Source organism: Stegastes partitus, unplaced genomic scaffold (assembly GCF_000690725.1).
Source record: "Stegastes partitus isolate 25-593 unplaced genomic scaffold, Stegastes_partitus-1.0.2 Scaffold655, whole genome shotgun sequence".
Taxonomy (NCBI): domain Eukaryota; kingdom Metazoa; phylum Chordata; class Actinopteri; family Pomacentridae; genus Stegastes; species Stegastes partitus.
Window position 1 is genome coordinate 224,298 of NW_007578386.1, and position 71,284 is coordinate 295,581.

Consider the following 71,284-nt stretch of genomic DNA (forward strand, 5'->3'; position numbering starts at 1 on the left):
ATGCAGTGGCCAAGATTTAACCATACACAACCCTTTAATCCATCCAAACCGTCTTTGACTGAAATTTCAACACACATCCATTTGCATGCCCGTGACCCAATAAATTTGAAATTTTGCAATCTGTCTTTTGACGTCACGTTTGCGCGGTGAGTAAGCAGAATGTTTTAAAGGAGCAGAAACCCTGCCAGCGCTGATCTGGCCTTTGGAAATCTGACACTTTTGCTGCAGGATACGTATAAAGAAAAGGCAGCGTTCTGGCATTGCAATCATGAAGACAGGAGGCAGCGATGATGTGCAATGGCAGTGGGTGACCTTTTACTGGAGGACACACACTCAGCTGCTATAACGTCATCAGCACCGCCGCTGCTGGTTCCCTGCACTGCCACTAGAGGACGAATGCTGGACAGTGTTTGTAGTGCTGAGGCACAAGCCGGAGCTGAATTTAAAGGGAAAATACACCATAAATTAGATTTCAAATGACTTTTATGTTATTGCACATGTGCCACCTTTAAAGTCTTTTCTTCAGCAGAGACAGAAACTGCACTTCTCGTGTCATTTGGAGACAAATTCTAGAGCTGATCCATAATGAGGACGTTTCCTAATGGACCAATGGGTGCTGCAGACTCAGTATATTTGGACTTTAAACAAAACTTACATGCACTAATGGATTTGGTCGCTTTACTGAGCTGACACTCGATTAGGCTGGAGACATTACTCAAGTCACGGCTCTCTGATCTCAGCTTATAGGGAAGCAGCTGTCCATATTTGTACCCGTATCTCACCCTTGCACCCTTGATCATCACAGCATCATATACATCCTGATTTAAGGCGGCAGAATGCCACTGAAGTTTGGTTAAGAACTATTTCCCCCTTGTGCTCCTTTTATCTGTGGTCACGGTTGACTCTATCGCATCACTTCTGGTTGTTTTAGCTGAAGACCGGCGTGCTGTTTCTAATTAAACTCCTTCAAACCCTCTCTGCGTTCAGCCCACCGCTGCCTAATTAAAATGATTAGATACTGATGAAGGTGTTTATAGCAAAAGGTTGAGACCGTCCTCTATCAGCTGTGTTATCTGTGACTCACTGATGCAGCGCTTTTTGTGTACCACAGCCACAATGGCTTCTTGGTATTTATGTAGCTATCAGCTGACACCTGTCTGAGGTCACGACCTGCTGTAAGGAGCACCCTGGGGACCCCGAGCCTGCATTCACACTGTGTTTTTACATTTCAGCTCTTCACACATCCAACACATGCTGTCAGTGATTAGTCCACACACTTGGAAGACACATGCATATTCATGCTGCAGTAAATCACAAAACATGCTCTGCTTCAAATAAATCCAATTTATTTTCTAAGTGTGTGTGTGTGTGGATCAAATGATTGTAGCATGACCGGTTTCGCCTCCAACCGGATAATGCAGACTCTGCACCAGCAGCCTGTGATGCAGCCCCGCAGAATTGCAGTGTCTGCAGCAGAGACTCGATGACCTTGCTTCAAGGTCGCAATGACACTGCCGTCAGTTTTTCCTCTCATGCGCGCACCACGAAAATCCTGTCCCGAGCCCCGAGCCCGCTGCACAGGCTCCATGTGACCACATCAAGACTGTTGTCCTGCACCTCTGACACAGCGAGGGGGACGCAAGTGTGACTCTATTGGTTCAGACTGGACCAACGTTTATTGGTCTATAATTAGAGGCAGATAATGCTGGGGTGTCTGGGGAATACAGACTCATCCAAATCCTTCCAGGACATTTTCTTCACTGATTTTTTTAAAATTTTTTTCCCCCTTTAAATTCCATTTTTCTAAATCACCGGACAAGATTGCAAACTCTTCTGTGTCAACTCCTCTCGTCTCTCGGTGCCAGCTGTTACCAGGCATGTTAGGGAGCCTATTTCGAGCAGCAGGAGGCTGCGAAGTTAGACTGAATAATCATGAAATTGTAGTTATCGGCTGTATTAAAGATTGTGACTGTATTGCATTCTGGCAAGCTGCTTTTTCCTTTTTTTCTTTTTCTCTCCAACCTACTATCCCTTGATTATTCCCCTTTCTCATCCCATTGCGGTGATCTCCTGATCTCCTCTTTCTTGGCTCCAGTCCAGATAGTGTAGTGCTGGAGTGAGCCGGGTCAGTGTCACAAGACCGACGGCATGACTACATTTTCCATAGAGGTGTGCGGGGAGAGACATGCAACCTGTTCTTCCTGCAGCCCCTTATAGCTTGCCCCAGAATTTAAATTAATCTGATCCTTACAAAAGCCATTCTCACAATGGTGATGATTTAAGTTCAGAATCAAAAAAACTGAGCTATAAGTGGATTTAAAGTGTAAAACACGGCTCACATTTAATCATATATATATAACAATATGTGACTGTCATTTTGGTTGGGGGGGAGGGTTTGCGCTCGCAGGATCATCTCCAGATTTTTGTCAGGTGTCACGACGCAGCGGCTTGATCTGAAATCAGCGCCGTTTAAAGCTGCGGATCTAAATGAGCGCACCTGGACCACATTAGGATTAGCGTGGACCGGGTCATATTTTTTTAACGAGTCGCAGGCCCATATTATAATGCCGATGACGCGGGTGGAGGGCGCGTACGGACGTAACGGAGACACACAGCGGACGCAAACTGAGGCAGAGGGAGGAGAAAAGGCACGAGATCGAGGCTGCGTCACTCAGCCGCGTCAAGCCAGCGGCAGGAAGGCGGCGGCAGCCCGGGAGTCAGCCTGTCAAAATAAAACACCCGCTTGTGTTTAATTAGAAAAACAAGCAGCTGTGTGTTCATGAGGAGTGTGTGGTGTATTAAAGCAAAACGTGGAGATTGTTGTCATATTAGAGCACGTTTTGCTTTTAGGCGTCGTCCACGTTTAAGCGAAGTTACAACGCGTTGCACGTCGACGTAGTTTTATTGTGAAACCCCCTCACCGGACGTGCTGTTTCCCCCCTCCTGAAAGCCTTGACGCTGATATTAAACTACAACCTCAGTTGTGGAAGCCGAAGACGGGAATTTGTGCCACCAGCGTACGGAACAGAACCGCCGTCGGTGAGACGCCGTGTCGCCGGTGGGTTGTTATCGCCTTCGTCCACGACGGCGGCGTCGTGATGAGATGTGAGGAACCCGGCGAGGCTCTGACGGCGCCATTAAACCAGTTCAGCCGACTGTGGACTTGCCAGCCGCAAAGACTTGACTGACTTCAGATAGAGAGAGAGAGAGAGGAGGAAAAAAAAAAAGAAAACACAACCCTGCGATGTTTTTACGTCTCCCGGTGAGTATCATCTCTTCTCCCACGCCGTCTACGTCCAGCACACGGGCTGTTTTTGAGCTGTCTGAGCGCTGGTGTGCTCCTGATTCGGTTCTGCCGGCTGCCGGAGTGGAAGTTCGGCCGGCCACGTTATTGGGGGTAGGGGGCACGATGAACAGTTAGCATGCATTGTGTAATAATGTGCAGCGCGGCGCTTGTGCTTCACTCTTACGTCCCCCCCCCTGCTGACTAGTTCACACTTAAATAATTGCTCCAGCACTCCGTGTGATGCACTGTCACCTATAAAAGCCGCCTCTAATAAATGAGCTGCACTTATGGAGTGAATGAAAAATGCAGGAGATGTGGAGGAACAAGATGCAGCAGCACAATAAGGCACTTAAAAAAAAAAAAAAAAGCCAAAGTCCTGTAACACTTCTTCTTCTTCAGCTGCACACACCACTTTTTCCTATGTGCATGATAATCTCCGGAGTTATTCCTCCCCTCCGTGTTAACACACTGAACTACTGTAAATCACCGAGCCTGCTGGACCGGGATTGAGATCACTGATCTTAAGGTATAATCCACTTTGGCAATTAACCTTTCACCGGTCCGAGATCAGTAGGCAAGGTCACCCCTGGGTGCTGTTCTCTCCGTCTCCACAGTGCGCCGCATTTAAAAGCCTCAAACTGAGTTTAATGTACAGTGTGTGTGTGTGAGTGTGTGTGTGTGTGTGTGATGCATAGCCGGTGACAAGGAGCGCTGGTGCCCCCTAACAGAACCACGATCAGCTTTAAACACACTGGATCATGTTATTAGAAAGTGTGTTCAGGAATTATGTGCAGATTGTTTTTTTATCATTTAAATCTTTCATTGTCTTTTATTGAAATGTCACTTCTAAAAAAAATAAATAAAGTTTTGCTCACTTCCAAACAGCAAAGCATCCTAGTTTATCCCCACATATTATAATATTATAAATTCAGCTACTCAAGGTTAAAGTTGCATGTGTTTTTTTTTTTCTCCTGCATTTAATATCTTCTTTGGATCAAAAATCCTATTTAGACTTCAGCAACAAACTGAAGTGATATTTCATGTCATTTTTTTCCCCCCCAAATTAAAAGTGGTCCCTTTAATTATTTACAGACGGCTATCACCAAACTTCCGACTCTGTGCGAGTGAAAGACAAGGTGTTGGCTTTACTCTGTCTGTCCTTCAAGCATTCCTGTGACTGTGACCTTTGGAGTGTGTCACGCAGCATAAGGGGGAGGGTACTGGAGCGGCGTGCAGAAATCTGGATAGATACACCGGGATATGTATTTTTGGAAGGAAAGTCAGTTTTCTAACTAAACAGCTGGCCATTTTTAAACGCTCCCTGGTTCACATGTGCAGCTTTGAACTCCTGCTGTTGGCATGAGCCTTGTAATTGTTTAATATGTTCAACTAGTTCTGATAAATCACTTGGAGGCTGGACACGGTGTACTTTTGAGGTTTGCTCCCAAACAGAAGCTTAACGTGAAAACTTGACTTGGTTCTGTGACGACACTCAGGAGCGTTTGCTTACTTTGCAGGTGTCCTGATAACCGCAGACTTCAACCCACAGCAGGTCACCGAGAGGGATATACAGGCTTCTAAATCCAGTTCACCAAACAGGTAAGCTGTTCTCCCCACCCTTCTTTTTTTTTTATGCTGATGGAATATTACCCCATTATGCCATCCTTCAGCTACGATTATGTACGGCCACCTGCCTCACCGTTCAGTCCTGCAAGGCTGTGATGGACTCTTGGTTGTCTCCTCGCAGACAAAAGAGGGAACAATGCAGCAGAAACAATAGAGGAGGGGGGGGATTTTGAAGGCACTGACTTCCTATTTACAACCACGAGCGGCTAGTTATAGAATATATGTTGCTGTCAAACATTTCACAGAACATGCGGCTGCCTGACAGAAGCAGGATCATTTACTGCGACTGGTCTGTTGTCTGGAATCACGGTGCATGACGAGAAACTGAGGAATAGATAACTGAGGGGGCAAACAGAGGGAGGATTGGTGTCTGTCTGAGTGGTGGTATAAATCATGAGAATGTACATAAAGAGAAAGGTAGGTATCAGTGTGAGGGACCTGATGATGACTTTGAAGATCTTTGTTTTGGGGACGCTGTGTGTGGCCTAGGGGGGGAAATAAAAGCTTCCACAGCAATAAAAAGTGAGGCTAAACCAATGTGAAGATAGATAACACAGGAATTTTGTAATATGCATTGCAAAAGACCAATAAAATGAACGACACTCATCAGGTAAATGTGAGTCAAAGTCTGTCAGGCTGGATTCATGCCTAATATGCTTAATTCTCACCAGTGTGTTTATTATAGGGCTCAGTTAGGTTGGGAATGAAATATTTCTCTTAACAAATAGCCTCCATCATTAGAGAGCACAAGAGGGTTTTTTTTTCTTCTTCTAAACTCCAAATACTCTGTTTTACTATTTAAAAAAAATACACAGCAAGTTAATTTTGCCATTAAACCTTTTTTTGGTGAGGCAGCTTCCACGCTGCTCCTTGAACTAATGTGTTGAGCTCCAGTTGATCCATCCTTTATCATGTACCAGCTGTTAGAGAAAGCCGATTGTAGCCCGGCCCATCTCAGCGCACGGCCAACACGAGCTAGCAAAGGAGCAGGAGGCGGTGTGGAGACTTGATTTTTTTTTTTTTTTTCTGTGTGTGCGTCCATCCTGTGCCATGATATCACGCTGCGGGGAGACTTAACGTTACGTGCTGTTGTAGTCACCGCTGTCAGGTAAGATGCAGCTAGTCCGGGTTAGAGTGACAAAAATAAACCTCGGCCCCAAGCAGCAGGAGGAGAGAGAGAGAGAGAGCTGGTCAGTCAGGATTAACGCTAGCTAGCTAGCTTAGTTAGCTGAGGGTAGCTAACCCTACAGTTACCACACTGTGCGCGCTGCTGTTGATGCTAGCTAATGCTAACGCTAACCCCCCCAAACATGCTGACATGAGTTTACAGTACACACAGCGCGTTTCTATGGCGAGTTAAGGAGAAAACAAAGCGTTTAAACCCACCTCGTCTGGCTTTTTTACACACTATCCCATCTGCCTCAATCGAAACAGGGATCAACCTTTTAGCTAGTATCGCCTGCTTTTTTTTTTCTTTGACATTTTCTCTGAACAGAACCGAGGTTCCTGTAGTGTTTGCCAAAGCAGATGTCGAACTTGCCAGCGGTGCACATGGCAGACAGAGACAGACCCGGTGGTGTGGTGGCCTCAAGATGAACCACACTGCTGATCATCTTTATGTACTAGTTCTGTTGATACCTGCCCAAACCATTAACTGAGCTTTCAAACTTAGTCCAAGTAAGCTAAACTTTAAACAGGCTAGGCTTGCTGTGACCTCCTTGCTGCTTGCCAAACAGTGCTCATATCCACAGAGGGCAAACTCCAACCTCAGTGTATGCCAGCGACTATAGGACTGGATTATCTGCTGTGGCAATAAATATGATTAAAGGATACTTTGCAGTGCGTGTATATAGGGTGAATGCTCATGCTTGTCTTGAAGTGCCTGCAGTCACACTTCCCCGTATTACACACCGTGCTGGGTGTATGTAAAGCCCATACTGTACACTGCTGGGTTTTTTTTTTTTTTGCACTTCCAGGACTGACTCAGTTTTCCTCACAGCCTCTATGCAATGTGAGCCTCTTTGCTGTTCTGCTCCCAGTGGGTCTGAAACCTAGTTTATATGCCTGATCTTGAACAGCTTTAATCACACACAAAACACATTTTCATGTACGCATCTTATTAGTTTGTGTAAAGAAGCTCAGAAAACAGCGAGCCAAGTCCATGCACAGCGCTACGTGAAGTGAATGCAAAGTGTCCAGCAGGGGCCTGTTTATTATAGACGCCGCGTGTCAACAAAGGGGTAATATATAACATACATTCACAGTTCTGCAGTCGGACAAACGGAACGCAGCACGGGTCAGGGCTGAGCCGGTATTGATTATATCCCATAAAGTCACAGATTGTTAGCTGGTGTTGTTGTCACAGTGGTAGTTTGAAGCTTTGTGTTTAGCTTCATTTAGCTCTTTTGAATGCTGCAAGTGTAGCTATGTAAATAAAGGTGAAAATGAATTACCCCGCTATGTGCCTGTTGGTAAATATTACATTTACATATGCACCGTACAGTAAACATCAAGAGACATTTTATTAATTAGGTTCTTTTCACCCTGGACAGAGTGAGGGATCGTAGTAATTCAAAATATTGCAGCACTTAGTAAATACAACTGGATTGTTGGCCTAACTGATGAACAACAAGAACGACTGGTTGGTAATTTGCTCTGGATTGCCAGCATGTATGAAAGAGAAAATGGCTTTCAGGTCTTAACTGGATTGGGGCGTTTTTAGGCAGCAGAGCTCCCATCTCATCGTCCTCACGCACTCGTCTATTAAGTTGGAACGAGAGCACAGTCGCTCAAGTAAGGCTCTGCATTAATGTACCCGGTGATGAGTCAAAGCCCGGGGACGGACTACAGCTCAGGCACATGCCTTGTTTATACCCCTGTTTGTACCGATTTCTTTAACATCCCTGAAGTGCTGTTGATAAAGTAGAATTTACAGCGAAGGAGGCGACACTTCAGCCATCATTAGCTTGAAACACAGTCGGTTTGAGACAAAATAATAAACCTTTTTATTTGTTTATGTGGCTACACAATGTACCGTTTCTCTCTTTTTGTACGAGGGTATCTACACGAGCGCTGCAGCTATGTGCAGAATTGATCGGCCTAACTTGGGCAGGGCAGAGTAATGGTCGCTTTACTGACACAAATAGGCAGCCACCTGTTTGTTCAGTCATTTGAGGGCGAAAAACCCCGAGACAACGATGCCCATTTGCTGTAACTCCATTATGTGTCAAAGAGATCAGAGTGCTCTTAGGTTAACTGTCTTATTTATAATGTATGTGATGCGTGATTGACATTAAGAACCGTGACATTTGGCACTGGAACTGCTTAAAAGCATCAAGTAGACTCTCTCATGCTGACCGAACTGTTCAGATTTGGTTTGCATTTGGTGGTGGACGCTCACTTAGGAAATTAAACCTTCTCCCAAACTATAGTTTTGGGCAAAAATTTGGAGGAAATCAATTTAATCACAAAGCCTCTGTGTGCTGTTGTGTTGCAGTTTAATTTTTATATTTGTGATAATAATAATCAGCTGAACTGGACGATCTGTAATGAGTATTTGTGTGTTGTCGGTACGTTATTGCCAACTAACTGAGATAAGGTAATTTTAATGGTTTACAGCGTCCGCGATAGGACAGGCTTGCAAATTCCTTCCCTTTTTCTGTTCCTTGAGTTCAATGTACAGCGATATGTACCGACTATGATACTGGCCTCGTGAACTTTTTATGCGCTTGTATTTTGGATTCATAAACATTAGATTTCATCGCTAGCATGACATATTTACTAAGCTCGCTTCTGTAATTAAACTGAGAACCACAGACGGCCTCTCGCAGACATGCAGGTTACTGCGGTACTCCTGCTGCCTTCCTCCGACGTAAGTTATAGGTGCGGATAAGGAAGAGTGACCGCTGTTTATGAGCATAATGACCTTCATCCAGTCACCTTGGCTATTTTAATGACTAGAAATGTGGCAGACAAAGACTTCACACAGTGGCAGTGGTCTGAGGACTGCATAGTTTCATTTAAGGCAGCAAAGCGTCTGGTTTGGTGAATCCGAGGTGGTTTTTGATGGCTTAGAAAGCACAGCCGGAGAAGAAACAGCACGGACAACGCAGGGATTAAGTTATGCTGAAGAGCAAGGCAGAGAACAAGCCGGCCTTTTGTGATGTTAGCATGCTGATAGTGCAGAATCCAGGCCCGTTTCCCTGTCCGTGCCCTCCAGCACAGAAGACTGACCATGATCTAAATGTGAAATAACCACATGTTCTTTGGTTGATAGTTTAGTGAAGGTTAGTCGGGCTTTAATTTGTTTTCCGCTGAATTAGGCAGCGTTTGCGCTACAGCTCTTGAATTCCTGTCAAGATTTTTTTTTCTGCTGTCTGCTTCCTTCCGATTACTGTGTTTACACTCAAACCATCCTACGTACCCCGTATCAGTGCAAACAGTAACGATGGTATAAAGGCTGGAAGAGAAAAGGGGCCGGAGAGTGGGCTGTGGTGTCGTCCTGGAGCCCACCACGGGCTGCTTATGCTGCCCTCAAAGATGCTGAGCCGCAATCAGACACTAGTGAATTGCTTTGATTCTAATTATTAAAATCTGTGCTGAGATTTTTTTTTAAAAACCCTCTGTAAGAACATATCTGCTCCTTATGAAATGTATTTCAACTTACAAAAGACTAAATGTTCACGGTACATGTTTGTTCTGCCTCGTTGGCCCAACAAGGTCAAATTCTGGTGTTCCTTTCATAGCTGGTATGAAGATGGTGTAAAAGGCAAAGATGTTAGAAAAAAGGTTCTACGCCATTATTTACTTTGACCTTTCTTTGCTGTTTGTTTTTTTTTGCCCTCCAGACATAATGTCTTCCCGGGAGCGTCGGTCAGATGTCTACATAAAGGCAGAGCCGAGCAGTCCAGAGGGAGGTGGGGGAGGTCGGACCAGCCCGGGCGGGGCCTCCTCGGACTCCTCTCAAAGCGGAGGAGGAGGAACCAGAGGGGACGGCGCCAAGCGTTACTCCCCGCCGCTCTACACGCCGGCTCTGCGTTGTCACTTCAAAGACGAGGCCGGCGACGGGGCAGAGGAGGGCTCCACCGGAAACGGAGCGGGGCGATGCAAGTACGCCCTGAGCACGCTGCCCAAGAGGCTGTGCCTCGTATGTGGGGACGTGGCCTCGGGTTACCACTACGGCGTCGCGTCATGCGAGGCCTGCAAGGCGTTCTTCAAGAGAACCATTCAAGGTGTGTGTTGTGATGACGTGTTTGGGTAGCAGTAGAAACAGTAAGGTCACCCATGACAGCTTCTGTGATGTAAGAAGTTGACAAATTTAATCTCAAATTAAATCTGGAGCATCTTGTGTGACGCCTACCTCTACTGCCTTCTGTGGGAAACTTTCAGCATTTTCACCACCAGTTAGTTTAACTAGTTATGACAATGCAGTAAGCAGTGAGCACAGATTTACATATTTTTGGACTTTTACATGGATGATAGGAGGCTTCTCTCCTTTCAAAATGTCTTGTCATATTTTCAGAGAACAACAGGATGTTTAGTTCACCTGTATGAGGGCGAGCATGGCTGGGGTGTGGAGCATTACCATAAACACTGAATCATAAAATAATTAGGCTAATCTATTAAAACATGTGCCAATCTGAAACGGCTCAGGGCATCCCCGCTCCCCACAGCGTCGACGAGTCTGTGGAAGGCAAGAGTGACTAAGAACCCACATCATTGGCTAATGTTGTTATTCCTTATAACGCTTCGGTACACAACCATCCCATCTGGTTTACACTGGTCTGTTGAAAACCATCAACACTTGGCAGCCGTCGCCGTGCTGCGTGTACGTTGTGAAATGTGTCGAGTAGCTTGTATGAATTCTGCTTCGGATTAAATGTTTAAAAGATCAGAGGATTTTGTGAAACTGAAGAAGCTTGTTTTCCTCCAAAACCAAATGCTCCTTCATATTTATGTTGCTTAATCATCCAGTTTACTGTGAACTGACTTCTTTTTTTCTTGGTTGTACTTCTATGAAGGTAACATCGAATACAGTTGTCCAGCATCAAACGATTGTGAGATCACTAAAAGGCGCAGAAAGGCTTGCCAGGCATGCCGCTTTACCAAGTGCCTCAAAGTAGGCATGCTGAAAGAGGGTGAGTATTCATGACCTTGTACGAGCTGTGAAGCCAGTCTGGGATACTTCATGTTAACTTCTATATATTTATTCCGTGTGTAGCGGCATAAATCATGTTGACTTTATCTTTCATGATGCAGGAGTTCGTCTCGACAGGGTCAGAGGTGGAAGGCAGAAGTACAAAAGGCGCCCAGAAGTGGAGAATGCAACATACCAGAGTGCCCCGCTACCACTCACAAAGGAGAGTGAAAAAGGTGAGTCTCGTTTCTTTGTTCTGCAACAGGCAGCTTCAGGCGCCACATGTTACTCCCACAAATGTGCAGCCACTTCATATATTCACTATATATGTAACTCTGGGTTCTTATTAATGACAAAGGATGGGTTTTGCTTTTTTTTTTAACCAACAGCAGCCACGTTTAGGCAAATTAAAGACACAGTAATAGACAAACAGATCTCTGCTCTGCAACAGGTAACATGGAAGGTCTCCACCTGTTCTGACTCAGACGTGGAGGCAGAATTCATCTCAACCTTTTTCCTCTTTTAAACTCGACGTGCTCAGAGTGCTTCTCCAAAAATACAAGATATACTTCCGAGCTGGTGAAACACAAGTCACGCTGAGCGCATCAGCAACACACAGAACACTTCAAATCAATTGGAATTGATAAGAAAACAGCTCCCTCTACTGCCAACAACGCTTCAGTGTCAGTCTTCAGCTCTTCAATCAGCACTTCAATTCATGCTGTAACAGTACTAATTTGCACGAATTTAAATTAAATTTGACTGAAGAAGGAGCTCTTCAGTTACACAAGTCTGACTGGGATGAACTCAGAAATGATGAGGCCTACATTTGAAGACGTAATGCGGACATTTGCAGCGTTAATAGATCACTACATGGGTTCAGTTACCAGCAGCATGCTGCAGAACGTCATATGTGTGTTTAGATAATGACAGAGCTGATGTTTTGGGTGTCAATATGTCTCAATGTATACTGCAATTAATCCCACTGTTGTGTGTTTCGTGTCACAGGTTCCTCCAACATCATCGTGTCCCACCTTCTAGTAGCAGAGCCAGAGAAGCTATTCGCCATGCCCGACCCTCTGCAGCCCGACACAGCCCAGCGTACGCTCACCACGCTTTGTGACCTCGCCGACCGCGAGCTGGTTGTGATCATTGGCTGGGCCAAACACATTCCCGGTAAGAGATGCAGAGAGAATGAAGGAGGGGAGGAGTGACTGGGACTTGGTGATCCATTCTCACTGAATAGGAACAAACATGCTGTGTCATATTTCACTCAAGGCTCTGACTAGAATATTGATCATTATGAACGGGCCGTGTACAGCAGATTCACAAGGCTCAAGTGTGTGTGTTCAGCCAGATATATAATCAAACCGGTTAACTTATTGGTGTGGGTGGTGTGTTAGGGGAGGAGGCACTGAGCTGGTGTTGATGGCTCAGCGGGTTCACGCAGTGCTTACCTGTGGTACCATCTAGAGTCGGGTCACCAGCTGCCCACAGGAACTAGCACATTATTTGCTGTGCCAGATGACCCCCAAAAAATGTGAACCCTCTGCATTCAAACACGTCTGTCTTTCTACGTCTTCTCTCCTGCAGGCTTCCTCTCACTGTCTCTCGCAGACCAGATGTCGGTGCTGCAGTCGGTGTGGCTGGAAGTGCTCGTGCTGGGCGTAGCGTACCGCTCGCTCGGCTGCGAGGACGAGGTGGTGTTCGCCGAGGATTTTGTCCTTGACGAGGAGATGTCACGTGTCGCCGGACTGACGGAGCTTAATGCGGCAATTAGTCAACTCGCTCGCCGTTTCCGCGCACTAAACGTAGACCGGGAGGAATTTGTCATGCTAAAAGCCATCGCACTCACGAACTCAGGTACTTGCACTTCGACTGTAGCTTTGGAGACAGATTAAGTATTGAGGCAAACCATTTATTTGCACCTTACAGGACAATTATCAACCTAATAGGACTGAGCTGTTATCAGGGGCGTACGTTGAAACCGCCTTAAAGTGTCTGAAGATTCTCAGTCATCCAGGTCACGGTTATGGAGAAAAACGCCCTTAAAGTGTGACATTTTCCAGGCTTCAGGCTTATTTAGGCTGACTAAACTGGCAGTGTTTACCACCTTTACTAATCCTTTATTTGGGGGACAAGGCTGCAATCAACTCTGGCTTTAAGGACGTTATATTAAGGGTTCAGTTTGTAGTCCTGTTGATCCGATAGTCCATATGTGTTGATATAACTTCACTGTAACTCAGTGCAGTTCACCAGCACCACGGAGCAGTTACAAAAAGCTTAACGCCTCTCTAAATCAGTGTCAATAAACTCTATGCAGTGCAGAATTCAAGACGCAGGTATTTGTCAGATCTCATAATCTTTAGCTGGGTGAACCTAATCAGCTGACTAAGTGCATTGTTCTCCCGTCATAGTCACAGTGACGTACAACGGTGGGACTATATGCTGCACCGTTCGTTAGCAGCTGCTTAATTAGTCCTCATCTAACTGCTCAGCGGCATCAGTAGCCACAGAAACAGCAGATTAGCGGTGAGGAGAGCAGATGATGTCTGCTGTCCATCTTTTTAACTTGATGGGATTATGTGTCAGCAGCCAAATGCCCGAGACAACAAAGGTCAGGTATTGCTGGGTGCAGAGACTGTTTCTAATAGTCTTCAACAGGCAGATGTACATAAACGCATCATCCATTGTAGAATAGAAATGATGAATTAACCCACGCATACCCATTAAAGATGAACTGAGCACATCCTGCTTGTGCTACAGACCCACCGTTTGTTCTGTAAATAAAAGCTGCCGTTAGTTTGTATTTGTTGTAAATCACCGGCGAACACATTCTTTGTTTCTGTGACAAAAGCTGAGAAAACCCAAACGCCCTGCCCTCTTGTCTTACCATGTGCTCCCTGCTGTTCTGTCAGACTCTGTTTACATCGAGGACATGGAGGCCGTGCAGAAGCTGCGGGACCTCCTCCACCAGGCCCTGCTGGAGCTGGAATGTCAGCGGCGCCCAGACGACCCCCAGCGGGCGGGACGCCTCCTTTTAACATTGCCTCTCCTCCGACAGACTGCCGGTCGTGCTCTCACCACCTTTTACAGCATCAAGACCCGTGGCGGTGTACCCATGCACAAACTATTCCTGGAGATGCTGGAAGCCATGATGGACTCTCCCTAGAGCAGAAAGGCAGCAGAAGCGAAGAGGACGCAGAGAAAGACCCCGACAGAGAATCTAGTCTTCAAGAGTGGGGAGGAAAAAGCTGTTTATGAAAAAGGAAAGTTTTTATTCGAGAATTAATAAAGAGGAAAATGGTCCGTTTCTCCTGTAAGACTTCATGACGGAGGAAGAAAAATAACACGAGAAAAGAGAAAAAACTATTTTCTTCAGAGGGAATTGGCTCCTTGCAAGTAAGATGTAACTGCCAAGCTTCAGTAAACGGCTCCGAGAGTGAAAACATTTAACACAAATGCCAGGATGCTTCTTTAGTTTTAACCGTTTCGTGGCATGTTTCATCACAGGAATCCATCTGCAGTTACTTAACCACTGAGGAACAACGTTTAGGTACACCCGAGAACAGACTGCAATCATGTGGCTTTTTGAACTTTTTAACAAAAAAAAAAAAAACAACGCTACATCCGCTCATGAAAGCCATAATAACATATCCAGTGAAAAGCTTTGAGGGTCCAGCGTGGGGGTCGGATTGAAACGCACATGAAGTGCTTGTATTTACTATAGTTTAGCGTGCCGCTGTGGGCAAATCATAAGAATTACTTGCAATATGTTAAAAGCAATATAAATGACTCGATTATTGTCTGTCACATTCAAAATGTGAATGAAACGGTGAGACATCTGTTTGTGTGTGTCTATCAGTAGTTCTCCACTCTTAGAGCCCCAAGTGCTGATTTATTTTGTTTTTAGTAGAAACTGGTTTGGTAAGGGAGTAGATTAAAAAAAAAAACTTAGAGAGGAAAAACGGCAGCACTTGGTGGGTAGATGGTGGAGTTGGGAGCCACTGGTGTCGGTGCAAGATTCTTTATAAAAGGTTGTGCAATTGATTTGGAGTCCAGGAAAAGTGCATTTGAAGATGGCGCGCCCGTAAAATGATCTACGTGGAAGGTGTTGTATGTAAAAGTCCTATTGGTGCACACGGAAAAAAAGTGGCTTCCATACAAGCAGGCATGTGTGTTTGTTCGCGTGCAGTCGGAACCTACGAGCTGCACCGAGATCAGGGAAGAACATTAAAGCAAGTGTGGCAACAACAGTGATTATAGAAAAGAAAATGCAAATGCCTCATCTGCTTTTTTTTTTATTATTATACCCTCTTCCTCCAACTAGAACCACAGCAGCTGTGTCTTCAAAAAAAGATCCTGTTTCATTGGTGGGCTGTAATGTGTAACACTAATCTGTGTACGGTGAGATTTCGCTGCATTTTCTGCAGCGCCGGAGAGCGTAAAAGATCTCAGATGTTTGAGCTGAGATCCTTCCTGTGTGGACGCACATCTGTACCGAACTCTTAAAGCGCCCGAAATGGGTTCAGGGCAACAAGAAATGCAACATATGCAACATCTTCCTTTTGGATGTTGAAACCGTGTCTGACAACATCCCGAAAGTCCGACTCATTGTTCAGAAGGTTTGTATACTTATAAACGATCATTATAGTGAGCTTCACACGCAATGCAAAAACCACAGCATCTGGTGTCAAAGTCAGAGCTCGACGAAAATAATATTGAGAGGCCGTCAAGTCTTTTAGCCATGTACAGTTCCATTTCAATAAACGGAAACATGCAATTTATAGTGGAAGATAAATAAAGCCAGCAAATGTGATTTAAAAAGAAAAAAAAAAATTCCCCATTACGATGATATTTGTGCAGCTTACATTGTACTGAAATTTGTAAAGACTTGAAACTTGCTTTTTCATAGGTTCCTTTCTAGGATTTAAGGGTATTTTATTTACATTGTGACACACTGTCGTGGGTTTTGGTATCGAAAAGAAGCTTTCCATTCAGGATGTAACGAATGCTAATCGTTTTTTTAATTTAAAATGTGTTTTCTGAGGCTGATTGTTATTTTTAGGGATCAATCTACATGGCTCTATAGATCCGATGGCACGGCGAGGCTACAGAAGGCTACCTCAGGAGGCAGAGCAAGCCAGACGGCCAAATAACTGTGGAGACAAACTCGTGGTCTTTTGATTTGTCGGCTTGAAATTTGGATATTGGGTCTAACTGAATGTCGTGCGAACACCTGAGTTCATTTTGGTTTTCATAACTTTAAAGGTTCGTTAATCCTGCTTCACGAGATGGTACAAACTGATCCAGCAGCTAGCCCTGTGGAGCAGACACCTGGCCACATGTGACTCTTGATTCACCTGTCGGGTCTCGTTCTTATACGTTACATTATGTCAGTTAGGAAAATATGTTTGTTTTCTAACCGAGTAGTTATCACATTACTTTAAGCAGGCGATTAAACATTAGACGCCGGGGTCAAATTAGAGCCGTCAAAAGAGTTTCTTCTATTAACCGGGTCATATATGCAAAGCTAGGGTTTCTTCATTAGCGTACAACTGTGTTTTAGGTACAGTGGGTTTAGGGTGGCGTGAGGCTCATCCGGCGTGTCAAACTTTGAAATTATACAGTCATTTGTAGGTTCTATTACGATGCATATTACAAGCATTAATATAAATGAGCAATACAATAAATTACCAAACCTCACACATTTCCTTGTATAGCCACAGTGTACATTTAACATTGCCAGTTATAATGAAGAATAGCTACTAAACGTTATATTATTTAGAAGTTCAAATCAATGTTTGTATTTTGAAAGACTATTTAAATGATTAAATTCTATTTTTTACTCAATTTACTGTTGTTTGTTGACACTGCTTTATTATTTTTTTTGTGTGTGATATTGGCTGTGAATTTCTGTGTGTAGGCTTTTTCTTTTTTTTCTTTTTCATTTAGATAAAAAAAGTTTGATGTCCTTGTCTAAACATGTCCCACATAAAAAAAATCACTGTGAAAAAAGTGAGATCTTCCGCTGTCTGACACCCAACAGGGAGTGGATTATTGTAGGTGCTTTGTGTTGTGTAATAAATGGACACACCACCGCCACATATCATTGGTCTCATCTCTCCCTGTGGATGTTTTATGTATGTGTGTGTACATATATGTGTGTGTTCATGTTTTGTTATCAGATTAAGTGCAGTGAAGACACCACATGTCGACACGCGTTGAGCTGCTGACGGGCGACAGGAGTAGAAATGAATATTTTAGAATAAAACAATTCATGGAGCGGGGCTGCAACCCAACATGTCAATAAGTTTTTTTGTTTGCTCTAAATCAGTGTTTCCCAAAACCCAAAAATCTTGTCCTCAAAGTCTTATGTTCAGTCTACTGTCATGGAAGAAGACAGAAACCTGAAGATATTCTAATGCAAGGAGCTGGAATCAAATAATTTACACTGAACTTATTAAAAGATTACTCAAGCCAATTAATTTATTATCATAATTTGTTTATTATTTGCCAACCTGTGGCTCTGTTGGGCCTGGATGTCCAATGCTATAGCCCCTAATCTTTTATTTTAAACTTTATTTTTTTATTTCTTACAAAAAATGAATCAAAAAATATTTTGGGATCTACTTATCATGCATTAGAGCTCTCAAAATTAATAGGATATTATTAGACTGTTTATAAAAAGTTAGATCTGTTTACTTAAGTCTTACTTAAGTTTTACAGAAATCTTCCCACTTCGATCCCACAGCAGGATATTTATTTATAGCAGAGACATTACTTGTGTGAATGGATGCTTCCCAAACCTTCATATTCAGGACGAGCTCTCTAATCAATAAATTAATCTAATTATGGAAACAGGGAGCCAAGTAACAACACAACACATTTTATTGTTTTATTCTAAGTGGCTGTAGTTACATTAAGTTATGGACTGATTTCTTCAGTGTTTATCTTTTCTGTCAGCAACACAGACTGCAGATTTGCTCTGATTATTATTAGTTGGGGTTGTTGTGTACGGAGCCCCACAAGAGAAAAAAACAGGGAAAGGAAAAACAAAAATAGAGGTATCATTTGCAAGAGCCTGTGCAAAACTTTCTTGGGATCTCACAACAACTTCTACAAGCTCTTGCAAAACTATAACACGTGGACAAAATAGTTGGTGCCCCTCAGTTAACGAAAGAAAACCCACAACGGTCACAGAAATAATAACAGAAAGTAATAATAAATAAAAATTCTAAGAAATTTTTTTGTCCAGGCCTGTTTCATGAGTTTATTTTTTATTTTTTAAATAATTCTGTTAAACCGCAGCTCAAAAGCAACGTCTGATTTTCATTGCTTAATTTTCATAAAATTTTTATTTATTATTACTTTTGTCAGATTCAAGTTATTTCTGTTGTGGGGTTTTCTTTCACTAACCGAGGAGTACCAACTATTTTGTCCGTGGGTCTTTTTGTCAGTATGGAGACATGACAGATGGAGCACAGGTGGGTGTCCTCCATTGTTGTTGCTCCATACTGACAAAAAGACCCAGAAGTATACATATACACCTATAGTTTTCTTGCAAAAGACACCTCTATTTTTTTCTTTCTTTCTCCATGTCCCTTCTGGGCCTCCGTAGATGTGTTCTGTGGCTTTATGGGTGAACTTTTTCTCCTGCACTATTTAAAGGGTCAGACACCCAGATTAGTATAAAATTAAATGCATGAAAACAACCATAGCACACCTCTACAGATACAGCTGTGTAAATCTGACTCAGTTGTTGTTAATGTGGGATAAACCCAAACAGAAAGTGGGATGGCATCTGATTATGAAACAACTTTAAAGTGGTGATTAGGAACTAAATGACGCCTTCTGTTTGCAACTTATCAACTAACTCCTGCAGCCCTGTCATGTAGTTGATACCAGAACTCCACTTTATTATCCCTCACTGTGGACAAACCCTGTTAAGCTCATTCTCTGTCACTTCCACATAACGGTCCAGCTCGTGTCCACACACGCATGAATCAGCTGGACAGATACTACAAACGGGGCATATGGCTTCCTGCTAGCAGATGGCGCAGTAAATAAAGACTTAGCAGGCCCCGACCGACTCTCCGTTAAGTCCAAACTCAATGTGGGACACCGCTGTAGTTAAAGGGACAGTACCGTAAAGTGAGTTCGCGGTGTGTCGTTCCCGTCACACCACATCCCAACAGACCTTCCTTCCTGCCCGCACACACACACCGTATTTAAAGCGCTAGCTAGCCTAGCCCAGCAGCATGCTCTCCATCACAGGCTCTGTCCTCCGAAGCGCCCGCATCGTCCACGGAGTCCGGCTGCTGCACATCACTCCCGTCGCCAAAATGCCCATTCAGGTGAGCCTCCGGTGTGGCTTAGCTAACGTTAGCCGCGCTCTACGTCCTACACGCCGTCCAGCAAAGTCACCGAGAGTCGTAGTGTTTTAAATTAAAGCGCTGACATCCTCTCGGGTGTAGCCGGCTATGCTAACGGTGTCCGCGCAGCCCGTCGCCATGACAGCCGTGATTGGAGATGCTGCTAGCTTGAATCCCCGCCGCGCTGCTGTCGCCGTTCTCCCCCCAACCTTCACCAACAGATGCCCGCGTCGGCTCCAACGGAGCCACCGGCCGATTAAAGCCCAGCCCGTCGACTGGTTCTAGCCTAGAAATACACTTTTAAAACCCCGCTCGGTGGACAGCACTAGCTCATGAGTCTGTCTTGAATTATCTGATGAATTTAAGTTTAGTTACGTGTCTGTCCGTGTTGGTGTAACTTTACTCCGTCAGTGAACTTGTGGTGACGGGCTGTCGGTGTTTCTCACCTGCGACACGCCGCGAATATCGGCTCGTTTAAACCTCTTGGTGTCATTCAGCTGCACTGGAGGCGTATTAGCAGTTGTTGGAATGAATTTTAAACGCTCAATGTGTAATAACTGTGCGACTTAAATTAGTTTTTCAATGTCAGTTTTAAATTTAGAATTTCGGCCATTTTAACGAGCGCTAAATGTGGTGGTTTGTCGCCCCCTAGCGGCCGCAGGCAGACACGGCAGCCATGCAAAAACAGTTGATAGAATATTTGTTTGTTTTTATTAATCCCTGCCTCTGTTTATCTGAGCGTATGCAAAGTTAAAATGATTTATTTTTAATACATTTAAATGTTAGTTACTTTTGTGATCCTTTACAGGAAATTGCTTCGACAACCCCACAAGACACCTGAGGGCACACATGCAGTATAAAATGAGATAAATAAATACCCAGTGTGCAGATGTTAACATGTGCAAAGATGGATTTTAAAACATATAAAGTGTTTTGTTTTGCACAAGGCTGATTTCTCCATTTTTTTAAATCGCATATATCTTTTTTTTACTTTTTAAAAAATGATTGTCTTATTTGCATTTATGTAATATGTAGACTGATCCTGCCTCCGTCATTTCCTCGTTACATTTATTTATGATAGTGTTTCCACAGTTCCTCAGTCTCTGTTTTATTGAGAGTTATTTATTCTAACTTTTATGTGGGTTGTTGTTTTTATTATTGTATTTATTGCCTTTTTATTTGTCCTGTTCTGGAAAGTAGTTTATGTTGCATTCCATTTCAATGATAATCTCTATACATTAAAATGTGACTGACGTGTGACTGTTGAGTTGGATCTGTGGACGTGATATCACCTGAAACCACAGACTGTCGACTACAGGTGGAGAGCAGCAATCAGAGCCAAAGCTGAACCTTTTAATATTTATTTATTTATCAGGAATCAGTTAATGCTTATTATCAAATCTGCAAGGCTGATAGTCAGTCGAGTCTTGGTTATGTGCAGATTTTCAGTGTTATGTATTCATTCAGATGTATGAGCGCACACATGAGGAGCTACAGTGCTGCACACAACACACAACACTGTCTCAGGAGTATTCTGTTGTTGTCTACAATAGCAGTGTTGTTGTGTACATACAGAGTTGGCAGCATTTAAAAAGCCCCAAAGTCTTCATTAAATATTTACTTGCTGATGCTGTGCAACCTGCAGACACTTTGTTGTTGTCTAAGTGTGCTGACATTTTGACCCAAGGAGTAAACCGCTTCAGTTTAACAGCAGAGTTTTCAGCAGCCTGCAGGGACACAAAGGTTGCCGTTGTTCACTCTAGTAAATTGAAAAAGTAAGTCAGCTTTTTTTCCTGTGTTGTCATCTGGATCAGATCGGCGAACCTCTTCCTGCAGTGGAGGTCCAGGAGGGGGAGCCTGGAAATAAGGTGTCGATGGATCAGCTCTTCAAGGGCAAGAAGGGAGTCCTCTTCGCTGTACCTGGAGCTTTTACCCCCGGCTGCTCCAAAGTGAGTCCGCACCGTCAACGCTGCATGAGATGTCTTGAAGCGCAATGACGTTTATAGCAGTTGGTCTTCCCTTGATGCTTTCAGACTCACCTCCCAGGATTCGTGCAGCAGGCTGGGGACCTAAAGGCTAAAGGCATACAGGAGGTTGCATGCGTTTCTGTCAACGATGCGTTTGTCATGGCTGCGTGGGGAAAGGAGCACGGAGCAGATGGCAAGGTATGGACCTTCACGACAGCAGCCTTGTTTAAAAGCAGACACAGACTGTTGAATTTACCACTACTGTCCTCTGCAGGTTCGCATGTTGGCTGACCCCACTGGAGCGTTTACTAAGGTAAAAATAAATATCTGGTAAATGGCTGCTCTGTTTAAAGTGTTGTGACTGCGTGTGCTCATCGGTGTTTGTCTCTCTGTTTGTCAGGCGGTTGACCTGCTTCTTGACAGTGAACAGATTGTGCAGGTACTTGGGAACAAGCGATCCAAGAGGTAACCATTGTTCTGCCTGCTTCAGTTTTGCAATAATAGATTGATAGCATGGGGTTTTAGACAATTGAATCTGGTTTGGATTGTGTGAAATAACCCCTGATTGAATACAGCAGTACACAGTATTATCTGAGTGTAAAATGTGGGCGGTGTACTGTACTGTTCTGGTTGAATGCAATGGAACATAAGAGGTATGTTCCATGACATGTGCACCTCTTTCTGCCAACAATCCCACCAAACGAGGGCGTGGCTTCCGACATGAAACTGATTATTGCACCTAATGATACAACGGCTAATGATAGAATTGGTGTCTGCTTTAGCTCACCTGGTTGAGCTGGCGGCCCATGTATGCCGTAGTCTCTGATGCAGCGGCCATGGGTTCGAATCCCGCTCAAGGCCCTTTGCTGCAACCCCTTCCCCCACTTTCCTGTCTCTCTCCCAACTGGGCCAAAAAACATAACTTAAAAAAACATGTAGTGTCTGTAGACTTAAACCTGTTTCTCTCCCTATTCTTTAATCTTTTTCCATATTTATTTTTCTAGTTGGAATAATTGATTTAAAGATGCTGATTTGTCTCGTGTGTGTGTGATTGTGATCTTTAGTTCTTTTGTTGTTGACTATTTGAGATTCTGAACCGAGCGTGTGCAACATCTTGTGTTTCAGATATTCCATGCTGGTGGAGGATGGAGTTGTGAAGAAGCTCAACGTGGAGCCTGACGGCACCGGGCTGACCTGCAGTCTGGCTTCCAGCATTCTGTCTGAGGTCTAGGCTCATTCAAAACTTCCTGAACCAAGTTACACACCCCGAGTTGCTGTGAGAGTTGCACTAACAGAACCCAGTATTACCTGTTAAAGCTTATCCCCTTTTCTCAAAGATGGATGCAAATGTCATGTGGATGCCGGTGTCGGAGCTAGAAGGTTAATTAATGCGCACAACTATGACATGAATGGCAATCGTGAGGACTATGCATCAGTATACTGTTACAAATAAGTAAATAAAGTCAACCCTGAAAGCAATAATCACCGTTGTCCTGTTGATTTGTATCATTGGGCTAACGAAATCAGATCACGTTACAAGCTTGATGCAAAAAGAAAGCTCACATAGTCCATATTTTCAATGACTAATCTACAAAACAAGTCTGTGTGATCGTAAGTGATTTATTCAATTTTATTGGTTCTTGGTTGCACTAAGATTTTTGTTTTGAATGTTATTCTCAAAACCGAGTTTGTTGACATGCAGGCTCCAGATGCACTCAGCAGAATGATCAAGAAACAAAAGAGAAAAAATGAGAGTATTTGGTTGTAAAAAAAGAAACCGAAACGGATCAAGTCGTCTGTCCGCAGCGTCTTGCAATTGTTGCTGCAACACAACTAATTTGTTTTGCCAGTTATTTCAGCAACACAATTTTAGGCACACCTCAAACGCATTGCTTCATTTTGTTGCAACATGGGAACATCTAAAGAAATCAGCCAAGATATCAGGAAGAGAACCTCCATGAGTCTGGTTCATCTTTGGGTACAATTTCCAGATACCTGAAGGTTCCATGTTCATCTGTTCCAACAATTATATGCAAGTATAATCATACTGCTCAGGAAGGAGACGGTTCTGTGTCCCAGAGATGAAGTGTTTTGGTTGAAATGTGCGAATCAACCCCAGAACAGAAGCTAAAGACCTTGTGAAGATGCTGCTGAAGCTGGTCAGAGAGTCATTATCCACAGTGGAACCAGTCCTGTACCGACATGGGCTTAAAGGCTGCTCAGAGAGGAAGAAGACATCACTCCAGAAGAAACATAGAAAAAGACAGATTACAGTTTGTAAATACACACAGGGACAAAGAGCTTCATTAGTGGAGACATGTCCTGTGGTCTGATGGAACTAAACCTGAACTGTTTGGCCTTAATGACCATCGTTACATCTGGAGGAAAAAGGAGGAAGCTTGAAGCCTGAGAACACCATCCCAGCTGTGAAGCACGGGGGTGGCAGCATCATGTTGTGGGGGTGGTTTGCTGCAGGAGGGACTGGTGCACTTCACACAATAGATGGCATCATGAGGAAAGAACATTATGTGGAAATATTGAAGAAACATCTCAAGACATCAGCCAGGAAGTTAAAGCCTGGACACGAATGGGTCTTCAGATTGACAATGACCCTCAGCATAGCGCCAGACTAGTTACAGAGAGGCTTTAGGACAACAGAGTCAGTGTTGTGGAGTGGCCATCACAAAGCCCTGATCTCAATCCTGGAGAACATTAGTGGGAGGAGCTGAAAAGGTGTGTGGAACAACAAACCTGACCCAGTTCCACCAGTTCTGTCAGGAGGAATGGGCAGGAATTCATCAAACTATTGTGAGAAGCTTGTGGAAAGAAACCCAGAACGTTTGACCCAAGTCATACAGTTTAAAGGCAATGCTGCCAGATACTAAAGAAATGTATGTAAACTGCTGACTTTGAAGAAAGTAATAAAAAAAACTCTCTAAAAAGTTATCTCTCATTATACTGACATTTAGCAAATATAAATAATTTTGGTAATCCTAACTGACCTAAAGCAGGAAAAGTTCAGTCACATTTAATGTCAGATAGTGAGAAAAAAACAAGATTATGTGTCTTTTTTATACAGTTTATGTAAACTTCTGGTTTCAACTGTAAGTTCAAATCACACCTTTATGTGTGTTGGCTTGTAGATAATAATAATAATGAGAATATTTTATCTCCAGGAGAATGAATATTAGAAAGCAATGGAGAATGTCTTACATTATATCATATTAAATTAATATAAACTGTCGCTCCTTGCCTGCGTTTTAATTTCCCTTCAGTTTCCAGTGGGCGGGTCCGTTGAGCCTGCTGCGAGCATCTGATTGGAGGAAAAATAAATAAATCGGCCTTCACTAGTGACGTAAGCACTGGCGCGTTGCATTGTGGTCGCCGGTGCTCGGCTCGAAACAGAAACCACACCGCAGCTAACTACGTTACCATTCAGCCCGCACAGGACGTTAAAAAGGTAAAAAGATACTCGGTTACGGCATGTGACTGTAATATGTCAAAGTATGCGGTAGTAAGAAAAGTAGCGTGAGAGGATAAGAGGCAGTAAATGTGAGGATAATTAGTTTGGCAGCGTTGAAACTACATTAGCGTTAAGTTGGGCTAATTTGAAGGCGCCTAAAATCTTAGCCGCTGCTCTCTGCCTTTACATCGCTGACTTCATTGAGTGTTCACCCGCGAGAAGTATTGGAGGGTCACGCAGGGTTTTAAAATAGCGAGCAGCCTCTGCTATGAGGCAACGGTAACTTATGGTAAATACAAACTAATGTATTTTTGAAGCTAGTGAGCGTTAGCTACTTGTGCTAAAGCGGTTAGCTTTTAAGCGTGTTGCGCGCGCATTTCAACTGAGGGAGAGCATTGTGTTGCTGCTGCCTGCTAGCTTAAACATTTCACCGTGCTAGCAGCTGGGCGTGTCCGTACTTGCCTGTAAATAACATTATTTATTTTCTTGTAGTATTAGCTTCAACATTCCTTACATTTTAACATTTAACGTGTGAGCTGCGGGATAGTTATTGTGGCATCGTCACATCGTCGCTACTGAAGAAACAACATTCGCTTTCTGTTAGTTGGGAACCTTATCAGGTTACTTTCACTTTCTATGAAATTAAGTTAAAGGTACTTAAACGGTAAAACCTAGATTAATTATGCATGGCATGTAGTTAGGACTGAATTTACTTATTAACATGTTTAGATCCCAATTTGACACAGTGTCATTAGCAAATTGCCATGATGCACGTCATGGAGTAGGTCTGTCTCAGGGTTTAAACTGGTGGATCAGTGGTTTTACAAATGAATCCTTGTGTGGCATTCACTGTTTTGATGTTATCTCTTTGCTACTTTACTTTGATAAAAATTAGAAAATCATAATTGAAGTTGCAGTGATATATTCTCCCCAGCACTAGTTTTAGACAAAAGCCTTTCATTGACGTACAGAGTTTCCAGCCAGACATTAAAATGAAAATATGACAAATTGTCACATGTCGAGAAGCTGCAACAGAGCATAGTTTCACTCTGTACTGATTTTCAAATGTGGTCTTTGTGTTCTAGCTCAGCACTTCTGTGACCGTCTACAGAGGCCATGACGTCCACATCGCAGAAACACAGAGACTTCGTGGCCGAGCCCATGGGCGAGAAGCCCGTGATGGCTCTTGCAGGCATCGGAGAGGTCCTCGGCAAAAGACTGGCGGAAAAGGGTTTTGACAAGGTGACCTGTTTGATTGTTTTTATCAGTAATTTTTTATCAGTGTCTAATAAAACAGTGACACTTTAGCGTAGTAATTATTGAATAATATATTTTAAAGTGTGAAAATGCAGCTTTTTGTCAAATTCCATCGAGAGTTTACGACAGTGCTGCAGTGATGGCAACACTGAATCAACACATAAAAATGTTCTATCTGTAAAGTTAACGTTGGAACACGTGTAACTTGAATAACAGGTTACTCGTTATTGTTTATGATGACTTGGAGAAACTGCATTTAACAGCAACAAGCGCTTAATGCCATGGCAAATAATAAAGCTTCGATGGAACTCTGTAATGTGGGGTAAAGCGAGCTGTCTCCTTTTTTTGTGTTCTGACATCTGATCATGTGAAGTGTCACCTTGCTTGAGATCTGTTCTCAATACACCGTCCTGCTTCTGCTTACCAATCATCTATTCATTCATTCAGTCGAGCTGTAAAGAAACACTCATCTATGCAGTTCTTCAAGTTCTAATTAAAATTTAAGCTATTTGACGCCCTGGCTATTGATGTGGGAAATTGTGTAATGCTTGCACACCCTGGTCTAATTAGATTCTCTTTTTATTGTGTGTTCATCTCTACCTCTACAGGCGTACGTTGTCCTCGGGCAGTTTCTAGTGCTAAAAAAAGACGAGGAGCTGTTCCGAGACTGGCTGAAGGATGTTTGTGGGGCAAATGCCAAACAACAAGGTGACTGCTATGGCTGTCTTAAGGACTGGTGCGATGCCTTCCTATAAGCATTCAGTGGTTGTTTTCTACTTCTGAAGTCCAAATTGTACATTTACCTCTTCCGTGGTCATGATTTTATTCAGCTACAGCACATGTATGAACTGACACTGTACACACCCAATGAGGTTTATCGACACGCGCTCTTCTCGTGGTCTTCAACAAGTAGGTTTAGTCACCAGTTCTCTCTTTCATTAATTAGACCTTATATAGCATAATGACAGAATGTGATAGTTATGTCAGTCTGCAAGCTCTACTCAATGGCCGTTTTACACAAACATTTTGACCTGTCAAAGCGCAGGTTTGATGAATACCGTTAATGATGCCGTTCTTTCCATTTAGTTCACCAGCAGGCCGTGTCGCCGTCACGCATACTGGCAAGACGCTAAATGTACCACGGCCTTGTTAACGGTATTACACGTGTGTTTGATGAGTTCAAATGTTTGTTGCAAGAACACTCTAAGGGAACTTTAACCTGTCTAGTTTTGAGGAGATGCTGCTCATGTTCATAATCCTCATGTTGGCCAAGGCCTTTCGAATATTACGCCTACTTTCTGTTTAAGGTTTTAAATTTCTGGTTCATCTGTTGTTGGTAATATACTGAGACTTGTTTTTTTTTTTCTCTATAAGTTCAATAATGCTGGTTTGTTCTGTGTGTAAAACCTTTTACCTTCAGAAAATATGTTTGTTTTGCTAAGTTCAGAACACTTTTCTCTCTGTGTAATGTGAAGATTTACCAGTACAATCCAATACCTACCCTCAGCTCTTGGGCCCCCGTTCGCCTGTTTTTAACGCCATTGGAAGGATATTGATGTAAGCCGCATGTCTTCGAGGACATTTTAAGTGTGGCTGTTTAATGTGAAAAATGAAAACCTCAAAAAGTGATTTGACGCAGATTATTTAAATATATGTGCTTAAATTGTTTAACTTTTGATCCTGCAAATGAAGACAGACATGGCCACACACACCACGTCTGGTCTGCTCTGAGCTTGTTTGGAAACTGAAGATTTATATAAATAAAGAGGCCGATGCAACAAACTTAAATACTGTCAAACATGTGTCCCTCTGTTGCTGATGAGCAGACTGAACTTACTATATTAAGTTTGCTGGCGATAAACAAAACATTCGGTGTGTTCCTGAGCGGTGGCTTGGCGCTAAAGGTGCAGCAAGTATTTAAAACCTGTCGCAGCTTGTTTGTGTGGAAATCAGTAAACATGATGCATCGATCTACACCATGTTTACTCGATCTAAGGAACTGGCTAAAGTAGCAGAGAGGATTTGCTTGGGTGTGACCTATCCTATATAGTACCTGGCTTTGAAATTAAATGTCTGTTATTGGTTCCAGTGGCTTTAAATGAGGGTGAACTCCCACCTACACTGTATGTCATTTGTGTCACCACAAAGAAGCCTGATTGTAGGTCAGGTCTTCCTAGCTGAGCTTGATATTGTCTTCGACTGTATTTCTAAACATGAGATGCCTTAATGCTAGTTCAAACATTTAATAAAAGTCAAATAAAACCTGCAGCAGTGCATGTCCGGGCTGTATCACATCATTTTCCGCTCACATTGACTGATGCTTACACCCACCAGCTGTACGAGGATGTAAACGTTGTGTAGCAGCTCCTTGTTTAAACGCTGGCCCACGTGTTTGTAAGAAACCTCGACGCTTTTATATTGCTTTTATTATTAAAAAAAAAAACAATAAAAGGCAAGTATCAGATTTGGACATATGTGTGTTTGTGCATGTTTGAATGGAAGAAAGTCAGAAGAGACGGAAAACCTTCAATGACAGGAGGTTTTTATTTCAATGCTTTTATATTCCATGGTTACTTTTTCCCGCCAAAGCTCCAAATTTGATATTTGCACAATGTGTTTTTTGAAATGCTCCAGAGCAGGGGTTCCCTAAAGGTTCCATCAGAGATGCCAGAACAGCTTCTTTTTCATATGGATGTGACTCATAACAGAACTAAACATGAGCCTGTAGATGTAGAAACTGTGGAGAAAGACGAAACTTTGTATGAGACATTAGGCGGATCCTTGCTTTTTAAATTTTTTTTTGAAACCGTTCCAGGACCCCTCTGCTCTGGAGAACCTCTTATTTAAAATGACGACGTACACCTGTCCTTAAAAGTACATTATAACTGCTGTATTCTTTTTTTTTTTGCCCTAAAGAAATAGAAAATTGTTCACGTGACATAATATCCGAATAGCTGATTTTGCTTCAATGGCTTAGATCGTACAGTGTACTGAATGTCCTTAACCCCTGGAATGTGTTTTTTTTTTTTTTCGGGGCAGGGGGGCGTCTGTGTGCTATTGAACTATAAAATCTCGATTGACGGCGATCAGATGCTCAGAGTTGTTGCTTAAGTTTCACAGTAGCACCTGTGCACACACACACACACACACACACACACATCCACGCTACAGCAACAGTATAGAAATGAGCAAACGTCTTAATAAAACCTTTAAAAGAAATCGACGGTATGTTTATAATCCACGCATAAATCTTCCTCGGTAGATACAAGTAACTGCCAAAACAGAGGGAACACCAGCAGAGAATATAAAATGCGTTGACAGTAGATGGGATGCGGCTCTACAGGAACGATCTGGATGGAAAAAGAAAAAAACATTCGGTGTGAAGTGGAGCATTTCTGTTTCTGTCAGTTATGGGGATAATTGATCACCTGGATTAGGTTCGTTTCAGTTGGATCAGATCTTTAATGTGTTGGACGTATTATTATATATCCTATCCGAGCAGCATCTGAGACATGTAGCACCACCGTAATCCACAGACCTAATGTGGGAATTTAAGCGTCCCAGTGAAAAGTGTCAAACGCTGCAGAATCCACATGAATCTGTTCCCGTGACTGTTGGAGTAACACCTCGTTAAGACACTTGATGATCAGCGTGTTTCTTTTTTGGCAGTTACCTGTAATACATTAGAGCATGAGATGTATGTTTTCAATCAAATGAAAGCTGTTGTTTGTTTTTTTTCTCCCCTTGCTATTTCGGAACTTGATTGTGATATTTCTGACTCTTTATCCATTGAATGTTTTTAGTTTTGTCGCCAATAGTTCTTCTTCCCCTCTAACATTGAGACAGATGTTTCAGAATTTAGTTCGAGACATTTTGTTGTTGTTGACTATGTACTGTACATCGGCAGCTTTTATGCAAGGTTACTATAGTACATTAATGTCTTACTTAGATCGGAAGTACATGTACACACTGTACATACATGTACATACTGTACAGTTGTACTTTTTAATCACAACAATCCCTGATTTGTCTCAAAGCAGAGCGCAGAAGAATTTCTTCTCCCTGAACGGGTTCTCTGAGGTGGGCACGGGGGTGATCAGGGGGTCGTCGCAGGCGTGTGCGTCGCAGTACGCCATCAGGTCGGCCGCTGCCTTCGATACCTGGAGGTGGAGACGAGCTGGTTTAAAGCAGTTCATGATCAGGAAACCTGTTAATACTCGCAGCCATGAGCACAGTCCACAAACACAGTAAACATGGGCGGATGTTGTGCCGCATGTAGAGGCTGAAGGATGAGCTTTAACCTTTTCAAGTACTGGAAACCCTCATCGTGGTTGTTTTGACTTCTACTGAGGATGTTTTGGAGAATGACATGATTTAAAACAGGATGTGAGCACAGTTTGCTTTTGACCTTCTGTTTTATGTTTTTTCTTCTACATTCTCATCTGTAGGATGTTCTGCAGTAAAGTCACGGTGATACAGCTAAACCCTGAATGTGTGACCGTCATGAAGTGAGGGTGTTGGTTTGCTTCTAGTTTATTCTAGTATTGCTTTGACAGGATGTGCTACTTCCTGTGTTTCAGTCTGAGTTCCATCCATGTCATTATTTAGAGTGTGTCGTCATAATAGTGACTGGCTCCATTTATTAAATCCTGAACATTTCGCTCACTTGGCTCAAATTCTGCGGCAAGACTTAAAAATGAAGATGCAATTAAAATGTGCTCATTTGCTTAAACTTAAATGTACCCCTTAAAATTGAATTGTATCTAAAGTTGCTTCCCCAAATCTGAAAAAAAAAAACAACAAAGCACGATTTTGGATGTGTCTGAATGAACACACTTCTATAAATAATACAGACAGGATGAAACTTATTGATCCGTTCCAAGAGAAAACCACATGTCTGCAGTTACAAAGCTATCACTGTGCAGCAGGAAACGCAGGAGCAGCGAGCACAGAAACAGAAAATGAAGCAATTAGGAATCAAAAATAGTATAAAGTATGGATAACAAGACATAAATGTTTGATTAGTACACTTTTATTTTACAGTTTATTGCTGAATTAAATGGGATTTTATGTGCAAACTGTGCAAATAGTTGAAAAAAAGGTATAAAAATGAATCCTTATTTAGTTCTTGAATGCCTGAAATTTTGCATTGTTGATTTATATCCAAAAAAATCGACATAAATCTTTACATTACATGACTAAATGTCTGAATATGGATAGTTTTAAACGTCTGATTCTACAGTCAGATCAGGCACGTTGAGGCTTCTGTCTTTCTCACAGCTGAACCTTTGCGACAAATATGTTTATCAGCATCTAAAAGTTGCCTCTAAAACATGATACGTAAGTTTGTCCCCTGACTTAATTTTTACACTGATTGTTCTTTTCAAAAAGGCAAGGTGCCTCTGCAGGGTGTCTTCACCGCCAGTAGGACCATCATACAAGCCAACACCATTTGGAAACTCTCCAATGAGAAGCATTGAGTTAAAGTGCATCTGAGAAGGTCATCACCGCCTTTTGATAACATCAACGTGGACGATGAAAGTTTCCCAAAACCCGTCATTTCAACTTTGAGGCTTCATGCATTAAAAAAAGAGGAACAACTGCAAAATAAGTTATTTTAAAAAAAAACACTAAAGCCACGTTTAGCTCGTATAGCTCAGTGTACTTGACTTAATGCAACATAAAAGGTTAGATTTGTTTAGCAGGTGGGATTAAAAAAATGGTGTTTTATGCAGCGTTCAGTCACCTTTACGTCACGTGAGTATGGATTGGTATCCGTGTCGCCTTGTCTTACCTTTATCCTGCAGAAACTAGCTTCGATCTTCAGTTGTTCCACCAGCTTCCTGGCTTGGCCGACACTCATGGTGCTGTTCACTGGGGTGTCTCCTTTCATCCTGACCACAAACACAGCAGCATTTACGCTCTTGAATTAGACAGAAACACATTCTGTACATTTTTTTTGCACTATTTCTATGTGTGTAAATGAGTTTCCTCATAGCCACAAAAACACTCAATCCAGTGGGCTTTGAATGAGAAATGCAATCCTTCATTTTGTAAAAAGTAATATTTCTTAAAGGTTGCAGTGATTCTAATGTTTAATTCACATTTACTCACTCAGGTTTATTGGTAGCAATATTAGCTTTTATCACAGCATTCTAGCTGCTGATCAAATGAGCCACATGTTAAATGCTGAGACACACACAGTATAGAGCATTATTATGTAATATATGATCAGAGCTATGACCAACATTTGTAGTGCTGTATTGCTTATTCATAAATGTAGGTAGCTTCAGGTGCAAAGCAAGCATGAAGCATAAATACCAGCAAACATTTTGTCACAGAATCGGCACAGCTGCTACATTATGTCATCCTGTATGGGGGGACAAAAACGACTGTATGCTTTTAATAAAATGCAAAGGAAAACACAACAAACTGGGCCAACTGGTCAGATTTATCCACCATTGGCCCACAGATTCTCCCACTATGAGCAAGAAAAACCCACAGAAAACATCAAATGCAGAGCGAATCAGCCGCTGCAGCCATTCAAGAGCTTCATGAAATGATGACTAAACATGCATATGACTGAAAAAATGTGGAAAAGGAATCAAGTCAGATGGATTGTCAACAGGGGGAAAAAAATAATAATTAGCAGAGCAGCGAATCTATTTGAACCATTCTGGACCTTTCCCCATTGTCTTTTCCCTTCTCCCTCCATCCACCCCCTTTCCTCCTTACCCGTATTATATTCCTCTTCAGGTGCAATCTTCCCCCCTCTTCTCTCTCTTTTTTTTTCTGTCTCTCTTTTTTTTTTTTTTCCTCTCTCCTCTCTGTGTCCCTCTGTGAGCTTATGTTTGGTGGTGTCAGTGTAGCCGGACCCCACCCCTCACAGACAACAGCCTGGATGGTACCCTGCTCTGTACAGTCCAGTGCACTGCAATTCTGCCACAATGAGCACTAGATTTGTGGTGGATGGATAGGATCCCCCCCCCTCCCCTCAGCAGTGAGTGGTACCTGCCAGACGGAGGGAGGGGGGGGGAGACCACTGGTGAAGGTTTTCCTATGTGGGTGGGTCGTACCATGTCTGAGCTGAGGAAATTGGGGCCAACTGGAATTTCTCAGGTTTCAATCTCTGACATGAAAAACAGGATGGTCTGTGTGGTGTGTGGGTTTGATTTTCAGTGCTAATAGATGAGTTGCCGCTCGGGGAGTGAACTCCATTGGCCTGAATCATGATGTGTCTCTGTGCCTTTTGTGGTGCCCACCCTCTCCTCTGTTGCTATGGGGACTGCTGCAGTCTGGTTTAGTGGTTTACATCACACTTTAAACTGGGAGATTTCAGCTGATATTTAAACTAGTGCATGCTACAGATGAAAGACATGTAAGATTTTGTGCATATTAGCATGATAAGGAAAAATAAAATGGCCTAATTTACGTATTTTTGTCATGATGCCATGATCAGGCTGTCATGATGCTCTCAGAGATCCTATCGAGGAAAGAGCGTCCTTAGCACAACGCCCACAGCGTCTCTGCCTCGGTCGTGCCGCTGTTTACAACAACAGTAACGTCGCGTGTGTGTTTAAATGTTCAGTAAAAGTTGTGTTGCAAAAAAACAACAACACGGCAGTGACTCGCATCGACAGAGAGTAGAGCAGAAAGTCTGGCAACCGACAAGACGCAAGTCGGAAAAATTGGCCGACGCCATCTTTGCTAGGCTAGTGTTTCTAGGCGGTAATGGCGCTATGGCGGTTACCCCTCTTCTGTTTATTGACGGTGGCATATCTCTAGTTTTATGGCCTCTGGTAGCAAAGTGACACTTGCGCGGTTCTTGCTAATTTGTCCTTCGTTCTTGCCGTAACGTACTTGAACCCATATACTTGTGTTTTTACTGTTTTTTTTAATACTTCAATTTAGATTTACATTACAAGAGCGTTAACTAAAATTACAACAAGGAGAGTCTTTTAATCAAATTTAATCACGTCATTTATTTTTTTTGTTTCTTTGTGTAATTCTGCAGAATAATTTTGATTATAACTTACCGCAGTTTGTATGTTCTCTTTGTTGGTGCTATCCGCTGCTGGGTTGTTGTTTAATAAAGCTGGGTTGTAACTAAAAGATATATATATATAAAGAAGGGGGGAAAATGCCATTTGTGCATGCGAGAAGTACATATTACAGTTCATTTGTATGATGTTATTTATTTTAACCTTATTTTCAGCATTTATAGCCAGTATATGAACATAAAAAAGAAGAAATGCTTGAACACATTATAATGTAGCTGTAAGTACTTGTAAGCAAATTTCTGGCAATGCAATCCGATTTTAAGGGTTCACTTAAATGTATATCTTAACAACTATAAGTTATAAAGACTTCCATGTAAATAGTTGATGGATGCACGCACTACAACTAACATTTATTAACAAATCTGCCTATTAATGACTTGCACACGACTATAAACTGTTAATAAATGTTTTAGAATGATTTAGAAATCAAAAAATTAATAACCTTTTAATTATCTGTTCAGTTCTGGATGCACAGTCACATATTAAAGTTCCTGACAAACAGCCTGGTTAAACTGTCTTCATTTCTGCTTACAGGTACATGAATATGTCTCATAAGCCATATATATCAACAGGTTATGAGCTGTTATATTCATATGACTTGCAAAAGGTGGATGTTCTCCATTTGTCCCCACCACCTTTCAACATACATGTTTACTTATTGTAGCAATCCACTGCTCCACTGCTTATCTGTGCAGCTCGAAGTGCAAATTCATTTCCTGCCAGCGTAAGGTGACAATAACGAACTTTACTAGCCTGTTGTAAACATCAGGGATTAAAGACCTGCACACAGAGCATACCTTTAATTTAAATTGAGTATTTTTATCGTGCAGAAATGACTGATCTTATTGTTTATTCCTGTTTTGCAGATGAACTTCACGAGGGCTGAGCTAACAGCATGGACGGGATGCATCTGCAGTTTAAGGACTCCATCTGCTGGATGATGCCGGCAGCTTTGGATCGCTGTTGTGTGCAAACTCCAGCAGCAGCAACAAGCCTGCTCGTAATGAAGCCGACAGAAGATACAGCATACGAGCCTCCAGCTTCCTTTGAGGTAAACTGTACGAGCAAATTACGCAATTCTTATAATTGCTTGAGTAGCAGAAACAGAGCAGAGAGAGAGAGCAGCAGTAAGTGGCAGGACAGTTTTTGTTTTAGAAAACATGAGTATGGCAGTCAAGTATACAACCCATATGAATCACATGAACGTCAGCTTTCTTGTAGAAGTCCTACATTGTCAGACATAGTGGTTAGAATAAAGGTTTAAAAAGTTTTCTCGGAAAAACAGTATGAATTTTGCTCTCTTAATAATAATACTTTATTGCAGGATGCTAAAAATCAGTCAGCACTGATGTAGAAAAATACAGGTTTTGATGCTATAACCACATTGTATTGGTTCTACAATATTGTGACCATAGTTTATAATCATGGAGCTCAATATTTTCAGCTGTTAGAGGCAATTTACTTCTATCGTATATCAAAGTTTTATATTGACATCTCACTGTGGTTAAAGAGAGACATTTAAATTGCATGTAAAAGCGTCTAAGTCCCATTTAATTAATCTGTAATACAAACTGTAAACGGTATCTTCACATCACTGGGTTGGTGTTTTCTTGTCCTAGAAGGAAAACGCAGGTTTAACCAATAACATTAGCACCTGAAGCTGTGTCCTTTATGTGTCCCAGCGAGCCACCGTGCAGAATATCAAGGCCCAAAAACTGGACAGGTATAATTAATATCATTATGAATGGCTGCATTTCATCCCAGCCAATAATTTTGACTTTAATTTGACCTGCTTTTTCTGCTGTAATATATCAAACGTCTGCTCGTAAAACAAAAGGAGGCAGAATGAATTAAGTTGTTCAGCGTGCCGTGGAAATTTGTCACAGAGGTCATCAGCGGACTTCTCATTTTTGGCCTTATTTCTGTGTTTAATAAAAGCCTAAAAGGTTCTGTGTGCGATATCCAGAACCACCGGATGTCACTAGAGCACCAACGTCTCAGACCAAATCCCGCGCTGGACACGCCTCGGCCCGTCCCCTCACTTTCATTAACCAATCAATCGAGAAACAACACAACATTTAAGAAAAATGATGATTAACCAATGGTGGCATTGTAAAGTCCAATGAAAGGCTGTAATGAGCTGTTGTCGCTTCACTCGTCTGTTCTGCTCCATGTGTCCAACATGAACCTGTGGGTGGAAACAGACGTACACAGACTGGAGCAGAACAAAAGGACATCAGAGAAGGAGAAGAGAGCCTCAAACCAGCAGCAGAAACTCTCACACTGACCTGAGTGTACATCAGTTAGGGGAAAAAAATACATGGTGGTTGAATGCTCAGGACTACAACTTTACTTTTACAGTGTGACGTCACCCTCAATCTATTCACAAGCTACAGAGAGCCAACAGTTTCAAGCTGACGGACTCACTAAGATGCACCATTTATCCCAAACATAGAACAGAGGAGCTCAGATTACAACACAAACACAAAATATAACTTCATTTTCTGCTAAGGACACCATTCCTCCACTAACTCTTTACATAGCAGATAGATTTTGCTGCTATATTAATGTCATAATTATGTTTATTCATCTTCATGAAAACATACATTAACTGTTTATGTCACAACCACACTGTATGATGTTATTTATTTAACCTCATAGTTAGCATTTATAATCAGTATTTAAACAAAGGAAAAATTAATTCTTATCACAATAAGATGTAATTTGTTTAAAAAGGTTCAGTTTAATGTCATTTAATTTCTTAACTTAGGAAGAACCCAGTGTTAGTAGTTAATGAATGCAAGCAGTACAACGTCACTGTAATCATATTTAACAGCTCATCTTTTCATATTTATAAAGACTTTGGTTATATTTGGGGCTGCAAAGTTGGATCGGTGGTTAGCACCGTTGCCTCGCAGCTAGAAGGTCGCCGGGTCGCGTCCCGGTGAGGACACCCGGGATCTTTCTGCGTGGAGTCTCCATGTTCTCCCCGTGCAACGTGGGTTCTCTCCGGGTTCTCTGGCTTCCTCCCATAGTCCAGAAACATGTTGAGGTTAATTGGTGATTGTAAATTGTCCGTAGGTGTGAATGTGAGTGTGCTTGGTTGTCTGTCTCTAAGTGTAGCCCTGTGATAGACTGGTTACCTGTCCAGGTGAACCTGCCTTCACCCTGAGTCAGCTGGGATAGACTCCAGCCCCCCATAGTGAGGATTAAGCCGTGTATAGATGATGGATGGATGGTTATATTTGAGCCCATGTCAATAATTAACCTATTTACTCTCATTTAATAAATAAACCAATCGCTAAACTCTTCGTTGCCTCTTATATATCAGCTCTGGATGGCTCAACATTTGTTATAGTTTTCTGACAAATACTCTTGATTTGTAGTTGCAGGCACATGATAATGTCTCATAAGCCACATATCAATGCTTTATGTAGTGTTATATTCATATGACTTGCAGAAAGCTTTCACACATTCACGTGTTTACTGGAACAATTTCCTGCTTTTTAGGTCACTTTTCTGTATGTTTTTTTTCTAACTTGGTTTCAGACAGCACATCTGAGGTGTAAACCCTCATTTTAGTTCAGCAGGGATTTGGCACCGTTGCTTTAATTTAAGCACCAGTTTTAATCCTATGAATAATTTTTTTTTTCTTTCCTGTCCTGGCACAAACTCTGAAAAACAGGGACAGCAGGTACAAACCAGTACATGACTGCAAGGGCCGTGTCTAAAAACGCTCACCAGATGGTCCACCAGAGCTGCTCTTTCATCTCTGCAGGTTATTCTCTGTTGTAATTAGTGTGGGTGCAAACCACCCAACAAATAAGTCACTTAGTGCCATGATGCCACAATAATGTCACAGCTAAACGTGTAAAGCAATCCGCTGGTGAGCTGTGGAAAATGAATTATCACACAGTTAAAAGGAAACAAAGAGTGAATTTCAGTCACTACCTTTTTTGTTTTACCTATTATGCTATGAATGCTACAGTTAATTAACTTTTATTTCATTTCTTTTACCTAATTAATAACGCTTAATTAAGATGAACGTAATTACTGCCGGGGCACTCTGGGACCTTCAAGTCTGGAGACTTCAAAGCTGAGAAACAACCCGTCTCGTGTCTTTAATGCACTTTGATTCAGAGTTCTAGCCTGTGACACAATTTAGGTCCATTTGATTGTGAATAAGAAAGCAGCTGGAGGTCAGAATGACACCTGAATGTTGTCTTGTTCTCTACCTGGTTAACTCAGGTCAGACTGTCTCTCCAACACGCTGCAGTTTGAAATAAAACCTGCTCGAGCTGCTCAATGCATTGTTGTGTTTGGAAGCCAGGCGGCGGGCAGAGCAGTTCTCCGCCTCGGGGTTGATGTCAATAAATATTGAAACAATGTTGGTGAAAGATTTTCATTTTAAGCCATTTGGACCATCGATTCCATGATGGGACTAAAAGTTCAGCATTAAGTGTCGTGTTGATATTGAAGAACAAAATGCTCGATGCGTTGTCTGCCTGAGCATTAACTTTCTGATGACTTGAGGCTTTTCGAACCAGCTGCTGCGTCTAAATATTCTCTTAATCAAATATGGCCTGTGTAGACATTAAACCACAGTAAAGCGTCTGCTGTGATATTCCCCGGGTGATACGCTAAAGGCGGTCATGCACTGATGGCTGATGAGCTATCATGTGAAATGCCTGCACTTTGATAGTCAACAGACTGATGATGGCAGTTAGTAATTTCTTATTCATAAATACAGCGTAGTGAATGAATAATTTACACCAGAGCGCCGTACACCGATCAGCCACAATATTAAAACCACCTGCCTGACATTGTGGAGGTTTAGAAACCAGACACTGCTGCCTAAACAGCTCCAAAGACCTCTGAAGGTGTTGTCAGGTGAGGTGAGGCCTTGTTTCAGATTTGGAGAATCTGGAGGCCAGCCTTAAGCTCTTTGTCGTGTTCCTCCAGCTATCCCTGAACAACATTTGCAGCGTGACAGGCAGTATTATTCTGCTGAAAGAGGCCACCGCCATCAGAGGATGCTGTTGTCATGAAGGGCCGTATGAGGTCTGCATCAATGTTTAGATCAGGAGTTTCCAAACCTTTCAGCCTCTGACCCCAGAAATAATTGTGCCAGAGACTCTTGTCCCCAACTGACCCCTGAAGGGCTTATATGTCATTACTGATTTTGTGTTTTGTAGCAATAAGGGTTAAAATATTTTATTTCTGATTGATTATTGACCTTGCAGTGGCTGTTAGGTGACCCCCACTTTGGGGAGCCATGGGTTTAGGTAGGTGGTTTGTGTCAAAGCAACATCCACATGAATGCAGGATCCAGGGTTTCCTGCAGAACTGTAGCTTGCCTTCTCCTCATTGTGAATCCTGCTGTCATCTTTTCTCCAGTTAAACAATGCACACACACACCACCGTCCACACACTGTAGAGGAAGTGTGATTCATCAGACCAGTCCAGCTTCTTCCACTGGTCCAGTTCCAGTGCTCTCGTGCCTGTTTGAGGCTCTTTTGCAGGTGGACAGAAGTCAGCATCTGGCTGGTCTGTGGCTGCACAAACTTTGGTACCTTTCAATCATAACAGCATTAAGGTGTTCAGTAATTTGTGCTGCAGTAGCTCTTCTGCAGAGTCGCCTTCACTCTACACAAGCATCTGTTAGGTACCCATGACCCTGCTGCTGGTCCACCAGTTGTCCTTCCTTGGATCTCTTTGAGTAGCTACCAACCACCACACCTGCTGTTGTAGAGAAGCTTAGTGCAGTTGTCCAGCCATCACAACTTGGTCTTTGTCATTTGTCAGTGGTTTTAATGTTGTGGCTCGTGTGTGCGTCCTATGTTGACGCTGACAGCAGGTGTGTTAGCAGCTGAGATGCAGGTGTGTGGCGACAAAGCATCACTATGGAGAATTAAGGATGATCTCCATCGAGTGATACATCAGTAACTGTTATTACGTGATAGCCTGGAATCTGTTTCCTGTCTTTACTGAGTGTGTTGTGGATAATCTGCTGCAGTTTTTTCTGTATATAAACTCGCATTGACTCACGTATTTAAATTTATAGATACTGTACTTACGGCCTTTTTGCGTATTTGTCAAGAAATGATGGTGTGATCTCTGGCTTTGACTAAAACTCTAACAAGCTCATAAAATAATGTTGATGTGATTTTATAGTTGTTGTATTGGACTGATTAAGATTTTGACCAGATAATGCTGCTTGATTACGGGTGAACGGCTCCCTAGATCATCCAGTCAGGTCCATGAATGTCTGCTCTAAATGTCTATCTAGTAATGGATTCAGTAGCACATGTGAGCCTCATGGTGTCACTGAAAAATAGTGTTGAAACTTTCATTATGCATTTTTTTTTGATTACTTCACAAATGGATAATTGTCTCTCAGTTTAATTTCTAATCGTACACATTGGGGCTGTTGCGTCAGACTTTATTTTTAAACCTTTTTTCTTTTTTTTATTTATTCATTGTAAGTTTCCATGTCTGTGTTTTACGCTAGTGGTCAGACTGCACCAACTCGTCACACATCTGATGATGCAATAATTTACTTGCAGCTCTAGTTTTGGAGGTTTTGGAGACACATGTGAACATTACTCACAGACTGGAGCCAGAGGACGTATTATATTGTTGTTATTGTTGTTTAGAATAGAATATTTTTTTATTTATCCCGCATTGGGGGCAATTTACATGCCTCAGCAGCATCCCAAAATATAGAAAGAAAAGTTCTAGAAAATAACAATAATTAATAATAATAGTATTTACATTGAGAAGAAAAATAGATTTTCGATAAATGAAATGCCAATTTTTTTCAATCTGGTCACCATCAGCCAGTGATGCTGATGTTGTTCAGTCTTATTGCAGTTGGGAGGAATGACCTGTGGCGGCGCTCTTTCTTGCAGAGACGATGTTTGAGTCTGCTGCTGAAGGAGCTTCTTAAAGCCCCCACAGTGTCATGCAGCGGGTCAGAGGGGTTGTCCATGATGGATGTGAGCTTTGCTAACATCCTCGTCTCACCCACCTCCTCTGTGGAGTCCAGGGAGCAGTCCAGGACAGAGCCGGCCCTCCTCACCAGTCTATTTAGCCTCTGTCTGTGCTCCCTGCTCCCCAGCAGACCACTGCATTGTAAACAGCAGACGCCACCACAGTGTCCTCGAATGTCCTGAGCAGAGTCCTGCACACTCCAGAGGACCCCAGTCTCCTTCCTCTTCCTGTATCTAAATACAGATACTTGTAGTACGTAAAAATCTAGCCTACATGCTGATGAATGACTAGTAAACTATTATAGGACTATTATAGTTGGCGCAGTTGGTAACACTGTCCCCTCGCAGCAAGAAGGTCGCCGGTTCGCGTCCTGGTGAGGACACCCGGGATCTTTCTGCGTGGAGTCTCCATGTTCTCCCCGTGCAGCGTGGGTTCTTTCCAGGTTCTTTGGCTTCCTCCCAAAAACATGTTGAGGTTAATTGGTGATTGTAAATTGTCCGTAGGTGTGAATGTGAGTGTGCTTGGTTGTCTGTCTCTAAGTGTAGCCCTGTGATAGACTGGTTACCTGTCCAGGTGAACCTGCCTTCACCCTGAGTCAGCTGGGATAGACTCCAGCCCCCCATGACCCTAGTGAGGATTAAGGTGTAGAGATGATGGATGGGTGACTGTTATATTTATATTATAAACCAAATACTGTCTATAATTTTGTATTAAAGTCTACCATATAGTGCAGCTGATAAATTGTTGCATGGTCACATATGTTATAACTATATCATGTGACTTCTGTTGATTAGGCTTTGTGCTAATGGTACAGTCCAAACACAAGCACAAAGCAGAAATGGAAAATTAGAATATTTAAACTGAGAGATCCATTTGTGAAATAAATAAAAAAGGATATTAAAAGTTTCAGATCAATGGGACGGATGACAGACAATTCATCCTCTGGGGAACACGAACATCTATATAAAATGTATAAGCTGCATGACGGATAACAAACTAAACCTTTAGCACACTGCTGCCCTGATAGAATAAGTGACATTATTCCAAGAACCCTGCAGGAGCGTCAAACTGCACTGTGAAACCTGGTCGTCGCATTTAACCACAGAGCCAGTACAGTATTGCTTTCATTTGAAGCAGTTATTAGCAGGCAGATGCTGAGTTTGTTTTAACCTCTCTGTGTGATCGATCTGCCCCCGGGTGCTCCATCACACAGCTGTGAATCCCAAACAAGCCTTATGTAATGATGAGCAAAGCAGATCTGGTGGTGGTGGTGGTGGTGGGGGGTGGGTGGCGGCTGATCATTCGAAATGACCGTTTGTATCGACGCCAACGTAACTGCTCAATACTTTCCAAACAGACACTACTGACTTCATTCGTGGCGATCGGTGCACAGAGCCTGGTGCTATCGGATGTCTGAGTTCACCGGGACTTTCAGGGCGCTCACACGCAAAAAAAATCAACAAATTAAAACCCCCAAAATTTTCTTTACTTCTCAATGTTTTTGTTTTTTTTTTCTTTTTATTAAAAGAGCCAGTTCCAGTGTGTTTACTAGAAATTAACATGGAGAACAACTTCACAATCCAGCCATCAGGTTTTGTACTGCACACTTTAGGATGCTATTATGGTAACATTATCATATTCAGCTATAACCAACAAAAGAGACAAGACAGCAGTTAAATCACTTGGTGGGAAATCTTCAGTCAGGAACCTGTTTAATCAGAGCTGCTGCTAATCAAACGTGGAAGAGAATAAATGGAGTTCATCAGCAGCTCTTCTACTGAACACCTTGTTTTTCGAGCCTCTCTGTGCAGCTATTTTGTTGTACGAGTTTGGCGTCACGCTAGCAAAACACATCCCAACCAAAGATCACTTCTCTTGTTCTTTACATGTCAGAACCTTCTGTACTTTCCTGAACTTCTCTCCTCTCCGGGGATGTGTGAAAGGCCCGTGTATAATCTTGACACTGGCTGACTTGCTACCTACAGATTCTCTGAAGAGTATTTCAGTATAATTCCACTTGACTTTTTGCATATTATTTTGTGCTACACTATGATTTATAGATGCATTTTTATTTATTTTTTGTGGACTATTTCTGAGATCTACTCAAAATTCTGGAAGTTAATAAGCCCCAAAGCACATGTATGCTAAGAATATATCTGGTTGTATAAGGATGCAAATTAAATTCAGTCCAAACATATTCTAAATGCAAGTTTTCGTAAGCTTCAGGCAGTTTAACTAAAAAAAAAACAACAACAAAAAAGCAATGCAAAAGGCAGCTAATGAGTCCTTGTCTAGTCTGTGGATGTAGGATTATAACTTCATGAGATCAGCTACACAAAGAGCTGAGATTAGCTCATCATCAGCAGCTATTTTCATATCTGATTAGTCGTTTTGCAGGTACAAAAAAAGTGATTAATTCTACATGTTTCTCAGCTTCTACTTTAGTAAATGTCTGCATTTGCTGCTTATTTTAGTCATTTATAATAATGAACCCAATACTTTAGTGTTTGGATTCTGCATAGTTGTGATCAGATTATTTTTTTAAACAGTTAGTTCACCAAACGATCGTTTAACCGATAATATCTGCAGATTAGTCGATAATGACTCTATATAGGTCCTAGTGAAGTCAAACTAATTATATAAACGCACACTAATGACGTCCTTCGGGCACATTTTCGCTTGTTCAACCGGTTAAAAAACCCAACAATGATAAATAGTTTGGTCTCATGGAGCTAAAATCGACTAAAACCTCATAACTGAAGCATGCACACTAATATGCACAGTAGAGTGTATTTAACAGAGACAAGCTGTACCTCTTCTGTTTGTTTTTTATACATTTGTGAGATGTTTGTGTGTCTAAGAGTCCTCAGACCTCCTAGCAGCTAAATGTCAGCATCCTAACGTGCCCACGGTGATAATGGCAGCATGCTGATGTTTACACGTCTAAATTATAAACGCAAATTTGGTTAAATGGTGCTCGAGTGGATTCTAATTATAACAAATATTAAAGCCGTTCGTCCTGTAGCTGTTGAGATTTATCACAAAATAAGAGCTACTGGAAGTCAGAAGAAAGTCAATCCTGTTTTTCCTTGTGGGACCTTGACCGTTTGATCCAGAGTTAATCGCAATCAATTGTCGAGATATTTTTAGTTGGATTTACAAATGCAAAGGTGGTGCGAAGGGAAAAGTCAGGGGATCATCTAAGATCAGTAGAGTTCATCCTCTGGGGAGCAACATGAAGCCGTTTTCCACTGCAGGAACTTGTGGGCTGTTTTAAGGCGACATGAATCGTTGTGCGTTAGAACCACAGAGAAAGCCCCACGACAAGCTCTGTTAGGGCTGTTAGGGGGGTGAAAGAAAAGAACCGAGTCGTGGTTGGTACTTCTGAGCAGCACTGTGTACGTCTTGGTGCTGTTTGGTTAAACTCTGAGAGGACAACAACCACCAGTCTTTTCTTTAACATCACTATCAACTATGTTAAAGTCATCACATGGACTAACATCCACTGTTCTTTTCTCACATGCACATAGCGCTCCAGTTCCCACTCCTTGTCAGTGTTTTTGCGCGCTCAGAGTTAACATGTTGGCTCCTTCACCACAATGCAAACACAAAGGCAGAACAAACACAGTTATGGGGCCATTCTTGTAAACATTTGCGCCCGTTTGTGCCCAGAGTTCCTGCAGCGGAAAGCCACCTATTGCCATCCGAGCTAGCAGCACTGACCCATTGTTTAATTCTGGGTTTAGGTTCCCCTTCCAGAACATTTGATTTCAAAACGTCCTCAGATGTATTCATAGCCTCCCATTAGAGAAGGAAAAAAACAGGTGTCACTGAAACAAGTTGGAATTGACAAAAATAATAATAAATCAAAATGTAATAAAAATCATGACGTTGCTTTTGAATTGTGGTTCAACAGAAATGTAAAAAAAAAATGCAAACAAGCATGACGGGACCCATAAACTAGTGTTTAGTTGGTTGACATGTGTTTAGATTTCACTGCTCATCAGCAAAATGCTCTAATTTGCCCTGGACAGTTTTGTTTGTTTGTTTTTTTAAAATTATTCTTTTCGACCACAATTCAAAAGCAATGCCTCATTTCACTAAATTATAATTTAGCAAATTTTTTATTTATTATTACTTTTTTCAGTTTCTAGTTATTTGAGTGACTTTTGTGGATTTTGTCTTTTCTTTAATGGAAGGATGTGAATACATTTGTCACTACAGCATGTACTGTCCACCTTTGTTAGTGATAGAAATACGCATCTAGCAGGATTTTATTCATTTCTAAATGTTCTGCTTCTCGTGTTTTTCGGATAAATGCTGATATTAGGACGGAGTCTCGGCTGTCGTATTTCTAACACGACTATATTTAATGTATTACTGAAAACTTTTCTGTCAAATCTTGCAGGAAAAAAAATAAAAAAAAGCAACATCACAGTTTTATTTGACCACAGTTTTAGAAAGACTTTTACTGCTACTCTCTTCATTCCTTCTCTATCATGCTTGTAAAGGAAGACCAACAGGAACAGCTACAGATCCTACGTTTGTGCACAAAGTCGCTCTGAGATTAACACAAGCCTGGATTGAATTCAAACGACGTAAGCGGAAGAGGCCCGCTTTGTACCGGTCGCCTGTTAGCATCCGCTAAACGTGACGTACAGAATAAAAGTCTTTGTGATATATAGCAGCATTGTATTTGTCACAGTGCACCTCAAAGAATTATGACGAGTATAGTCGGTACATGAAGGTAAAAATGTCGTCTAAATACAAGGACCGGGTATTACAATATGAAAATATTACATTTGCTGAAGAGAAACAATCCATTATGAAAAGGGGAAGAGGGAGGCGACAGAAGAGCATCACAGGTTAGATAACATGAGTTTCTGGGTCTCTGGAGGAGGAGGAGGAGGAGGAGGAGGCGGGAAACAGCACAGCGTTACTATGAGAGTCGTACCTGAAGAGTTCTTACCCCCCGTCAGGAAGGAGGGAGGTGGTCTGCTTTGTTTTTTTTTTATCATTCCTATGAATCCTTAAATTCAATATTTGGTACAGGAAATAACAATGTTTTAAAAATGGGCGATAAAATACAAAGAATTAAGTTCCCACAAATGCACAGATACACAACGTTCCCAAGAGGTTATCATACGCACAGTAACAACGTTCCTCGGTTCAAGTGCAAAACACAAAGAGAAGATTTGTACACACACACTGACACTCACAGCGACACTGGCCCTTCAAAGTTCATATGAATGGAAGAGGAAACAAAACAAAACGTTCCTTTCGATGTGTCTCTCGAGTACAAACGTCTTGAGGTCAGCAGTGACTCACAGTTCAAGTCCGTACAGCGGGGAGTTAAAGAAATCGCTTCGGCAGCCATTTTGCATATAAAGTCCGTATAAAAAAATCAAGGTCCCCTCTTCAAAGGTTCACTCTACACCTACCGGGAGCCGAGACGGGAGGAGCGTGTTTGGTTGGAGCTTCTCCAGCTGAAATAAAGGCGAGAGGTAAAAACAGGAGCACGTCGAGCCCCGACGGCCCGAGAGGTCTGATAACAGTGGAAGTGTAATGCTGCAACGCAAAAGCCCGGAGATCCGTGTTTGTCACGTCGGAGTGGGAAGATGTCGTTCTGTCCGCGCGCGGCCTTTCGTATAAAACAAAGAGTCCATGTAAAAAAAAAAACAAACTGCAAGTCCACAGATACACGTGTTTCCCCCGACGTGATGAAGAACTGTAGAAAAATATAGAGCCTTTATCAAAGTCACTTCGCCAGAAAATAAATCCAACAACAAGCAGAGTTCAGGATCACTTCACAAACCGAGGACCAGATTACACAAGGCTAAACCGAAGGCATTTTGGTTTTTAGAAAGTCGTAGCAGGACGTTTAGTTAGTGGAAATCTGGAAAAGGGGCAACTAGGACTCAAACAAAAAGCTTTTTATCGTCTGATTTGTTTGGATTTTTATGGCCTCATCTGTCAGTCTGCAGAACCATTTGTTCTTCTGTCTTTAAATAACTGAGAGATTATAGATAAATAAAATTTAAAAAAGCACAGGTGTCCCCTTTTCCTACACCCTCGCCAAAAGGAACCACGTCTTCACTTGCAAGTGTTTTAAGTTTGAAACTCCTTAGCAGCTACTACTGTGTACATGAACAGAACGCTACCACAAAATGGCATCAGTTTAGAAAATGTGCAAAATCAGATTATCCTCAGCGAGCAGATTAGAAACACCAGCTCTAATCTAATCAGATTGAAAGTCAGAGCTGAATCTACGGCATTTTTCCCCTCCTGGTTTCACACCATTTACAGGCCAGGATGTATGAGAATGCTTCACATCACAGAAGGCCATCTGCGCTGGATTCGTAACTGATTTACTGCCACTTATGGCAAAAATAAGTCATTTTGTAATGAGAGGATGCCTTTAAAGAGCCCATACTGTGCTTTTGGAGCTCCTCCCTTTGCTTTAGTGTGTTTTGTGCATGTAAAAGTTCAACACACTGACAGAAAACTCCTCACCTCCCTGAAGCGCCTCATTAGAAGCCCAGGCTTTGTTATTTATCTACATCACCATGTAACACATCTGCATAACGTCTACGTAGCCCTCAAACGAAGAATGACTGAGCTGCTCCCTGGACTCACAGATGTAGGGTTACCGTACATAAGCAGTGTAGCCTCACTTTCAACCAATCAGAACAGACTGGGCTTGTTGGAGAAGGGTCATCACCAGGAAAAATACAATCCACACCCTGGAGGAAATGCTACCTTCATTAAATTGCTACCACACAGTGATGTTTAGCATGAACGCTCCCTATCAGATAATTAATATTCCAGGTGTACCACTGAGCTTCGTACATAAGTGGTCTATACTTGGTACGTTCTTTGTAGGTTTTCTACACATTTTTTTGGTGCTTTTATCCTATTTTGTTCTGTATGCACCATAGACTGTATAAAAGATGGACGTAGCAACCGGCCCTGAAAAATGAAGCCAACCCGGAAGTGTCAAAAACCTGCAATATCACTACGTCCACTAGCTGCGGCTCCATAAAGCCCTGGCTCCCATAGACTGGAATTGGAAAAGAAGTGATCACAGATCATGAAATACTGCATTCCTACAGCTCAGGATTTTTTTCTTATTAGTTTTCATGATCAAGTCCAGAGATCAGGTGGCCAATCTGAAAATAAATCAATACTGAATTTTTAAAAAATCGTCAACATTTTGCGGGGCAAGGGGCGTGACTGGCTTGATTGACAGTCGGCAGCGACCATACAGATGAAGCGAGCAGAAGGCGGTAAATGTGGGCGGGCAGAGAGGGCCCGCCTCTCAATCCATCTGACCAATCGCTGCTCCTATGGCTCCGCCCCCCTCCAACGATTTCACTGGCTCCAAAAATCCAAGATGTCAACCAGGAAGTAGCAAAACCCTGGCTTCATTTTCTCAGTGCAGAAACCAACGGGTGACGTCACGGTAGCTACATCCATCTTTTATACAGTCTATGGTTTGCACATAGTCACCATGCCTATCGATTTACTGAGGCTATTATGTGTTTTGAGAGCAGCTGACTAGTCAGTGAGACGAGAAGTTTAGCTTCAATGTGACTCCTATGTGGAAGGATTTTATTGAAGGCTCCAGATTGTGGACTATATTTTTCCAGGTGACGACTCACACATGTTTTCTCCAGCATCTAAAGTTCTCCCACACAGTTGTCGTTGGTTTTTTAGCAGCTTTTCAGTCGGGGGGCTTTTAACGAGACAGGAGCTCCAGTGAAGACTTTTAGACAGAAGGTGAGAAGAGGTGCTACAGTATGAGGAAAAAGAAGATAAATGTTATGCTAATAGACTCCAAAAATCAAAAAACAAACCTCCAAATGTGCACAATATGGGCTCTTTAAATGCAGGCCACGCTGTCTCATATCTTCCGATGTCCACTTGTATTTTTTTGCTAAACTTAACCCGGATGCTCGGCTGCACGGGGGCTGTAATTTGAGGTGTGATAAACAGGCTTAACTCGGGATTAAACCTCAACAACGCAGGCGAAGAGTTCACAGTGAATCAAGCAGCCTTCTCTAGTCAAACCAAAGCCTTCATAATAAAGGTAATGCATAGTCATGAGGGACACAGTCGAGAAGTTCAGTATGGACGATAAGGCAAAAGAACAGAGAGAGAGAGAGAGGGAGCAAAAACACACCAACGGTACCTAAACACACCACCGGCTCTACAAACAGTCATCTGACTCCTTCACAAAGGTATGAAAATAATTAAATACAAAGTAGATTTGGCTTTGAGAGTATTCATGACAGAGGTAAGCCGTGAAAAAATAAAATAAAAATCCAAATTAGCCCCATTCTGGAAATGTGATTCCACTTGAGAAATATCAGAAACTGTCACAGGCCAAGCAAGGTCAGAAATTAAGAGTTACACAATAAAAACACACAGTTTTTTTTAAAAGCACACAATGTTGCTTAAAGTTCCCGACCAGACAGGTTAACATCAAATCAAACCACCATGTGCTCTTTGAAACTGAACGAACATCAGCCCATGCACCAGAACAGGACTGCTTCATGCTACACATCAAAACCAGCTTCTTTTTTTTTTTACATAATAGAAAAAAGAATAAAAATAATGCATCTTTTTTTTTATGACTGAAACAAATAGTGCACAGTTGAAGAAGGTCTGTTGTTTAAAGCACATTTTAACGGCAGGACGAAACCTGCCAGCTACACCTTTAAATCATACATGTGAAGTTGTGACTCCAGCTCAGCGGCTTTTATAACTTATTTCAGTGTATTAACCTGCGTATTTAAGTTCCTTGCATCACACTGCAATACATCTCCTTTGCTAACATACAGGCTGCTTCACTGAGATAAAACCATTCTGACATTTCAATTAACTGTTTGTTCCTTTTGTGATAAGTTGCTAGGTCCATGCTGCTCTATTGCACAAATGAGACAAAAAAAAACATGTTATTATCAACCAAAAACTTCTCCTCCTCGTGACAATTGAGTTAGTGATAATAATAATAATAAGAAGAAACGAATGCATGGGAGGTAAAGTGCATTGTAATGACCTGTGTGTTGCTACATGTGGCGGATGCTTCATATAGTGGCGTTGTGGATGAAGGATTTTATTTTTGCATGCATTTACGATTCTCCGTATTTCTGGTCGTGAATGTAAACAACAGGAACAAAAAAAGGAAGAGAGAGAGAAAAAAACCAAAAGAAAGACGAGATATCTGAGTGATGTTCGATCTATACAAAATATTGGCACGTTATCTTATAAAGAGAGTACTGGATCAAGTTGTCTAAGAACTACCACTTAAACAAATGAACCATCCAGTCTTTTGTCTCGTGTTTCACAGTATTAAAAGTGCACTAACGCCAGCGCTTTCCCCCGGTTGTCGCACTTCTCGCCGCGTCTCTCTTCTACAATGTGCTGCACTCTTTTCTTTCGTTAACGCCCGTTTCTCTCGTCGTCTGAACACTCCTGACCTTTCTCACACCTGCGTCTCCACACCGTTCAGCTTAGGCATCAGGATGCGAGGAGTCACCCCGGAGTTGAGGTCCCTCTCGAACTCCAAGAGCTGGCCCATGAAGTTCAGATTGGGGGACACCACGGGCCGGCGGCTCCGCACGTACTTGTAGGCATCTGTCATTGTCATGAGGGTGTGCTTCATAAGGTAGGCAATGACGATGGTAGCAGAACGAGACACGCCCGCCTGGCAGTGTACCAACACTCCCTGTCCACTCTGATATGCCTCCTCTGTGGATGAGAACAACAAAATGGATGAGCTCAATTTTGCCTGAAGAAGAGAGAACAGACGTAGCGCTGCATCACTGTCATTACAATGCAGGGCCTGCTGAAGATATCACCGCGTTCTGAGCAGAGAATTAAAGCCATTTACAACCTGAATGTAAACATTCTTGTTCAGCAAAGACATTCCCTGTGCACTGGTCAGTTCTGAGGTTTTGGGACATTTTGCTGCAATAAAAACAAATCAAAGGAGTTTTTAGTAGAACTCTTTGTCTATTATGAGATGGCATTCATGCAAATGTCTGGATATTTAATGAAAGAATACCTCATTTGCATATCCAAACATAAAACTAATTAAATGTAAGTAAGCAGTTGGGCAAGTTCCACAAGTTTTATCTGAAAATAGAGGTCGTTCCAACACAAATGTATGAAATTTCACTGTCGTTTTTTTATCTTTTATGTGCTTTCTAGGCAACTAGACTTCTCTTTTTGGTTCCTGAATGAGAGGTGAAATGATTTCAAAAAGCAAAAAGAGAACTCCAGTTGCTTTTTTTTTTTTTTTTTTATTGAAGCACTTCAGATAACCATGAACTGGATGACTGAGAATCTCCACAGACAGTTTTCCTCACACTTTGAACTAGAGCTCACCACTTCAGTCGCACTCACATACAGCAAACCTTTGCAGTTTTATTGCCGTCTATAGCGTATTCTGAAGGTTTTTGTAGAGACGTTTGCTCATATGACACTCACTGCTTAATTTATAGACACTTTCTTCCTAAAGAAAATGGCAAATATTGACTTTTTCGCACCCTAATATGAATTTTTAACTTGATAAATGCAAATTAGCACATTTTTTAGGCAGCACCTCAGACATATAACATTTCTGAAAACCCATGGAACAGACAATTATCTTAATGTGAGTAATTAGCTGCAGAAGTGACATCTATTAGTTTAAATCTTTACCTTATTCACCTCTAGCGTCCTGGTTTAAACCCTAAACTGACACGTACCAATCGTCCCTTTTTAGCAACTCATTCCACTTTTTTTTTTTTTACATAAACACAAAACAAAATTCTTAACAGCTACCACAGAAACTTGTCTGAAGGTGAGTCACGGCGTGGGCGGCATGAGCAGGGTCAGGAATTCACTTCACAGACGCCAACACAATAGTAGCGCCGCAGCTTTGAAAGGAAACAAAGCAGCTGATGATAGCATTGAAAGTCTCTGCATTTGTTCTCTCTCTCTCTCTTTTTTTTTTTTTTGAATAGAAATTATCAAACTGAAAAGCGGGTTACCAGGTAACGGCGCACCGAGAACACCGACTCCAGCGTGGAGATGCCTGTCCTATCAGCCATCATAATCACACTACTTTAAAAATGAAATTGATTTCTCGTCGCAAAGCATGTTTTTAAAAAAGGAAATTATGTTAATATTTAATCAACAGTACATTAGTGATGCTAGTCAGGAAGGACTAGTAACCTTTACTGTCTAGACTAAATCTGCAGTGACGAGGGGGGAGGCAGACGCTGTCATAACACTGCATTAACCAGGACTTTATACCGCAGCCATGAGCACGGTGTAACATCAGCTGAAACCCACATCTAGCTACAGATTTTATACGTTTGCAGAGGATTTGTTCATGCATGGAGGCAGACTTTGGGAAAATTTTAATTACAGCACTCGCCTCCCTGCGTGCATAAACACCCCGCCCATTGACACTATTTTGAAGGGGCTGCACCATGGACTGTATAAAAGATGGACGTAGCAACCAGCTCTGAAAAATGAAGCCAATCCAGAAGTGTCAAAAACCTGCAATATCACTACGTCCGCTAGCTGCTGGCTCCACAAAGCCCTGGCTCCCATAGACTGGAATTGGAAAAGAAGTGATCACAGATCATGAAATACTGCATTCCTACAGCTCAGGATTTGTGTCTTATTAGTTTTCATAGTCAAATCCAGAGATCAGGTGGCCAATCTGAAAATAAATCAATACTGAATTTTTAAAAAATCGTCAACATTTTGCAGAGCAAGGGGCGTGGCTGGCTTGATTGACAGTCGGCAGCAACCACACAGATGAAGCGACCAGAAGGCGGTAAATGTGGGCGGGCAGAGAGGGCCCGCCTCTCAATCCATCTGACCAATCGCTGCTCCTATGGCTCCGCCCCCCTCCGACGATTTTTGCATCACTGGCTCCAAAAATCCAAGATGTCAACCAGGAAGCAGCAAAACCCTGGCTTCATGTTCTCAGTGCAGAAACCAACGGGTGACGTCACGGTAGCTACGTCCATCTTTTATACAGTCTAGGGGCTGCACTGCTGTATCCTTGGTGTAGCTCCACCCATGCTAGCTGTGATTGGTTTAGAGAGTGTTTTCGAGGTGCCCACCTGTGGCTACGTGAGGCTAAATCACTCCTGTCTGCATGCACTTCACATTGGTTGTGGCAACATGCTGATAACTTTATTTATGCACTAGAGTCACTCACGTCCCACAACTCTCATACAGGTTACCCACAAAGCTATGCTTCTTGAAGGAAAAGGCTCTGCCGGTATCACTCCAAATCAGGTCTCAGCTTCTCTCATCAGGTAACCCCAAATAAAGGGAATATCGTCATTGTCGACTAAAGAATCAAGGGTCCTCGACTGATGCTCCAAAGCCTTGACTTTCAGAGGGCAGCCCTATAACGTTCTAGCTGCACAAGAGGACGGTCTATGGTTTAGAAGTGCAGCATCAAATGATAGTTGTAGGTTTAGCACCCCCATGTAGGCGAAGTTAAAGGTGGCTAACTAGCGGCTAAGTAGACAAAACAACTTGGAGTTGTGTTGCTATTTCCCACACCGGCAACCCCTATACTAAGCTACTGATTCACTCTTTGTATTGAACGGACGAAACTGATCGCAGGCCTCCATCAAACTGCTGGAAGGACAGCAACTAAATTTAATCTTTTCCAATGCTAGTCAACCCCTCTTCCACCTTATACACCCTTACAGCTAACACATCAACGTATCAGAGGTGGGACTCTCACCGATGAACTCAAAAACCTCCTCAAAGTACTGTCGAAGGTTTTGCTTGCTGTTGTCGGTGGCCGGGAGCCGTTTGTAGCGCAGTCCAGAGTTGACGTGGTAGAGAGGCAGGTGCGTGGTCACGTTGACCACGTAGCCGATGTTGAGGCGCAGCAGCAGGTCCAGGTCCTGGGCGTCTCTCTCGTTCCCCAGATACAGGAAGGGCAGGATGGGGCTGACCACGGCGTTCTCTGCATCGGGAGTCATCACACTCTCGTCGGACAGAGACGCCGGCAACGAGGAGGAGAGCGGCAGAGAGAGGTGCACTGGAAAAAAGACAAAAGTACTTCATTGTGTGAGGCGGCTTAAGCTGCTGCAACAGAACCCCCAAAATTATAAAAATACTTGAAAACATATACAGGGTGACACAGATTCAAAAGTGGGTCGTATTATTCTGAAAGCTAATTAGCAGCCATTGTTGACTATAAGAGAGGATTGGCAATGAGCACTTTGATGATTTTTATAACCTAAATGAAAGAACCTCCTGAGAGCCGAAGCTAAATGTTCCCGAATGTGTGTGCGCATCTGTCAAAAACACTGCAAAATTATTTAACACATCAAGGAGCAGGGGGATCAGAATCATGACATATTCAAACACAGACAGGTTGCAGTCAGACGCAGCAGATGACAAACTAAGCAACGGGGATTTTTCTTTTTTTGATGCATGTCTGTGGTATAGGAGAGACATTCAAGGCTAATATGACCCAGTGGTTGTAGTTTGTACTTTGCTTTTTGCATGTATAATCATAAGACATCCTTACTTCTGCTGTTCTCCTCGTCTTGCTCTCGGTTCAGGGAGTTCAGGGCCAGGTGAAGAGAGTGAGCCGACGGCAGAGAGTGTCCTCCCTCCCTGTCTCTCTGCCAGGGTTTGGGTTTGATGAGTGTGCTGGGGGCGGACGGCGGAGGGGAAAAGGACACGGGTGACGGAGGGGATGCGGACCGGGGAGACGGGGAGCGGGGATATGCTGCGTCGTCGTCTTGCTCGGGACCGTCGCTCAATCCTGCATCTTCTGCTTTATTCAGGAGCCTCTTCAGCGAGTTACGCCCGTCGTCGTACTCGGATCTCGACCTGCAGCCCATGAAATCGAGGGAGGCCATTTTGCCCTGCTGGAGCCGTCGTCGACCAGCACGGTCCGTGTGCTGAGTCTGTGCGTATTCCTGGAGGTTTTGACAGTCCAAGAGGACGAGGCCTGTTCCGTTGCTGCTGGTCTGGGCCTGGCTTGCGCAGGTCTTCCCGACTCCCACTCCCATCCCCGCACAGTGATTCTTCTGGGCCTTCGAGTGGGTCATCTTCTTGGCCAGTTCCTCGGGCCAGATCGTACGCACGCTGTAGTCGTCATCATCGGCTTGGAACATGGCCATGGGATGAGCTGCTCCGATGCTTCTTCCCGGGGGTTTGCCTCGGCGAGGATTGAATGTCACCACTATGGGGTCGCTGCTGCAGTAGCTGCAGGTGGAACTGCCCGTCTGAGAGGCTTTGGGGTTGCAGCCCGTGACACAGCTCTGTATGGCCCGCAGAGGGGCAGAAGAGGACAGCGGGGTACAGGGCAGGCATCCTCCCACCAGCTTTTTGCGGAGGATGGCGGGACTCTCGAAGTTTCCGGCCTCCCCAGAGCAGGAGGCACAGCGGAGGGGTTTGAACAGACTTGCTCGGCAGTCAGACGCGGTGCTGTTGGAAGAAGAGGTGTTGGAGGTGGAGGCGGTGGAGAGACACCCACCCAGATTTCTCAGGCCCATTTCTTTGCCTCCTCTCTTCACTGCTCCAACATTGTGACCACAGGAAAACGAGGTGGAAGTGCTTCCTCCGCCTCCTTGGAAGCTAGCGGAGTGCCCCTTACACCCTCGGCATCTTACCAACCTCCAGCAGCCGCAGCTGAACGGGTGGGTGCAGTCGATGGTGCAGGTGTGATCGGGGCTGGGAAACCCTCCGGCGTGGGAGGAACAGGGGGAGAGGGGCAGACCATGAAGAATGTGAGGGCGGTGGTCCCTGGAACGAGGTGGGTGAGGCTGGCTGAGCTGCTGAAACGAGACTGGGACATGGGCGGGTTGGGAGGGAGGGGATGGGGGGTAGTTGGAGTTTAGGATGGCAGCATGGGGCACCGGGACAGAGTTGTGGTGGTAGGGCAGACTGTGACTGTTATGGCTCTGATGGACAGTTCCCAGTTTGGAATTCTTCCTGTGACCTAAGGAGGGAAATTCCTGGTCACTTCTGTTGAGAAAACTAGTGTTCTCCTTCTCTTTGTCACCCCTGAACTTATGCTGCTGAGCCTGAGCAGGGACGAACTGCAGGACCCCTCCGGGGGAAGATGACAGCTGACGAATTCGCTGTGACTTGTGTTCGGCTCCACCTGGCCGCCCCGCACTGGCAGCTTTTCTCTCACATTGTCCTTGATCTAACTGCGACGGGACACATCTCCCTCTGCCGCCTCTTACGCTTCCGCTACGCCCTAACGAATTGCTGAATCCTCCTCCTCGTCCTCCTTTGTCCACCGTCACCCTGATATCGATAGTATGCGTGTGGGAGGGCAGGCGTGGGCCAAGAGTTACTGTGCCATTGCTGTGGCAGTGGCTAGGGATGTGTCTGACTCCCGCCGGGTTGGCAGGCTGGTCGCCCTTGAATTTCTGCACGCGGGAGGACCTCCGCTTGCATTCCAGAGTCAGAGGCTTACAGGAGGGTGAATAAAAATGAGACTGAGGGTGGTGGAGATGAGGAGGGTGGGCGACTTGTCCATTGGAGGAGGCTGTAATTTGAGACGAGTGCTGCGGGATGGCTTGCGGGGAAGCCTCGCATAGGGCTAAGTTTTTAGGGCGCTGAATAACCACTATGCGCTCGTCGAGAGGGAGGGGAGGCATCTGGGTTTATGCAAAGCTGTTCAGTGAAGAAGGAGAGAGACACAGAAAGAAAACAGTCAGGACATTACAGTGAAATCACATACACTGAAAATGTGAGGCACACTTTACATTCCATCACTTTGGACACAAATAGCACATGCTCATACAAAATTATGAGCATTGCCTGGCAGCTATGAATTATATAATGTAGTGCATATGCGTAATTGAGAACATTGTTGTGTTTTTCCTTTGGGATTCTACGTGGATGCATTTATTTTCAAACGATTGACGTCAACTGTTTGTGAAATGTAAAGTAAAACTCCACAACATCGACCACACCACACCAACAACAGGTTTTTTTATGTTTTGCATATTTCTTTTAAGTCACCTGTACGGTGTCTTTGGCATGTCAAAACATATCAAGAGCAAATACAAAACTAGTAACCAATAATGTTACATCTCAGTTTTGACCTTGAGCACATTTCCCTTCACATTTGCTGCAAAGGAAGGAAAAACTGTAAAACATATATATACCCAGTGAGGTGCATGTTTGATGTAGCTGCAGAATCCATTCAAACATGCACCTCAGGCTGCGTCTGCTTATGCCACGGCCTGTGGTCGGACGGTTAATGCTCGACTGTATTTATGGGAATTTGAAATTGAAACTGTTTCGCAATAATATCACCGCTATTAGACTATGAAAGTCAGACTCTGAAGGTGCAGGAGCGTGTACCTGTTTGCTGTTAGCAGCAAATAATCCCAGCTAATCCTGATGGCAGTGAGGCTTCTTAAAAGCTTAAGTCACAAAAGCTGCATCAAATGAGCTGCAACAACCTTCGTCTCTCTGAGGAGTCCTCATTCGTAACAAGACGAATTCACATGAAATAATGAGTCATGGCCGACGGTAGAAAAAAAAAAAGGGAAATATACAATAAAACAAAGATGAACTGTGACTGTTGACACTGCGTAATGATGCCAAATCAATGCCTGCTCTTTCAGATGCTGAACTACATTCCCCTGTGCAATGTGGGCAGTTTGTTTCTTGTCAGTTTGTCTAACCTGGAACAAAAAAAATGGCTTTTTTTTTGCATTGCTGACTTTGAACTGCATTGTCACAGAAAAACAACACAGTGACTCACGGTTAGCTAATGGCTCCGTGGGATTCTTCACTTGAAAGACATTTTAATGCTGGAGAGCCATGTGATTATCTGAAATAAAACACTTCCTGCCCCTAGCCATGTAGCCCGTTCATCCCGCCTCTGGTACAAACTGAATTAACCAGATCCTTTGGGCCAATTAAAAACGAGCATTCGTCCAGGCCGTGGCATCAACAGAAGGTCACCACGTACACAACGAGACAACGCAGCTCGGGAGAAAGTTTTCACATCATAACACAGCAAAGAGAGATTAACTGAGTGCAGCTTATAAATATGCACTTTGTAATAAAATACACATAGAAGTGTATCATTTGTATCATTAACTTGCCTTTATGATTAATGCTACCAATAATAACAGGCTACTGCAGGACCTTAGACTTTAAATTTTTATATTCCTTCAGTACATTCGTTCTGGAGCTGCTCTCAAACTTAAAGATGAAATATTATTGTCGTTAAGGGGAAAATCCACCCTCCGATACATACACTGTTAAATACAATCAGTCTGTGATGTTCAGTGCGCCCACCAGTTGTTTGGTTGATGAACTGCTTTAATTTGCTTTTTGCCATACAGCAGCGTGGCTGCACCGGCGCCGGCCGATTTGGAGAATATTGGCACGCTAATGTTAGCATTAAACTCAAATAACAGTTTCAACTGACAACATAGTGAGTTTTTATTTGAAAGAAAGTTGGAGATTTCCCAATCTGTAGGGGAAAAGTGATGCAGTTTAACTCAACTATGAAGGTGTACAGTGTGCTTTCAATTCTGTGGAACACCAAGGTCGTGAAGGCCTCTTATGTTTACTGAGATGGAGCTACAGGTGTGTAAGGGTGGAATAAAACTACCACAACTCCCTGATGCCTGTCTGCAAAATATGGCAGCCGTGTGATGAACTCTGCAGCATAAAGTTGTGAAAATGGTGTCTGGCTGCTTTCCAGTTTAGCTTGCTAGCTTATTTTGATGCTAAGCTAGGATTTTCACATGCTAACACAGGTCGGATGTTGGGTGTTGAGCATCCCTATCAGATGTAGTTTGTATTTATTGTACATATTAGCAATGCTAACCTGCATAACCAAAATGATTAACTTGGTAAATGGAATTGCATGCTAGCATTAGCTTTATTTTAGCATTTAGCTCATAGCACCATTGTGCACATACAGTTATTGGGTTATACAGCTGTTTGCTTTTTAGTTTTGTTCACTCAGGATGCTCTGATCAATTTAAAGTACATCTATTAAACCATTAAGCAGATCCTCATGTGTGTCAGTTAACTTTTTATTTTTATTTTTAACTACTTTATACTGAAGAAATCGTTCCCGTGTAAACATTGTGTTGTGCATTGTTTCCACCTCCATTGTCCTGGGAGGCAGAAATGCATTTTTAACTGTGTCCAACAGAACAAAACGCCACCAAACAACAATCTGGCACATCACATATCGCTGTGTTTACAGTGTCGGTTCGGGTGGATTTTCATTTTCAGCTTACGCCTTCGAAGCCAGAATTTTAAAGAACCTTTCAGGGGAGTGGGAGACCAACAAGTTAAAATGGGTGTACTGGGAGGAACAGATATACTCGGGACAACAGTGGCTGACAGAAACAAAATACAGGGTGGGGGGGCAGATTATAACGTGACACCATGAACCACAGACTGCAGGGGAGGAAGGGACACGTCAAATAAGCCTTCAGTGCCAACACAACACAGTTACCGACCCATAGAGAAAGCAAACCGCGCTCCAGTGTCCCCATGCTTATATCCACGCACTGGCGATGGTATCCTCCTCATCTCTCTCTCTCTCTCTTTTTTTTTTTTCCTTTTTCAGCCTTGCCTGTGGTGGAGGGGGGTGGGGGTTACATTGACCCAGTTTTATCATGGTGGAAGTCACTATCACTCTGATCACTTTCCTCTCACACACTGTAAAAGTGCAGGCTGGCTAGTGGCATTTTCACTCACTCACAGTCACAAGTAAAGTCACAGAGAGACGGAAAATACTCAGAGCACACCAGAGCTCGCTGTTTAATGTCGTCATGGCAAGAACACAAGACAATGCAGTGAAACAATACTCTGGAAACATGACAATGATCTGCTTTGATGAAGTCTCAGTCAAGTATTCTGCCTTTAATTAATCTTGTCTCTGCTGGTAACATACAAAGGTTTTAAGTTTTAAACGTTCCCTCGTGGTTATGATGCTTCATTATGTGGTGCATGTGTCTGTGATGTGACGGCTCATCTGCAAACGGCTACAGCGGAAAGTCAAACTGCAATATCAGGATGCATGTAGATAAAACATGCAACGTAATGATTGAAGTACATAAATATATATTTACTCAGAGTGTTGAGTATTTCTAGTTTATGGGACTTTATGTTTTTAATCCACTACATCCATAAAACAGGTGAAGTTCTTTGTCAGGTTAAGCTCCGTCTAAACCGGGCCCCTGGTTTATCTAAACATCTCGTCAAATTATTCAGTAATTACGACGAAATCCAGCGAATTACTGCGTGGGATCACGTTGGTGTGCAGAGCTGAAATAATTTATCAATTATCTGTCAAGCATTTAATGCATCAGCTACTATTTTTATAGAGTATTAATTGGTTTGTGTCATTTTTTTAAAAGAAAAAATATGACATTTCTCTGATTCCAGCTTCTCTAGTTAGAATATTTTCTGGTTTCTTTACTCCGCAATGACGGTAAACTGAATATCTTTGGGTTGTGGATAAAACGGGACGTCATCTCAGACCATTTTATACACCAAACAGCCAATTAATTGAGAAAATAATCAACAGAATAACTGAGAATGCAGCGCTACTGGTGTGTCAGTACCAACAATCTAGTAAGAGATGAGTTACAGGAGAAGAACAAGTGCAGACCTTTGCTTCTGATGAGGACAGTGTTCAAATGTTAGTCAGTTTGCACAATAAAAGGACATGAATTAAGCCGAGAAGCACCTGTTTCAACAAGTACTATTACTTTCATGCAAACCCTGTGTCATTATAATCTTAGAAAAGAATACACACTTTGCTTAAGTAGGACTTTGAATGCAAGACTTTTTTCTTGCGATGGAGTCGTTTCACGTTGTTGAATCAGTCCTTAAACATCGGAGCACTTTTCCATTTATAAAATTGACAGCGTGAGCCAAAAGCCACTTATGAATTCAACCGTTCAGTCATATCAGTGCTTTTGTTCTCTGGACCTGCAGGCGAGCTAGCAACGAGAATAAAACTGTTAAAGGCAACGAGAGCCGCTGATTAGGAGGTTAATCGAAACCGTGTTTAATTAACCGTGTTTACGTGAAATCCCTCCGTTTGTTGGGTCCTAATTAATCTGTCTGCCCAACATATTAATGGTATCTGATAAAAGTCTGCACAAATCGCCGCTCTGCACGCCGGGCGCTGCTGCTGCTGTGTGTTTGCAGTAACTGTCTTTCAGAAGAAATAAGCCTCCTCAGTCTGCTCGGCGTGGAAATCACAGCCAAGCAGCACACAGTTTACAAAGGCCTGTTTGATGCTTGTCAAATGAGGAAACTGTCGGTTTCATGATCAAAGAAACAGACTTGTTCGTCTCAGACTGAGATTTGACAGTTTTTTTTTTTTTTATTGCTGCCCCCTTGTTAACAGTTTAAATTGCCAGATACCAGATTGCTTCTGAGGTGGCAGCCAAAAAAAAAAAAAAAGAAGAAGAACCCCGACACAGAGAGCAGAGTGTTAGTGGTAGAGCCCAGACACAAAAGGAACAGGCTTACTGCTGACTAAGAGGTGGTTCAAAAGGGAACTCTTCCATCAATTTAATGACCCAAATCAATGTCTTGACTGACTCGGGGGCCGTCACACCATCCCTAACGGTACGTCGCTCCCTTCTTTGCGAGAAGTCCCTGCGGTGTATTAAACAGCAGACAACTCATCCCCGAGATTGCGTAATCCATCTGCCAGACATATCTGATGACATGTATAAAGTAAAACCTGAATAAGTTATGAGCACCTTTCGGAGGAGCCGAGGATCTCGTACGAAGTTTCTGACAGCGAGCTCCTTTACATTGAGGCTGAATAAACACAAGTCTTGGGGAAGCGGAAAAGCAAACGCGGGAGATCAGGTATGAATATTTAAGGGTAAAGTATGCTAAGCTATGAAATCATATTAGCTGCTGCTGAATTTTGAAGCACATGAAAGTGTAATGATTTGAAATGCACACAGATGAAAAGAAATATCAAAAAAAAAAAAGAAGAAGAAGAAGAGGAGCAGTGCCACTCTGTTCCAGTTAGTGAGAGCTTGCATGAGCCTCTGGGGGAGATCATGACGCCCTCCCTCGGCTCAAACCCCACCAGCGGAGGGGAGATAACGGCTTTATAGTTCGCAGGCAGGAGGAAGCAGAGAACAGTACGCATGCCGGTGTGATGTGATGATTTAACTTTCCCCAACACCTGAGCAATACCTGCAATAAAAAGCAGATTTAGACGGCTACCCTCATAAAATATTTGTCTTGTAAAGCGAAGGAGCACTACTGACATGCATGGCTCGACGTGAGGCCTCACGTACGCGACGGGAGACGGTGTAGCACGGCGACCGTCGCCGCGCACCCTACAGCGATCCATCACGGTGTTGATTCAGGCGGCGTGGTGGCGCACAGTCCACCTCCAGCTGCAGAGGCGGTGCAGCGAGTGTTTTAGGGGGGACAAGCTGTTGAGGGGGCTGGTGTTTTTGGGAGCAGATGGCTGTCTGGCTGCGGAAGATTGATGGCGATCTTTCCGCTCCCTCTCTCCGCCCCGGTTTTATGCAGCCACTTCATCAAAAAGCACCTGACAGCCAAACACCCACGCGGCACAGTGGACAACACCAGAGCAAAAAGAAAAAAAAAAGAAAAAGCCAAGGCAATAATGTGAGCAGCCTCGATTACTGGCTTGTAAAAAGGTTTGAGAATCGCTTCCTCTGCTGCTAAAGTTTTTTTTTTTTCCTCCTCTCCACAGTAAGTGAAGGGTTCTCGAGCATGTCGATGGCAGGAAAATTAGTCATCTGAGTCACTTGTTTCCAGAGGCTGATGAGCAGGCCGCTTCTGTCAGAGGACAATCCACATCTCTGCTGCGTTTTTCTTTTTTTTTTTTGCTCGTGTTAAGCTCCGAGTTGGCACAAAATGACAGAAGGCGGTCTACTTCCCTCTTTATGTGCTCATTCACACACATATAACCAAAGTGACAGATGGATAGAAAGAGTTATGGGCACTAGATATACAAAAGGAAAGATGCTCACAATAACACACATTGGCTGTCAAACAGTCGGTGGCACAGATTCGACGGCAGATTTCTACGTTAAGACGCAGACTTAGCGTTTTGCTGATGTAATTGTTTCAAGTGTAAAAAAAAAAATGTGTTGGCTTCTTTTTACAGCTTCTGCAAAGTATTACAGATTAGAGCAGCGACAAACTGGAGATAAGACAGACACTGGAGGCCTGTACCGGAGTCTCGGGTCGGTGCTGCTGTCATCTAGTGAATGTAATTTTTGTCTTCCTTGAGCGGTAAATCCTTCAACCTCTTTGGCTGGACAGTCACCGTGTGTTAGTTTTTATGAGGAGAAAAGTGCGACATCCAGGCTGGTATCGTGAAAAGTCTGTGCACATCATAACGCCTGTTTTTCATTTCTCGTCGTATCTCATTCCCTCTCACTTTAACCCTGACTGTATTATTTGTTGTTTTATTGCTCTAAAATGAGAAAAGCTGAACGTGAAATGTGGCTGAAGTGGTATTTATACGCTATCCCATGGCTACACATTAGCATCATCAATAACCTTCCAGGATTATTCATTTTGGTGGCAGGAGGAAAAGACGACTTGTGACCACCATAGACTGTATAAAAGATGGACGTAGCAACCGGCCCTGAAAAATGAAGCCAACCCGGAAGTGTCAAAAACCTGCAACATCACTACGTCCACTAGCTGCTGGCTCCAAAAAGCCCTGGCTCCCATAGACTGGAATTGGAAAAGAAGTGATCACAGATCACCAAATACTGCATTCCTACAGCTCAGGATTGTTTTCTTATTAGTTTTCATGGTCAGATCCAGAGATCAGGTGGCCAATCTGAAAATAAATCAATACTGAATTTTTAAAAAAATCGTCAACATTTTGTGGGGCAAGGGGTGTGGCTGGCTTGATTGACAGTCGGCAGCGACGATGCAGACAAAGCGAGCAGAAGGCGGTAAATGTGGGCGGGGCAGAGAGGGCCCGCCTCTCAATCCGTTTGACCAATCGCTACTCCTATGGCTCCGCCCCCCTCCGACAATTTTTGCATCACTGGCTCCAAAAATCCAAGATGTCAACCAGGAAGTAGCAAAACCCTGGCTTCATGTTCTCATTGCAGAAACCAACGGGTGACGTCACGGTAGCTACGTCCATCTTTTATACAGTCTATGGTATGCACATTAGCATCATCAATAACCTTCTATTCATTTTGGTGGCAGGAGGAAAAGACGACTTGTTATTATGACTTTGAACTCACCCAACCTAATGGAGACGGCTTGGCTGACCTATTTAACACCTACTGAACATTAACTCAGACTCAGCTCCAGAAGTGGCTGGATTTTGTTCAACCAAATGGCCCAAAAATGTGACTTTAACCAGCAGTTTTGCATTTTCACAGCTCAACAACCAACTGGTCTGTGTTGTATGAATCAATAGTCCTTGTTTGGGGATCACCAGTGGATGAACTTGAGCTGATTTGTGCTGGTGGATTCTGAGTCTGTTCTTTTCATTTCAGAATAAAAATAACCAGATGGTTTATTACGCTGCAAATGCTCGCATTTTCAGTAGATTCATTTGGGTTAATAAGGCAGAGCGCACTCAGGGCACTGTGGCAGTTCATCTAAAGATAATCTGCAGATTTTTTTTCTCTCCCTCTCCTGCAACCAATTGATTGGATGAAAAGTAGGTTTGATATCAGATTTCTGTGGTTGACTCCATCTCCAATGGAACCTTAACAAAACCAATCGGTAACTTAAATACAATAAAGTCAGTTGTTTATGTATAACTGTGTGGGAATTGCAATTACACACCGTCATAACGACGCACATCTTCTAATTTCAAAGACTAGTTGGATATTTTGAGAAATACGCACGTTTGCTTTCTTGCAGACACGAGAAGATCAATACCACTCTGGATTTAATGGCGAGTTCGTTGTAAAATTATATCCGTCTGGAGTCTTATTATCCCCACAATGACAATAAGACCCCAGTAGATGCTGCTTTAATCAAGAAATAGTCCTAAACCATAAGAACTTGTCCAAACAAATGAGATATAACGTGCTAATGAATGAGCTTTAAGGGCAGTGCTAGGGAGCTTCTAGTCTTTATGCTGAGCTAAACACAAGCTTCATATTTAATGGACGGACATGAGGGAAGTATCAATCTTCTCATCTGACTCTTTGACGGAGGAGCAAATAAACGTTTCTCCCAAAATGTCAAACAATTGCCGACATAAAATGGACTCATTTCACACTCAGCAGAGGCACTGTTCACTCAGCGTCCTATACAGCTGCACTGATTACCTCATTTCACATCCAGACCTGTGTCTAAATTGGCAATCCAGTGTGCAAAATACAATTCTAAACGGCTCCTGCTCTGTTTGTATTCGCTCTGCCTCCGACCCGGCGGTCCAGACGGAAAATAAAAACATGTGATTCGATTGAAGTGGCCCGCTGACTGACAGCGAAGAAGTTAAAGGGAAATAAATCAAAGCAGCTCTCTCTCTTTGTATTTTCCTACAGCAGCAATGTGCAGTAAAGCCCCCAGTCAGACTTACAGATTTTAATTGTAAGACACAAAGCTGAATTAGACCAATTACTGTACACGGCGTGATGGGAAGTAAAAGAGCCTTCAGCCGAAAGAAAATACTGGCCTGGTGAATGATAAAAAAGATGTTGATATCAGAGAACGAGCTAATTCGCAAATCGCTAGACGGGCAGAAAATGATCAGGCTTGTCAGGACTTGAACACTCGGGCGCGATTTGGCATCGGACTTTAACAAGCCAAACAACACCCCTCTGCTGTACGACACTAAACACTGAAAAGACACTTGGCTGACCATCAAAGCTTTTGTGAGCAGCGTTTAGTTCAGAAGCCAAGTACTAAGCACACACATTCGGTCGAGACCTACTCGTACGAAAAAACAAATACCGCGCACGGCGTCACAGTGGGGGCCCGACTGTGCTGTCACAGCGGCGTGTAGAGTCGTCCCTTTAACATCCCCCAGGGTGGAAATGTTAATTGTGACTGCAGAGGAGTGGGCTGTAGACGGGGGGTAAAGGCAGCAGAGAGAGTGAAGCTCCTCCTGCCCGTCGCACATCTGATATGAATGACAATGACTTCTACAGCAGCAGATATCTGCGCGGCACAGCGGGCGAAAATTACCTTTGAATGAGATTTTTAACCCCCAAACTTTGGTAACTTGAACCGTTCAGCTACCTACAGTGAGGATGTAATGAGTATGTCAATGAGTCCTTGTGTAAATGTCAGGTTTTTTGTTTTTTTTGGATAGGATTAGCTTTATCAGGATTAAATCATTTATCACATGCACACTGCAGAATGTGGTTCCTCTTAACCCGCTGAATCCCAAAACCCACAGGGGGAGTGAAAGGCATGTTATAGTAAAAAGGAAAACGCTATTCATCAGAACCAGGAATTTTAAAAACGGGAAGAATGATCGGATTTGCAACTCCCTTGACGAATCACATGTGATGTGACATTTCATCCAAAACTATTGTACATGCCTCATTTTAACCAAAAATAAAGCGGTGCAAACCGTGACGCCATGACTACCTCTTTGGCTGAACTGCTGAACGTGTTTACACAGAGCAGAGAGGAGACGAGCATGAAAGTAATTAGAGAGACGGAGAGGAAAATTAAACACGCTTGATCGATAAAATGAACGCTCAGGAAGGCTTTACGGAGGAGCAGGATGTCAGCAGGCTGGTAAACGATACAGTCAGCACGGTGAAATATCTGACTGGTGCACATCAGTGTGAAAAATGATGTTTGTAGATGCAAAAAAGCAAGTGGTAGAATATCTATGGAGTGTAGAGACACCATTATAACAGTAGTAGGTACTTGAAAAATGGTGTTGCTTTAAAAAAAAAAAAAAACATGAAGAGTTCATTTGCAGAAACAAAGAACTCCATCTTCATAAACCTTCAGAAAACCCACTTCTCCATCGTCTACCTGAGACAATATCAATCAGTTATCTATATTTTTGTCATTTCTACTGATTCAAATCCACTTTGATTGATATTATCTCAAGCAAACAACAAAAAAATACGTTTCCTGAAAATCTACAAAAATATCTGTTTTTGCAAATGAACTCTTCACTACAAATAATCTGTGACTTCCCAAGATTCAAAATCTTATTTTTTAGACACGATAAAGTCATTTAGATAGATAGATAGATAGATAGATAGATAGATAGATAGATAGATAGATAGATAGATAGATAGATAGAACTTTATTGATCCCTTTGGTAGAACCTCAGGGAAATTATTGTACTAGCAACACCAACACAACATTAGTAATAATAATCCGGTGATAGAGCATGATGCTCTGTCTCACCCCGATGTCCTCACTCCTCACCCCTTACTCATAGTTTTAGTCCTTGATTTTACAGCACAATCTTAAATTGAGCATTAATTTCAAGATTTCTTAAATTGAGCATTAATTTCAAGATTTCTTATCAAGTAAAATTGTCATGGACAGATAATTTCACTAGTTTTAAGTCATTTTCTTATCAAGTTTACTGTCTATATCGTATATTTAGGCTACCCTTTTTGCAGTGCAACATTTCTGATTTCTCTCTGCTTCTGGTAATAATTGTGCTGTTTCTATAGAAATGCAGGACTTTATATTGCAGAGTCCACAATGAGAGAAAACTGGAGCTATTAGGAGAGTGTCACGTGCATATAAAGTGAAATGAACGTTAAAGTGGTCCGCTAAGTGCAGTGGGACAACAGCAACGAGACGCCATTAAGGCTAAATAAAAAAACTGGATTTGCTAAAGAGATGGGCTCGACTGAGACGTGTGCAGAAGTCATTATGAGTCACGCTCTAATCACACTCAAGTCACACGTCCAACGATGGTAGACTTACTCCGAACAAAGGAAACGGCTGGCGACTCACTCGTATGACTTTGCTGTGACTCAGATGCCCAAATGAGAGTGTTTTGTCAGCAGAGGCATGATAACAGTAAAATAGTGACACACACGGCTCATTAGAACACAGTCTGATTGCTGGATTAGGTGAAAAAGAAAAGCCGATGCGTACGTATATGTGCTGCTGGTGCCGTTTGTGAGATGCATTGTTCACAGCAATCTGTCTCGTCCGAGCTCACACCACTACAGGCTAGTGAGGGGAAGTCAAAATAATTACATCACCTAATCTCCACAGTCAGCGGACACAAAGTGATGGAAGCAACGGCACGAACCGGCCAATCGGCGCGCAGCCACTCCTTCTCCTCTCCGCCGTTCAATCAAACTGATTTAACACTGATACAAGCCCCCCACGCAATTCTTATTTTAATTAGTTTTACCTGGAGGAAGATGACAGAGACAAATATTCCTTCAGGGCTGCTTAGAGTTTCAGTGTTTACCTCTGTGAAAACATGCCGAAAATCAAATGTATTAATCACCTTTATCAGCCCACCGATATGAGCCCCTAAAAAGAGCCGTGCAGGCAGGTAGAGTGTGACGAGGCAGGAGTTTAACCCGTGTGCAGTTTCAGAGGTAAGAGAGCCAAAAAACTGACGATCCTAAAATAGAATACTCAGAATAGAAACCGACAAAAGCGGCTTGGAAAAAGGTTTTTTTTTGGGTTGGCTGGGATTTGAGCCCTCTGTCAGGTGAAGATAAGAAGAACAGTAATGTGCTTTGAATATATTTGAAATAATCTCTTCAGAAAAAGCACACTGTCTTGCTTAATAATTGCTGTGAAACTGCACCAGATGTACTCTCTCCTCCGTCCGCCAAACGCCGTCTCAGGCTGCGGCTATCCGACGCGTTAGCAAAGAGTGAAAAACACGACGGCCGGGTGAGGAAACGCATTAGCATTCATGAGCAGAAACTGAACAAAAAGCAGAGTGATAATACACTCTGTGGGTGGGTTTGAGCTCTTGTTGTTTGGAGTGTGTGTTGATGTGAACGGGGGGGTTTTAACTCAGCAGGTTGCCTTCAAATTTAGCTTAAGGTGCCTCAGGTACACCTCTGGATCGAAGCTGAAACAGATCCACCAAGTCTCCAAACTACTTAGTCTCCTGCAGGCCTTTCCCCACGTTAGACAAAAACAATCCCTCTAAAAAAAAACTACCTGAAACTCTGCTGTTTGACAGAGAGTAGCTCAACTTGAACAACATCTGTTAGTTGCAGTGCGGTAACAACAGACTGTTTCTATTTCCCCCTCCGGAGTCGGTGCCAGACCATCCTCATGTCCTCGAAGAAAACCTCTAAGAAAGTATGAGAGCGCAAAAACACAACAGCTCAGACAGCCCGAGGCGGCGACACATCCTCCCCCTGCTTCACAGCCGGCCTGCAGCATCAACATTCAGAAGAAGGAGCGCTTAATGACTTTATTGTTATTACCGTAGTGACTATAAGGTTATTCTGCGCTCGTCTGGAGCCACAGAAACCCTAATCGCACATTACAACGTCTATTTCCGCGAACCTGTCAGTGGCAGAGTTTCAGCAATTTGTAGCAACAATTATGTGTTAAGAGATGAACAGGCTTAGGGCACAAACGCCGCTCGAAGCAAGTATTAATTTGCAGGATTCTCAAGATAAAAAATCCGCCTTCGGTGTTTTAATTTCACATTCATAAGACGCCGTTAAGTAATAATAAAACCGCGGTAAAGGATTGATGATAGAAGAGGCCTCTATTCAGTTATGCAGACGACACACTCATTTAAATCTCAGCAAAGATGCATTTTTAAAATACTCTAACATTTCAATCCAATGACAAATAGATTTCTAGCCCTTCTCGTTTTAATTTAAGATCCTAAACAGCCCAAACTTCAAATCCCAATCAGTCCTACGCTTAACAAGTAGTCTACCCACGTCCTGCCTGCTTGTCTTCCCTCCCTCAGCTACGTCTCCCTGCAGTCAGGCTGCTTTGTCATGATCGAATTATTTTAGTTTAGCTGGTCTACGACAAGAAAGATTGATGTGAAGCAGAAAAGGTCAACGACATTAGAGAAGCTGGAACAAACAACAAAAGCAAAAGTATTTAATCAGCAATAGTTGTTCATATATTTTCAATCTACTTGCTAAATAAATAATCATTGCGGCTCGATATCACGGCCATCAGTGAGCACTAAATCTAACTTATGTATTGGGGTCTAAAAGATGTAAAGCATTGTGGGATTGTTTGCAGAACCTGGACATACTTTTCCAAGTGGACATTTTTGATGGCAACACATGTATGAATGCATAATTGAGACGCTATGCTGCATAAAGTGCACCACATAGGAGGTAGATTAGGGAGCAGTAGACTATCCCAGCATGCACCACGTAATAAGCATCGACTGGAGGCAGGCCACCGGTCCGTCTCACAGTTATCACGTCTGCTGCTGTTTCTATCTGAGCCTGACCTGTGTGTGCATAGATGAAAATATACAAACTCCTAGATGAGATGAAGCTGTTCTTTAAGCTTCACTCTGCAAAGTCATTTCACTGAGTTCTTGGACACTGTGTTTGACTTTAACCCTCCTCATAGTAATCACTAGGACAGCTATCTTTGGTTATTTAATGTTGTACTTTATCTGTTGTGTTTTTGCATGATCTCCTTTATAAAAGAGATTTCTGATCTCAGCAGGACTTCCTGGTTAAAACAAAGGTTACGCCAAGTATCTGTATGATTCATAAAGCAGTAAATTTCATAAATATCTGGTGAACACTCCCGGGCTTGATCACCTGCCGAGCTAATCAGTTTACGCGGTTTTGACATTTTACCTTCGCAATCACTTACAATCAAGTCAAACACACAGAAGTTCTGCTGAGAGAATCTAAAGTCAGCCTCAACTTTGCAGCGTCACCGGAAATGGCTGCCCGCGGTTTTTCACACGGGCCGCTTTGATCAAAGCGTTCAGTCAACGCTGACGCCTCGACGAGCAGCTTCACACAGGGAGCAGCAGAGTCCAATGATTAGCCTGAGTGAGCCGATCGATGCAAGTGGTCCTGTCACATTACAGAGACACATGAACGTCAGAAACACCTCTTAAAGCAGGTTTAGGTGGGAAACCGCTTTGCCTCTGCTTGGTGTTGGCACTGCAGTGGTTTGTCTGTGTGTGTGTCTTGCAGGTGTGAAGTTAGTGAAGCTCGTG

At 42.8% G+C, this 71,284-nt stretch overlaps 4 protein-coding genes across 5 annotated transcripts; 3 read left to right on the forward strand and 1 right to left on the reverse strand.

Annotated features, from left to right (window-relative positions):
- The first annotated feature begins 2,998 nt into the window (after nt 1-2,998).
- esrra (estrogen-related receptor alpha) lies at nt 2,999-17,155 on the forward strand. 2 transcript variants are annotated; one of them, XM_008290096.1, is made up of 8 exons: nt 2,999-3,262; nt 4,804-4,885; nt 9,760-10,143; nt 10,933-11,049; nt 11,171-11,284; nt 12,057-12,224; nt 12,642-12,911; nt 13,967-17,155. In XM_008290096.1, the coding sequence occupies exons 3-8, from the start codon at nt 9,765-9,767 to the stop codon at nt 14,218-14,220; spliced, it is 1,302 nt and encodes a 433-aa protein (XP_008288318.1). In that variant the 5' UTR covers nt 2,999-3,262; nt 4,804-4,885; nt 9,760-9,764; the 3' UTR covers nt 14,221-17,155. The 2 variants fall into 2 exon arrangements, with proteins under 2 accessions (XP_008288318.1, XP_008288319.1); XM_008290097.1 differs by lacking the exons at nt 2,999-3,262; nt 4,804-4,885 and adding an exon at nt 5,906-6,020.
- A 2,064-nt stretch (nt 17,156-19,219) lies between these two features.
- On the forward strand, nt 19,220-22,872 carry prdx5 (peroxiredoxin 5). The gene is made up of 6 exons (XM_008290098.1): nt 19,220-19,405; nt 21,238-21,372; nt 21,457-21,588; nt 21,665-21,703; nt 21,791-21,855; nt 22,516-22,872. Exons 1-6 carry the CDS (start codon nt 19,310-19,312, stop codon nt 22,619-22,621), a joined length of 573 nt encoding a protein of 190 aa, XP_008288320.1. The 5' UTR covers nt 19,220-19,309; the 3' UTR covers nt 22,622-22,872.
- A 1,890-nt stretch (nt 22,873-24,762) lies between these two features.
- banf1 (barrier to autointegration nuclear assembly factor 1) lies at nt 24,763-28,580 on the forward strand. Its single transcript, XM_008290099.1, has 3 exons — nt 24,763-24,850; nt 25,939-26,095; nt 26,719-28,580. Exons 2-3 carry the CDS (start codon nt 25,970-25,972, stop codon nt 26,863-26,865), a joined length of 273 nt encoding a protein of 90 aa, XP_008288321.1. The 5' UTR covers nt 24,763-24,850; nt 25,939-25,969; the 3' UTR covers nt 26,866-28,580.
- An 879-nt stretch (nt 28,581-29,459) lies between these two features.
- gng3 (guanine nucleotide binding protein (G protein), gamma 3) lies at nt 29,460-32,999 on the reverse strand. The gene is made up of 3 exons (XM_008290100.1): nt 32,846-32,999; nt 31,905-32,004; nt 29,460-30,270 (listed from the first exon to the last, which is right to left on the reverse strand). The coding sequence occupies exons 2-3, from the start codon at nt 32,001-32,003 to the stop codon at nt 30,142-30,144; spliced, it is 228 nt and encodes a 75-aa protein (XP_008288322.1). The 5' UTR covers nt 32,004; nt 32,846-32,999; the 3' UTR covers nt 29,460-30,141.
- Nucleotides 33,000-71,284: the final 38,285 nt, after the last annotated feature.

Excerpts from the sequence above, each read along its gene's own strand:
- banf1 (XM_008290099.1), top strand. The coding sequence starts at position 25,970 with ATGACGTCCACATCGCAGAAACACAGAGACTTCGTGGCCGAGCCCATG. Across the intron at positions 26,096-26,718 it reads CGGAAAAGGGTTTTGACAAG|GCGTACGTTGTCCTCGGGCA; the intron begins GTGACCTGTTTG and ends CTACCTCTACAG.
- prdx5 (XM_008290098.1), top strand. The coding sequence starts at position 19,310 with ATGCTCTCCATCACAGGCTCTGTCCTCCGAAGCGCCCGCATCGTCCAC. Across the intron at positions 19,406-21,237 it reads TCGCCAAAATGCCCATTCAG|ATCGGCGAACCTCTTCCTGC; the intron begins GTGAGCCTCCGG and ends CATCTGGATCAG. Across the intron at positions 21,589-21,664 it reads AGCACGGAGCAGATGGCAAG|GTTCGCATGTTGGCTGACCC; the intron begins GTATGGACCTTC and ends TGTCCTCTGCAG.
- esrra (XM_008290096.1), top strand. The coding sequence starts at position 9,765 with ATGTCTTCCCGGGAGCGTCGGTCAGATGTCTACATAAAGGCAGAGCCG. Across the intron at positions 10,144-10,932 it reads CTTCAAGAGAACCATTCAAG|GTAACATCGAATACAGTTGT; the intron begins GTGTGTGTTGTG and ends ACTTCTATGAAG. Across the intron at positions 11,050-11,170 it reads AGTAGGCATGCTGAAAGAGG|GAGTTCGTCTCGACAGGGTC; the intron begins GTGAGTATTCAT and ends TTCATGATGCAG.
- gng3 (XM_008290100.1), bottom strand. The coding sequence starts at position 32,003 with ATGAAAGGAGACACCCCAGTGAACAGCACCATGAGTGTCGGCCAAGCC. Across the intron at positions 30,271-31,904 it reads CTAGTTTCTGCAGGATAAAG|GTATCGAAGGCAGCGGCCGA; the intron begins GTAAGACAAGGC and ends CTCCACCTCCAG.